The 72,089-nt window shown below is 33.7% G+C and overlaps 1 long non-coding RNA gene across 1 annotated transcript; it reads left to right on the top strand.

The window, feature by feature from the left end:
• Window positions 1–43,860: 43,860 nt before the first annotated feature.
• Window positions 43,861–68,859, top strand: LOC141423251 (uncharacterized). Its single transcript, XR_012447971.1, has 5 exons — window positions 43,861–44,104; window positions 46,458–46,540; window positions 52,120–52,198; window positions 62,151–62,321; window positions 65,120–68,859. It is a non-coding gene; the product is annotated as an uncharacterized lncRNA (long non-coding RNA).
• Window positions 68,860–72,089: the final 3,230 nt, after the last annotated feature.

Here is a 72,089-nt window from a genome sequence, read left to right as displayed (position 1 = left end):
CCAGAAATGTGAGAGTATACATGTCTGTAAACTACCCAGATTTGTGTATTTTGTCATAATAGCACAAATGGACTTTTCTTATCTACAAAATAGGATAAATGATAGTGCTTACCTCAAAAAGTCATTATGGGAATTATGTGAAAAGTTCTTGGAAACAAAACCGTAGTAATTAAATGAAAAGTGTTTATAATGGTGCTTGATTCATAATGAACTGTATCAAAATCAAGAGAACATATGTTCAATGTGCCTAGAGTAATCTTAGAATTTATTATTTATTATCTATTGTAAATCTTGAATGTATTGTGATTTTTTTCATTTTATCCATAATATAGTAGTAGTAGTAATAATTGCAAAAAAATAAGTGGAACTTTACTTTTCGCTAGTTTGTTTCATTTTATTTTGGTAAAAGATAGCTAACATTCTCTCCTCAAAGACAAAATATGGTGTGGATTGTGATATCATACCTACGGGTAATCAGTTTAATAGTAAGATGCACCCAGGCCATAATAAACATTATGGGGTTTGGTTATTAGTTTGACTATAAGGTGGAGAAATGAAGTGTTAAGATGTCCTATCTTAATCTTAAAACACATAAAATATATTGTAAACCTTCTTACTGTAACAGTATTATCATGAACACACATTTAAAATTCCTAATAAAATATTAGCAAACCAAGTGTAAATATTATATAAAGTAATACATTATGTACAAAGCATAAAAGATACGTCTAACATTAAAAAAAATAAATGCATATATTATCAGTTAATGTTTATCCAAAAAATGCAGAAAAAATTTCTCAAAAATTCAGTATTCAGTCATCAGACAAATTATCAACTAGGGATAAAAAAATCCTTAGTGTTGCAAAGTTATTTATGAATACATTTTATTTGCAACGTAAAAACACTAAAAGCAGTCAAGACCAAGACAGAGCTGTTTGATTTCATCACTATTTTCTGTAATACTCTAGATGCCTAAACCAGCTTATTAAAGACAATAAAACATATAAAACTAAAATCAAATGTAGCTACTATATAAAATTTTATTACCTACATAGAAAAACCAAAAGAGATTACTGATAAATTGTTAAAAGTAACTAGGAAATTTTAACAAAATTTTCAAAAATGTGGGATATAAAATTATAGTTCAAAAATCAATTGCATTTTAAACTCTTGCCCCAAACAAGTGAAAAACATTGCGAAAATAATATATCCTAAGATAATAAGTTAAGTTCTTGTGTGTACTTTAAAGCATTTTTGGATCCACATGAATTCAAATTATATTCCCCACAGAATTATTTTGTGACTGTCTGTACTGTAATTTGCAAGTGAAGCTTGAGGTGATTATTCCAGTTGATATGGAAGAGTAGTTGAATACTCTTAAAAAAGAGGAACATGGGAATGGGGACAGAGTTTGTCCTACTTGCCAAAATTATTACGATTGTGTAATTGAAAATACAGAATGGCATTGATATAGCTATATTAACAGATGATTTGTATCAGGGTTTTACCCAAGATCAGTGGAAAAGAAGTCTTTCCAAAAAGTTCTGCTGACACTATTGTTTATTTAAATGAAGAAAATATAAAATTGTTCCCATAACTCACATCATATGCATACTTATATCTGAGATAAAAAAGGCTATATATATATATATATATATATACACACATATATATATACATATATGCCTTTGTTAATTTAAGTAGAGAATAATTTTTAACAATATCACTGATTATTTTTACTATATTAAGTATGGGCTATGATAGAGTGAAAAGGAAAGCTATAAATGGAAGAAAATACATGCAACACATAGAGGTAAGCAGTGTAAATATACAGAGGAGAGAATGATACTTATGAGTCAGATAAACAGACACAACCTCATAAAAATGAGAAAATGTATACACAAGCATTTCACATGACAACAAACCCAAATAACCAGTGAGCATGTGAGAGTATATTGAATTCGATTTGTAATCAGTAACATGATACACATCTTAACATGATATGACAATTTCCTCATACTACACTTGCAAACATGTGTGCCTTGTTTGGGTGAAGATATGCAAAAGTGAGTGTACAGTTGCATTAGTGAAAGTCTTCAGAAAAATAGGCAGTATAAAAGACATTGGTTCATAATCTATGAACCAAGAATTTTATCTTTATATATGTCTACCAGGAGACAGATGGTAGAATATTCTTAGGAGCGTATATAAAATCAAAAATATGAAACCAATCCAAATGCTCATGAATGTTAAAATGAAAAATATCGTGTTAAATTAGAATAATAGATATACATATATGCAATAATATCTATCATATTATATTTTGTTGATATGATTAAACAAAAAAAGACATAATGCAGGACAATATATATTGTGCAATTCCTTTCTTTACAATTCAAAACAGAGTGGTAATTTTTGTAGAAGTACTAATTTTTGTGGTGGAAGCATGCAAAATAGAAGAAATGGTGAACATAAAAATCTGGGTTACTAGGTGAGGCAAGGGCACCTAGGAACTTTAATAAGAGGCTATTGCTTTGATCCTTCCTTTTTAAACATTTATCTCACTACTATTGTACATAGGGGAACATTCTATTCTTATTCTCCACATCTAGCAACACACAGTATCATTACTTTCAATCTGCTCACTATTTCATACATTTAAAGATATTTATTCTTCAAAATCAATATTAAGTATTAAAAGAAAATAATTTGTCTTTCAATAATAGTTTTCCATAGAAAGATGTAAACTCTTGCATTTTTTTCTGCTCATGTTTCTTGGATGCGTGAATCCCATTTGACTTTTGCATACCCTTGATGGAGCACAGAACATAGCTAAGGCACTGTGTTTACTTTAACAATGTCAAACAATTAAAAAATCTTCACAAAGTTGTTCTTTCATCTAGCCATTTATTCAGTGGTCAAGTGCATACTATTTTAAGTCCCTTCTGTATGCTCAGCATGAAGAAGGTTATTGCACTCTTACTGTTTACAATTTTAGCAGCTGTGATAAGCCTCCTCCACAGACAGCTTTTTGTAAAGCAGTGTGAGGAGAGTACTGCCTGAGGAGCAAAAATGCAGGTGCTGTAAGAGTTGAAAGGTGGAAGAAAGATTGCTGGAGTAATCATGCAGCTGTTTCAATACTATAGCTTCCCCGGGAACTTTATATGCAAATTTCTAGGGTTGAGATCAAGAACTTGGAAGAAAGTCTCAGGAAGAAAATTGGAATGTCATAATAAGGAAATGAGTGGAAGTGAGGCTTCTTTTAAAGAGCAGATACAGATTCCCTCTGGTGAAGCAAAATCCTGCCTGAACTAGATGGGGTGGTGTCCACCATCTCATCTGTGAGTTTAATTTAGATTGACATGCTGACCCCATCTAATTTATTCAGGCTTTGGTAATGTCAGTTCTTATTGTACAAACATGACTAAGGTGGTGTAATTGTGCATGTGTGTTGCCATGTGTGCACATGTGCGTATGCATGTATGTATGTGTGTGCCTGTTCATGAGATAAGTAGAGGTACAGAAGTATATAGGACTGTTCTATGGAAATGGGTCTGTCTTTACAGAGAGCTTTTAATCAATAAAAATTGCAACAAGTATGCAGGGTGAAACAATATTCTATTGTTGTCTCTCTTGGGGAAAGTTGGCACTACCGCATCTTTAGAATAAGAATCATATCTAAGTACCTGATTTCCTGTTGCAGTGAATGAACTAAACATTTGTCTCCTCTCTAGACTTTCCTTTCTAATTTCCTGCTGGACGTCTGCACATGCTTTATCAACAGACATTCACACTTACCATGATCAAAAAGAAAATTCCGTCATGTCCTTTCATTTGGCTCCACCCACCTTTTACAAATTAATGCTGGTTTCTTTTTCTCAGTTGCTGGTCCTTAAAACGCACAGACTTTTGCAACTACTTCTTTTCACTCACCACACACCACTTAGGCCAGTTGCCAGATGATGCTTTTTGCCTTTAGTCTCCTTCATGCATTTCATTCTTGGCATTTTTGTTGACATTGCACAGGTTTATGTTCTCATGACTTTTTTTGATTTATGTGTAGTGTCTCATTTTCCTACTGCTCTGGATTTCTATCCAATCTCCTTTACATATCCCCAAGACATTTAGTCTAAAAGGTAAACTGAATTATATTTTACTTCAACAGAAAATCCTTCAATAAAAGACGATTGCTGTCTGAATATTCTTCCCTCCATTACATTCTCAAGACCATCCAAGTATGACCTTCTTTAAATTCTCTTTGCTGGGAGTTTTATTTTCTAACCCCATGGTCAGTTAAAGAGCACACAGAACACCCCACACTGTTGCCCTCTCATTTTGTTCATGTTCATTCTATGTGGAATTCAGTCTATGTGTCATTCATACTTCAACCCTTCCTTTTAAAAGACTTTCTAGCTAATTCAGACACAAATTCTCAATCTCTTTAAAATGTTTTTGTCTTCTTAGTCTCTGAGCCGTTCTCAACCAACCTATACACCAGGCAGAAAATGTGGCCAAGGGTTTGAAAAGATACGTAAGTCAGAGTCTTACACACATATATGTCTTAATATTACACATTACCTAAACATGAAGCAGAGAGTCTTAAAAATCATGAATATATAAATTATTCACTTTTTTGAATTAGTATCAATGATGCTGTGATATTCTTATTAATTGAGAGTTAAATTTCTTTAAATCTTTTACCTAAGATTTTTCAGTGCTTGTTCACTCTTCTTTCTCTCTCTCATATGCACACAATATATAAAATTTCACACACACACAACTTCAGATACTTTATTGTTATGAGATATAGTGTTTACCATCATACTGATATCACAGTTCTGACACAAAACTGTATTAGTAACATATATGGTGTACTAAAAAAGTAAAATCAATATCTAGCAAAAGATATTTAATTTGAGGAATAGAATCCAGAGATATCTAGCTTGCCATTTCTAGAGGTGAATGTAATATTCATTCTTTGAAATTTTGTGATATATGTGCATGGGAATAGTAGTTTGGGAATTGGTGAGGAATCAAGACGATGAGGAAATGGTACTTGTCTTGCTTCTTGTTTTTATGTCTGTGAGCTGCCATGACTCGCAGTGCTGCTTGTGAACTTATCGTGGAGACCCGTGCTCTGGTGTAGTGTAAGCAGTTTGTTGTGGCACCTTTCAAAGACCATGCCCAGGAAACACATGGGGAGTTTGCCAATAAGGCGTTCCCAGAAGCATGTTTCATCACAAATGGGCATTCATCTCTTCTTTTGGTGTGTTTATGTTTTCAATTTCAAATACACGCTTGACTTGCTTGTTTCTCATCTATCGATATCGCCTGTCTTACAGCCTGGATCCGGAGTCTCTTCAATTTCTCTTGAAAAAGAAGAACATGTTATTTACCTTTCCTCTTTCTTGATCTCTGAAATAAGCATGTACATATGTTATAAACAAAGATTTCATTTTGAGTTTATGGGGCTTTATTATTACTAGTTAGGAAAAGCAAAAGAGATAGCAAGTAACAAAAAGTAGCAAACACTGGTCTACATTAGAAGTGAACATAATTAGGATTCTCTTTCCCACTGTCTTCTTCAATTTAATTAATCTAAGAATCATTTTCAGATTAAAAAGTCAAATACTCCTTAAATCTAAGTGTTATTAATTTTTATAATATTACCTAAATACTTATAAATAAAACTAGGTATTAATTAAGTTTATGTGTAGTTCCACAACTCTATTAAACCACATTTTCAAATAAAATGCTAAAACGTACCTTCACCAATAAAATTCAAATAAGCATTAATCTAACACAGAACAGACTTTAGAATTTTTTAGAAAACATTAATTACAAATGAACTTTTAAAAATGTGAGGCAGTACTTTCTTACTTTTATCATTCTTACTTTGAACTTTCAAAGTATTTAATAAGTTTATTCATTCAAAAGTTATACTGAAGTTCCAATCAATTATATTCATAAATTGCAATAAATATTGTGAAGTTCTTCAGTATATATTTGATATGCTTATACAAAAATTAAGTCTACACAGCACATCTTGTGAAATGATTATGATATTGACTGCTACAGTACAGGTTCTGTTGAATTCTACAGAATTCAAAGACCATGTGCTATTTGATGACTTAATTTCCCCAGGACCCTGCCTTATGCAAATAATCATAAAAACTTTATTTGTGCAGCTTGCCATGAGGTAATTTGTTCTTTTCTTGGGGCCAATACAAATGTAAATACAAGGATGTCAAGGAACCAAGGGAACATGGTTATAAATTGGTCATAAACACAATTCATAATATACATATATTTTATTCAACCTTGTTAAAATGTAGACAATTAAATAAATACTCTTAAAACTAAAGAGTAATAATTCCTTATTTTATATCAACTCCTTGGCACTTCCTCATTTTCTTATTCCTTTTAATTTTTTTAAAAAATTTATAACATGCTTAGTCATTTAAGACTTCTCCAAATTTGAATGCTATTTATAGTTCAAGGTAGATCCAAATAAAAATGAGAACTTTACTGATTTACACAGGAAATATTTACTTAGGTCATTTCCTCATAATTATACAATCTGAAGTAAATTTCATATTGGAGACCCAAAACAAACTCAGTACTATTATTGGAGATGGGTCACAAACTAAGGGGGAAACGTGCATGGGAGGAATAGGGAAAGGGCAGGAAACCTACAACCTGAATGTGGTTGATGTGCTTACTGTAGAGTGAATACAGTAATCTTAAACTGGCAGAGGCCACTATGGGAAGGGGACCAGGAAGTAGTGAAGAGTCCTGGCAGAGATGAACCAATATGGATTGTAATACACAAGTGCATGGAAGCAACACTAGGAATCTGTCTGTATAGCTGTCTTTATCTCAAATTAGCAAAAATGCTGTCTTTCTTATTATCTCCTATGTTTTGTCTTCAACAAAATCGGAGAACAAGAGGATGGAAGCAGGGGTTTAGGGGAAGTGGGGAGGTGGCCCAATCAATGTATACACATATAAGTAAATGTAAAAAAATATATATACATATATTTAAAAAAAGGTTGATTCAGAAGAGAAAAATGAAACATAAGACTTACAAATGATCTGGATTTATGTATTAATTCATTAACAAACAATTAATTCACCCCTAACATTTGCTAGAGTATTTAATAATGACATGCACTAGAACACATTTTACCATTCTAAAATTTTATCAACTTTTATTTCAGGCCCATGGAATTATTAACAGAAACAATGAGCAGAGGGCTGAGGATGTTGTTCAGTGGTACAGCACAAGGTGGTGGGTTAGAGTACAACTAAAGTAAACTTAAATAAGTTAAAATACTATTTGTATTTAAATCTTAAAAATGAGCAAATAAGGTTAGCATATATCTAAGTTATCCATAGTCTATAATTTCTTTTATATTATACTTGCATCATTTCCTGCTTTGCCCATAAAGCAAAGAATGTTTAGTTTTTATGCTATAAATTAAAATTGAACAATAAATTATAACTCATTGATGGGCCATTAAAAGTCTAAAATAACTAGTCTCTATGAATTCTTGAAGACATGACAGACTGGTCATCATTCAATGAATGTTCAATGCATGTCTTATTAATAAATATATAGAACATGGATTTTGCAATCAAAATTAATACAGAGAAGAATGCTGCATTTTTATTTTTTGTAATAAATTTAATTACCTTGGAATTTCAAATATTCGCTGGTAACAGGATATAGTAATCCATCAGTATAGTCCTATAGATTATAGAAAAGATTATTTATTTAAAAATAAAAGAACTAAGGTTTCCACTAAATGATATACATATGGTCATAGTCCTTAAAAATCAGAGCTCAAATTATCATCTACAACCTATGTTTTCAAAATAATTCTTTTCCATTCAAATTATGCCATCATATACCACCCTATAGTTCTAATTGTTCCCAGAATGTATGATAGGACACTCTATTGTATCCTACACATTAGTCATTGTAAATCATTCTACATATTAGTTATAGTCTACATAGTAGATGTCTCGGTTAGTTTTCTGTTGTGACAAAACATGCCAGGAAATCAACTGAAAGGGTGAAAATTTTATTTTGTCTCAGGATTCAACTCACTGGCCTGTTGTATCTGAGTCTGGGATGGAGGAAAGTTGCTCCTGACATGGCAGCTAGGAAGCAAAGTGAGAGGAAAGATCCAGGCTCAAAATATACTTTCAAAGGCACATTTCCAGTGGCCTATTTCCTCTAATTAGGTCCTATCTCCTAAAGTTACCACCACTTCTCAACAATCACTTAAGCTTTCAATCCATCAGTGGAATAATTCATAAATGATGTTAGGGTCTTCATGAACCCATCACTTCCCACCTCAGAGCACTGCTGCTCTGGGGACCAAGCCTTCAACATGTGATCTCTTAGGAGACATTTAAGACCCAAACTGTAACACCAGATATAAATAAAGGGCAATGGAAAGTGAAATAGGCTGAGAATAGATACTTGGTAAAGTTAAAGGGAAAATAAACTCTTATTAGTATTCCTATTAGGAAGTTCCTTCATGCAAGTATTGAGTAAGAGTCATAATAGTTCATGTTATCTTTTTCCAGACATGTTTAGTTTAGGATATTCAAGGTCTTTGGGTTAAAAAAATGTGCTTCTCATTTAATAATTGGGAAAATGAAGCAATGTTCATCTATCTTTCAGTTTAGCTCCACAGTTAGAAAGCAAAAGGTACTAAAAGTAGGCTTTTGAATTATACTATGTTTTCAGTAGCTATTCAGGCAATAGCTACTGAAAACAAGACATTTATCTAATTCTGAAACACCATCATTACCATTTACATGATAAAAAAATTAGCCTTGAAATTCAGATAATTTAAGTCAGTTACCTATTTTAGTTTAGCCGTATCCTGGCTCTTCTTGTTTTGTCCAAATATAATGATGTGAAGTAGAAAACACATTATCGATAATCTTGGGTGCTGACAAAAGACCAATCTGAAGGCATAGATTGAGTTCTTTAGCAAATAACTTTTAAAAGCAAACTCTTCTTTTAAAATTACTTAGGAAATCTGTATTTCCAAAGTAAGAGGTAAGAGAAAGGACAGCTCTGATGAATAAGAAAGACATCTGTTACACTACTGTTCTCAATCTCAGGTGAGTTTAATTCCTTATGATTCATTCATTACTACCACTTTATACCTTGTTGCTACTATAGTCTTTTAATCTTAGGCCTTTATCTTTAAAATTGCTCACCTTACTTCCTTGACCATGTTTTTCTTGACTTTATTCACTTATAAAATTAAATATGACCAATAAACTTTTATAAGTTAAACTTGTGCTAATTCACAGGCATGTGTAAAGTCAGAGGTGAAAGACATTTTCACCTGTTATATGACACATTAAAAATATTAGTAATAATTCAATGTATTCTTTCTGTATTCTGCTGAACAACTTTACTTTGAGCCAATAGCTTGTATTTTAAAACATTTTTCAGATTTGCACACTGTTTGACACTGGATATTATTTCCCTCCCCTTTAAACTACCCATGTCTCTGAGAAATTATATATATAGAGAAAAGCTTATAATACTAGTAAGGGAAAGAAAAAGAGATTTGACAATATCCACATTAATTCAATCAGGTAGTAAAATCAAGCTTTCTACATGCCAATATCTACTCTATCTTAGATTGAGCTGTCTTATTTGCTCAGCTCTGCTTTCAATTTTTCATATTATAAAAACTGTAGTCCAAATTAAGTGAATTAGCACAGTGAACTTAGAAGTTAGGTTTCTTGCTCTGTAGACTATCAGCATTCAGGGGATGGAAACATCAGACAAAGTTAAATGTATTATAAGAATTTGCATTTGCTTACCACTAGTTCAAAATAAGCTCTTTCTGAAGCAGCCAATTATACTATTAAAAATTGATTGAAACGATTTAAGTTATTAAAATTTAAAATATAGTTGACCATGTTCTTTTTTTACCCCAAACAAATTCACTTCATTGAATATCCATGTAAGCTGACTGTCTTTTAATAGGAATGATGAATTTTGTACATATAATATCCAAGCGATCTATTTTTATAGATCATTGTTTTCAAGAAACCAAAGGGTATTTTTTTAAATGTGATTATAGCAGTGCTTACAAAATAACTAGATTTGGTAGATTTGCAGAGCTAAAAAGCTAAAAATCTATTTTCCAGTGTACTCTCTAATGAACATAACTTAATTGTCTCTTTAACACTCTATGTTGCCTTACTTAAATGTTATCTTTAGGATTTTTTTTGAGAAAAATAAAATACTATAAACCCAATTCAACTTTTCTTTATGGGTATTGAACTCAGCCATACCTGGAGCCTTTCTGAGTCCAGGAAGCAGGTGAGCACCAACTGTGGTTGCCTCAAATCTTGGCTCTTGGGACTGCAGCATCTCTCAGAAGGAAGAGGTGCTGGAAGTGGATGAACCATTGGAGGAACAAACCACTTCTCTGTCACATAGAATGGTAAGTATTCCCATTTTAAAATATATTTCCTGTCTCTTTTAAAATACGGGATTTTTTCCTCTGTATCAATGCATTTAATTCCCCAAAATTCACCTCTTTTAAGAAGAGTAGTGTGAAAATCATTGGTAAAACACTAATTTCTATCATCAGAAGTTGAAAAATCTAAGGAAAATGTCCTTCTGAAATTTGAGGTCAAAGAAACTGACATTAATGTGATCATTTCAACTGTAAAATATTTTATTTTTGGAAATTAATGTCAGTATTCTAATTTGTTTTACATTTCCAACCACGAATTATGGACAGAGTCTAGCTCTGTTAGTAATATCTATGTAACTGATTAAGTTGTGTAACCTGAGTGCCAGTTTACAACCTGTGGAGTTGAGGATCCAAATGCGTCTTACTTCATAAGGGAAGTTGCAGGAATAAAATACATACTGAAGGATTTTATCACTAATGAAGCATCTATTTGCTAAACTATTTCACAGTTAAGAAACTGAGCCATCTCAAATACCATTTATTGTATTGATTTTAAGATTTTTTTAGTGAAAAAAATTGGGATCTACTCTACAAATATGAATTCTTTTTAACTCATGTTAAATTGATTTATCTTTAAACTAAGATTTATTTGCCATTTAATAAAAGTGAAAAAGTAAATGTCACCACTCAGGTAAGGTGGCCATGATGGAAGAAAGAGAGAGAACACAAGTAAGCCAAACAGGTGTGGACATCACTGCTGGCCAACATGCTTCTCTCCAGGCTGGTGCCCACCTGGAAGCTTGAACCCCAACACTTTATTTTGGAGTTTTTTTAATTTACAAAAGAATGCCAAGCACTTCAATTTGCAGTACAGTCCACTTTCAAAAGCCTGGAGAAAAAAAGCTAGAAGCATTCTTAATAAAAATAGCTACTAATAAAATATTAACAAGGACAAATTGATACAAAATGCAAACAACAATCTCTTTAATAAAACAAGTAGCTTTCCATGAAAAAGGAAGTCAAATAGAAAAGGAAAATGTATAAAAATCAATATTCCCCTCACTCCTTTAATTCTCTTTGCCAGCATTTCTTAAATTAACAGAATTTTTCCTTTTTCAAAGTGTAAATTCACACATACTGAGTTTATGTATGTACTTTCACAACAAACTGACAGCCAAATAAAAATTACATGAAGAGTTATTTTCCTTATTTTTAACAGCTATTAAATGATAGAGTTTGGATATTTCTGTTCTGTAAGGTAAATAAATAGATATAGTAAGTGAATGTTAACTTCTCTTCGTGTCTCTTTTGAATGATACCATTCATTTATTTTAATCACATTCTATGAGGCTCAGTGAAGGTAAGAAATGTGTCTCAAAGTGTTTTAACAAATACAATACACAGTATTTGTATTATTAAAATGTATATTAATTCCAAGGTACAGTGATGTATTTTACTACAAAAACCCAACTTGCATTACATTTGTTCAACTAATAACAACAAAACATTATAAACAATTATGAATCTCTGATGGCATTATATAATAGTTTTATGAGAGTGAGATGACATTAGTTTATTGATACTTTCTGTTGAATGTTTATTTCATAAAATTTATTTTGGTTCTTACTCATCTAATAATATTTGCATCATTGTGATGGGAGGGAGAGGAAGAGCGAGCCTGCCCCAGCTCACTGCCCCTGTCGCCTCCAGGCACCCCAGAATTGGACAATTCTTTGAGAACTTTTCTCTTCATTTCATCTAATGATTTATTATGATCATACCTGCTTGAACACTCCTTAAATTATTTAAACTAGCCAATCATTGCTTGGGGCACTCAAAATGATAAAATATTAATGAAAAACATTATTGAACAGAAACAATAGTAATGTTTATTAAGCACTTTCAAAAGATGAATTCAGTGAATGATTAAAACATAGTTCTCCACTGTCATTACCCAGTTTCTAATATGAAGAAACTGTAGCAGGAAAGGCTTAACTCTGTCACATCACTCATCTAGTGAGTAGTAGAATCAGAATTAGAAGCTAACACAATAAATAAAACATCACTACATTTTGATTGTTTGCTTATTTGTTTTGTTGTTATTTTGCATTTTTTTGGTGGTACCGGGTTTGAACTCAGGGTTTTGTGCTTTCTAGGCAAGTGGTCTACCACTTCAGCCACTGTCCCACCCTTTTTTAGCTTAAGTTATTTTTCTGATAGGGTTTCACATTTTTATACAGGGCAGATCACAAGCCTCCATCTTCCTACCTATGCCTTCTGATTAGCTGGAATTACAGATATGTATCACCATGCCTGCTTTATTTGTTGAGATGAGCCTCACTAACTTTTTGTCCAGGGTAGCCTCAAAACGTGATCCTCCCAATCTCTGCCTCATGAGTAGCTGTGATTACAGGTGTATGTCACCACACCCAGACCATATCAGTAAATATTTTTGTAGTTAAAACCTATTTAGCAATCTTTTATTGTATCTTAAGACAAACATTTAGAATTGCAAATTTTTGTTAATGTGTAAGATTATTGATTTCTTATATCTCTAAATGGATATCTCTGAAACACAATACAATTTAACAATAAATTATTCTCCAGATTGGTAGATTAATATGATATATGATTAATTTTATGAAATAATTAACATAATTTAACAAACTAATACAAGATGAATATTAAGTAAAAGCATACAATATAAAAGAAACTAAAACTTGTTTTGATACATCATTGCCTATTTATGACAAATGCACTGGGTTCATTGTCTTTCATTTTTTGTTTCACTTATTATTTTCCCTCTTCTAGCATAAGTAATGTTTTATTTGCTGTACTTGAAAACTATATTCTGTTATCTACTAAGGAAAATTGAACCCAATAAATAATTTGTTTTTAATTCATTTTTAGGGGACCCATTCTTTTCTCTGTACTCATTCCAGATGAAGTTTAGAGTCAATTTGTTCAATTACAAAAATTTTCCACTGGCATTTGTGCTATAATTTTTTTAAAGACGCTAAATTTTGGAGGAATTGACAGCTTTGGGTAACATTTCCTTTTCATGAATACTGTTAACTATATACTGTTTATGTTTACTTTCATTTCTGTCAGAGTATTGTATTTTTCATTATAGATGTGTGCCTTTCTTTCAAAATTTGTTCTTGTATGCTTTCAGTGGCATTAAGGCTTAAACACACTATTTTAAACAAGTCACTCTATAACTGCTTTTTCTTCTTTCTTTACTTCCTCCCTCCCCTTCTCTCTCTTTCCCTCCTCTCATCCATCATTTCTTTTTTTCTCTCCTTTTTCTTTCTTATGAAATTTTCTTTGGATAGTCCAAAAAGCTATGATTATATTTACTGTAATAAAACTACATTCTTGCTTTATTGAATTGACAGGTACATTGTATTATATACAACATATACAATGTTGTGTATATAACATATAATATAATATATGTGTGTATGTATATACGCATAAATATGTCTATATCTATCTATTTATCATCTATATCACAGGACCTATATCTCTGATCACTCTAAAAGAAAAATTCACAAGCTTTCCTTGTGGGAAAACTATATACTTTCTTAAGGAGTGATAGGTGATATCCAAAATGCAAAGAATCTTAAGAAATTTTTTCTTAAGAAAATTCTGAAATTCTATCTTGACTGTGATCATGACAGTGAAAGTTAACATTTCCTTTTTGAACTATAAGGGAGAAGGGCAGGTTAACAGTCAAAGAAAAAAAAATGAAAGAAAAACTTCAACAAATGCATAGGAAATTGTAGTATTGGTGGGATACATTTGGTGGAAAACTCACAATAGTTATTTTCTAGAACCAGCATGAGTTTTGAGTTTTAGACACTAATGGCTCTTATTGACAGTGTTACTGTCACATGAATCAATTTTCAATAGTACTTGCAGTGATGCCCAAGAACTTATGTAGTTTTCTTTTAAAAAGGTACCAAAATAGTATTAGACCAATATTTAATATTTCTGATGCTATGAGGCATTCTTCTGTGCTTTTCATATCTATTTCAAACTCTTTCATGATTTATTATTTTATGATAGCAACTTTCAAGTTGAGATTGGGATGCTTTATTACATTTGAGGTTTATTTTTACTAATTGTACCATGCAGATTTATTGAGATTTATGATGATAAATAGAAGAATTTTCTTCATTGACCTATGTAAATGATGCTAAGATTCCACAACACTGAATTGTTATAGAAATACTGAAATAAATTGCATTTGGTTCTAGGCATTATTTTTAAATACATTGCTGGAATCAATTTGACACTAATTTGTTTAGGTCATTGAATTCTTCATACACAAAATTGGCCTCTGATTTATTCTGGTGTTAGGATTTTTGACTTTGTTATAATACTTTTGAGAAATTAATGGGGGAAACTCAGCTTCTGACCATGATTTAGTTATTTGTACTATATTTGTCCTCCTAGTGCAGGCGAATAGGAGGGAAAGTCAACAGAACAAGAAATAAGCAAAATTTTTTCCCATAATGGACTGTAGACAGTGAAAGATTGAATTCCAGAAAGCAGAGGGAAAAGACTGACATTCTATAATACTTTAGACTTTTGGAAACTCAAAGCACAGTGGTTTCACACAGAAGAGGAAAAAAAGATCAGAGTTTAAGAATGCTGTCAAAAGTGGAGTTTGCAGGTCCAAATCCCAAAGAAGAAGAAACTATACAAAGAAAAGGCTCTTTAAGTGTGCATCAGTCTTTTTGATTGTTTACCCAATACCCACTGTCCTCATATATAGTAAAATTGCACCATGCTGAGTAAGACATATTTCCTGGACATCTCTAAGCTAAACAGTTCTTAGAGATAATATGCAGCTGACAGATAGTTGAAATACCACCAGCCAAAATAGAGAGAGCTTGTTGAACACTCAGGACATCCATTGAATGCAGATGATCTGGATGGGAAAAAACTTTCCAGTGCTAACTCATTCCTTAATAATAGCTACTCTGGCCAAATTTTTTTTAAGCCTCAAAAGGATCCAGCTTATTAAGTAACTTAGCTGCCAAAATAAATAAACTTCAACTCACTAAGCTAGAGAACAAAATACAAATATGGAGCAATGTAAAAATCTGTAGTTTTGATTTCCAAACAAAAATAGCTAAATATGCAATGAAACAGGAGAATGTGACCAATGAACAGAAGAGAATAGGTCTCAGATATGAGATGATGGGACTAGCAGACAAGCACTTTAAAATGGTACCATTTTGAAAAAGGTGTTTATAACTGGAAAAATTATAATCAACAAAGTCAAGATTTACTGTGAAATTACAGTAGTGATTAGAGTGGTATGACATGAGGATAGCTAAATAGATAACTGCAACAGAGTAGAGAATTCAGTAATATCTCCACATTTGATGATAAATTGATTTTTAAAAATTATTTCATTGTAATGAAAACACTTAAGTCATATACTCATAAATCTCTAACTGCATAACACATTATTGTCTACTTTAGGCACATTGTTGAACAGTAGATATATAGAGAATATTCATCTTGTATAAGTGAAACTTGTACCCATGGTTAAGTATGTCTTTATTTTCTCCCCCAACTCCTTGAAACAGCCATTTGGTTCTTTGATTCTATGAATTGGACCACTTTAGACATGTTAGATACTTTATGTAAGCCATATTTATCATTCTGTGACTGGCTTATTTCACACAGTATAATGTCCTCACAGTTCATCCATGTTATTCTGTATCACATAATTTCCTCCTTTTAAAGTCTTATTAGCATTCAATTTTATGTATATACTTCATTTTCTTTATGCATTCAAATGTTGATGGATATTTCTACATTTTGGGTTCACAATTCTGCATTGTAGTACTTAGTGCTAATAAGTCCTTGGCATAACTGATCTCAGTATTATTGTATAAACACGCAACAGTGGGATTGCTGGATCATTACAATTTATTTCTGGATCAATAAGTTAAATTTATTTTTAATTTTTTGGGGAAATTCAAAATGCTTTCCATAACAACTGCATTATTTTGGATTCTTCCTAACAGAGACCAAGTGTTCCGGTATCTCCACATCTCATCCTTTTTCTCCCATAATAGCCATTCTAACAGGTATGAAACAATATCTCCAGAGTGGCAAGGCAAATTGTACAATGAGAGAAAATATTTCAAACCATATATTTGATAAGAGATTACTTGGTAGACAACTTAACAACCTGCTTTAAAAATGGACTAAGGATAAGAATAGACCTATCTCCAATACTGACAAAATGATATTTCACTAAAACTTAACATTTCTATTATTTGAGAGATATCATTAGTCAAATGGAAAAAGAAGTTAGATAGTGGAATTAAATATTTAAAATACATATATAAATACATATATTTTAAATATCATACTATTAAAGGATAAACATCTTATTTTGAAATGTACTTATTTAAATTTTAAGAAAACAAAAACCATTTATTTTAAAACTAAGGAAAATATTGAACAATTTACAAAATAATATGAATTAATGGCCAAAGTGCACATATAAAAAGGACATGTAAATTTTTAAAATGAGGTACACTGTATACCTATTGTATTAGGACAACTGAAACTCTCAGAAGTTGTTAAAAAAAGTGTAAAGTGGTACAAACAGTTTAATCAACAGTGTTTGTTATTTCTTTTTTTGTGTGTATATGTTACTGGGGATTGAACTCAGGGCCTTCACCTTGAGCCACTCCACCAGTCCTATTTTTGTGAAGGGTTTTTTTGGATAGGATCTCATGAACTATTTCCCCAGGATGGCTTCGAACCTTGATCCTCCTGATCTCTGCCTCCTGAATAGCTAAGATTACAGACGTGAGCCACTGGAGCCCAGCTCTTTTGTCATTTCTTATAAGATTAAATATTCATATCTTATATATTCAATAATTTTACTTGTGGAATTCATATGAGAAAATCTTCCAGGCAGTTTTACTTATGATAGCCCTAAATGAGAAGCCATTCAAATATTAATATGAAAAGATAGATCAATTTTGATGTGTGTAATAACTAAAATAAAAGAAACAAATTATTGATTAATACAAAATGGGTAGATATCACAATCAGTACACTGATATAAGGTAGCAGGCGTGAAATTATATGTACTATTTAATTACATTTATATAAATTAATTAAAGAGAAAAACTAAACATATTAACAGAAAATTTATTGGTCATTTTGGGACCATGGGTGAGGTAGGGTAATTACCTGTAGAGGGGGCACAAGGAAACATTTTGGATGAGGTGACTATTGTACATGTTGTTGATGGAGATCTCATTGGTTCAGATATTTGTTAATATTCATCCAACTTGAAGTGGGTGTATTTTATTGTACATAAATTATACTTTGACACATTATTTTAAATGGGAAAATTAACTCTTTTCCCATGCTAAGAAAGAAGCATATAATAAATTATTTGATTCTTAAAATTATGAAAAAAATCCCTGAGGACCACATATGGGCTTAACAGTCCTTTGGGGGTAGTTCTTTTTATTTATTTTGGATCATCCAATTTTTTCTAATAGATCTCTTTTCTTCCTAGGTGAATATTTTGTAACTTTATGATATTGGGACAATCATCTACTTAGTTATGACCTTCTTTATTTTATACATTAACAAAAATGGTATCTTGATCTTTTTAAAAATCTTTTTCTCACCTATGAAGAGGATGTTTTCTTATTCCCGACATTTCATATGCTTGTGTTTAAGCTATTTTTATAGAATGGTCTGCCACAGAAAGGGTTCAGTGCCAAGTTGAAGCACATGATTTTTACTTATGTAACCTGAGGCTTGGTACTTGATGCCCTTCTTACGTCACCTCACTAATACTTGTTTTCTGCTAATACATAAAATTAACAACTAGGAAATACATTGCTCACTTGAGTGTGTTCATGCAAATTCAAAGCTTTTTCATCTTTCTTTACTTTCCCCTCCCTTTAGTTTTGCTCTAACAAATGGCAGGTGAGGTGTTCCCTTCATGATCATTAGTATGATCCTCTCCAGTTTTCATTTTCACACTGTCCAGTTGTTCTCTACAAATACACAAACGTAAATGACTCCCTAAAGTTTCTTCTCAATCATTACACCCACTGCAATGGCTCTGTCAACAAAGACATAAAATAGTCCTGTGGTCTCTATGTGGCTATTTATGCCTCCATATTACTAACTTTGTTATATTATATTAAAAACTTCATAAATAAACTAAAGACTTCAAATATCATTAAGAAGTTATTTTCTCTTTATGGAAAAACCTTTGATTAGTTATTCCATAACATTTGATACTAATACCCTTTATAACATAAAATGCTAGCTAAAATTCAAGAGATTTTTTTACAATGCTCTTTCTGATTCTATCCCAATAAAATAAAGATTTTTCTTCTTTTTAAAAAATTATTGAATTTAAAATAAAGTGGAGTTTTAGAGATGAGGTATGACTATTCATAATTCTTAAACATTAAAGAATTGATTTCAATCCTTCTCAAAGTCCTCTCTAAAACTGAAGATGATGGATATTTTCAAGCACTGTATAGACTAATATTATCCTAATACCAAAGCCAGACAAGTACACTAAAAGAAAAGAAAATTACAGATCAATAACTATGATGAGCATTGATGGGAAATATTGATAAACTGAATTTGATAACACATTAAAAAATTCAATCACCATGATAAAGTGGGATTTATCATGGAGTGCAAGCCTGGTTCAACATATGTAAATTAATAAGTGATCCATCACATTAACAGGATGAAGGACAAAAACCATTTGACTAACTCATTAGATGCAGAAAAAGCACTTGAGAAAACTCAACATCCTTCATAGTAAAAAAACCTCTTAGGGCTGGAGGTGTGGCTCAAGCAGTAGAGTGCTTGCTTTGCAAGCAGGAAGTCCTGAGTTCAAACCCCAGTCCCACCAAAAAAACAAAAACAAACAAAAAAACCTCTTGACAAATTTGGCATTGAAGGAATGTGCCTCAATCCAACAAAGGACATATATGAGAAACTTGCAGTTAACCTTGTCTTCAATGTGAAAAGTAGAAACTTTGTCCTTTAAGATCAAGAACAAGACACTGCATACTCGCACTGCATGTATTCAGCATAGTAGTGGAAGTTGCTGCCGGAGTAATTTAAACAAAAGAAAGAAATAAAAAGCACATACATAGGAAAGAAGCAGGAAAATGATCACTGTTTTGTTATGATAAACATCGCATAGATAGAACTGAAAGACTTCAAATGATTGACTGTTAATAAATGAATAAAGTTCAGAATACAAAATGCACAAAAATCCATGGAGTTTTGTTTTGTTTCTTTGGCTGTACTGGGGCTTAAACTCAGGTCCTTATGCTTACTAGACTTTCTAGGCAGACGTTCTACCACTTGAGCCACTCCACCTGGATTTTTTCGAGATAGGATCTTGCAAACTATTTGCTTTGGTCTGACTTCAAAGCAGGATCCTCCTGATCTCTGCCTCCTGAGTAGCTAGGATGACAGGCATGAGCCTCTGACAACCCAGGTAGTAATGTTTCTATACTAAAAATGATAATTCAAAACAGATATTAAGAAAACAATCTAATTTACAGTAACTATAAAAAAGCTTAGGAAGAAATTTAACAAAGGAGAGAAAAGACATGCATACAAAAAAGCCACAAAATATTCATAAAATGTTGATTTTCTTTGAGACAGGATCTCACTACATAGCCAAGGTTGGCCTGGAACTCACTGGGAAAAATGTGTACACCACCACACCCAGCTTGATTCTTTTAAATGAAGAAATCACATAATAAAAAGAGCTGTGGTATGACAGACAGTTCTGTCCTTTGAGAAATTTTCTTTTAAGAAGCTGGCAGACAATGGGTATTAGAAGACAAGTAGCATTCCAATAGCAAGTTTTATAAATGAAGACTTGCATGTAGTCTTTCTTAAAATGACTTTCCACCTTTTATTTCTTGTTTTGTTTTGAACGTCAGAAGACAAACAACATTCTTTAACACTTTTTTCTTAGAAAAATGTAACAAATAGCTATGATATCCAGAAACTTTTCTGTAAAAACTAAAAATACTTCATCAGTAGACTTATGCAGATCGTATCAAATTGATTTATTTTGTTGATTATAGTTACAAGTTGGGAAATATTTCACAGTGACTCATCTTACTTGAACTTGGTTTAAAATATTAAGCATTTTCGTATATGTGGAATCATTTAATAACCTTGTTTAGGGAAAAAACAGTAAATTAAGTGCCTCTATTATAATACCCACATTTTTTCAGTTCCTCTCAATTACTTTTGTAATATTAAATTTGCACATGTGAAAGATGAATTCTCATCATCATTCATTTAATGCTGAGATTAATAAATACCAATTATGGCATGTAAAATTACAGTTAATCTACTGCAATTCACATAATTTCAGAGGTGAAACAATCACACTTAAGTTTATATGTTACACATATTGTGAGTTAAATCACTTCCTGTCAGAGCTTGTTTTAATGGATCTGGATCATCTGAAATGAAATGCAAAGATTTATTTGAAATTATAGTGATTATTGCAGTGTAACAGTAGAAGTCTGTTTAGTCAACACATAAAATGTTTGAATGAATCATTTCACATCTAAGAAGATAAGTAATTCATTTAGATTTTCTTACTTTGGGTTAATTTAGCCCACAATTTTTACTAATGAAATGTCTATATTGCAAATGAAACCAACAAGTAAGGAGTTTAATTGTAAGTCAATGAATATTTATAATCAATAAAAATATTTCAGGAGAGAATACCGCTGTTCTTTTTTTGTATGTCTTTTTTTCCATGAACCTTTTGATTTATCATTTCTGATTCTCTTCATTTTTTCCATGGGTATAAGTTACAATCTGGAGTTGATACTTGTTCCTTCCCACAACCTCTGTGCTATTATTGGCAATATATTTCTATGTGATACAGGCTCAATGGCAAATTATGTCTATATATTATCTTACTCACCTGCTTCTTAAATCAGTTAAGAAAAGAAAGCAAAAATAAACATTTTCACTGACTGATAGTGGTATGATTACCTTTATTGGTATTAGTTTTTTTCACAAATTCAAATAACTTCTCAGATCACTTACTTTCTGCCTGAAGAATTTTATTCAGTTTCTTTCTTCCTTTCCTTCCTTCCTTCCTTTCCTTCTCTCCTTCCTTCCTTCCTTCTTTTTTTTGAGGTGCTGGTGTTGAACTAAAATTCCTTATTCAGTAATTTTTGAGTAGATTGGCTAGTAAAAATTCCTTCAGGTTTTTTTAATCTGGAAAAGGTTTTTTTAAGCCTTCATTTTTGAGAGATATTTTTCCTTGGATATAATATTCTTGAGTTATTTTTCATTGTTATTTAGTTTTTTACTTTTTTGTTTTTTACTTTGACCACTTTCAATATATTAACCCACTGTTCTCTAGTCTTCAGGTTTTTTTGATGAGAAGTTAAATGTTGTCATTGGAGAATTTTCCTTGTGTGGAGTCACTTTTGATTTATTGCTTTGAAGATAATCCCCTTCTCATTAGCTTTCACTATTTTTATTGTGATGTTTTTGTTCATGCATATCCTGGCATTAATTATTTTATGACAAATTTTGGAAGTGCTCAGCCATGACTTCTTTGCACATTTTCTTCTGTTACAGGCTTTCCATGTTTTCCCTGACCATTATGCTGTGCTGGTGTGCCTACCAGGACCTACCTTTTTCTGAAGCTCTGCTCATTTCTCTTTACTTTATTCTGACTCCTTCATCTTGTACAACCTCTACTGATCTGTTATCACATTTGGTAATTCTTATTTCTGCCAGCTAATCTCCTATTAAGTCCCTGCAGTACTTTTTATTTCAGTTATTGTACATTTTACATGGGTGATTTTCATTGTTTATTCTTAAAGAAATGTCTTTGTATTTATTGGTACTCCCTATGTGTTGAATCGTTGTTATCACATTTTACTTCTTTAATCATGTTTTCCTTAATTTCTTTAAATATGATTTGAGTTCCTAGTTTGAAGCCATTTTTGAGAATTTTTTCGTTACATTCTGCGTTTGGTCACCCTTACAGGCAGCTTCTGTTATGGCTACTTTTTTCAGTGTATAAGCTATATCTTCACTTGTTTTTTCTTTGTAGATTTCCTTGAATAGATATGCTTTCATTGTCTATATGTCCTTAGGACTATTTGTAGATATTCTTAAATGTTTTTGTTTTGGGTTTAATGGTAATTTCACCAAGTTCATAGGGAAGAGGGTCTAAATAGATCAAGAAGAATTAACCTAGAAGATAACACACATGCACAGGAAATTAATGTGAGTCAACTCCCTGTATAGCTATCCTTATCTCAACCAGCAAAAACCCTCGTTCCTTCCTATTGTTGCTTATACTCTCTCTTCAACAAAATTAGAGATAAGGGCAAAATAGTTTCTGCCAGGTATCGAGGGGGTGGGAGGGAGAGGGAGGGGGTGGGGTGGGTTGTAAGGGAGGGGGTGGGGGCAGGGGGGAGAAATGACCCAAGCATTGTATGCACATATGAATAACAAAAAAATTTTTTAAAAAAGGAGCTCTTTATGTGGTCATACCAGAGGCTGTTTTTTGTGAGATGACTTCTCTTTACTTTACTTTTTATGGAATATTATTACCTTTTTTGACTAATTGCCTCAAATATCTCTTTAACTTGAACTTTCGGAAAAAAAATAAAGCATATGTTGGTTTGAGTCACTCATTATACATTACTTTATTAATTCCACCTTCTTTATCTATTTGGAACATTACATGAAAAGATTATAGTAACTAAGAAAATTGAATGGCTTTATAAGCACCAAAAACTAATGTTATCATCATCAATAGAAAGAGATGTTTAAAATACAATAATATACCTGTTTTACAGGTTTATAGAGACAAATGTTTGTAATAAATGTTTGTCAATCTTCACTAAGTTATCTTATCACGTTAAAATCACATAATATTGTTACAATAGTCTTCCAAATAGAAGAGTGAGCTCAAGAAGGATTGATCCCTTGCTCAGATAGGACAGTGCAGCCACCCATATTTTGATCACTCTCACTAATAACTGAAACCACAATTACACATCCTGGTGTGTGCACAGAACAATCTGTCAAAAGTATATCAATTTTGAATACTCTTATTATTCAGACAATATAATATCAAGCAACAGATAAACCATTTCAGTTCAAGTACACATAGAAAATCAACATGCTAACAAAAAATATTTTTCTGTAGCTAATCTAGCATAAAAAGCACAGAAATAAAATAAGAATCTAAGCTGACATTGTTAGCACTGGTCATTTAGATGATTATGGGCTTTTGAAAGATGGACATATTTTGACCATTTCAATCATAGAGGACACGGTCAATTGACTTGTAGAAAGGGTAGAAATGGAGTTTTAGGTTCCACTGCCCTATTTTTACCAAAATATAGGACAACAAAGCCATTTATAATTTATCTTCATATTTTCAAGATTGTTTTATGGTTACTTGAGTTGCAAATAGTCTGTTATCCTGAAATTTAACTGGTGCTACTTTTGCAAAAAAGGTTTTGAATTTCATATAGAAAAAGGAGATAAAATTGTAATCAAGATAAGTCCCCCAATATTGACAACCTCTTTCCTAAAGCAAAATGAATCTTAAAATCTCTCTATGCTTAAGCTGAACCAATACCAATTAGTCCCAGTTGGAACAATGTAAATTCATAATAGTTCTAAATCTGAGGTAATTTAGGAGAAAACATCAATAGTCCAATGAATGCTGATAATATTCCTTCCTGAGTGATTTAGACATACACTGAAGACTCTCAAGAAAACAGTGCAGATCATTTTTCTGACCCTACAACATATCATACAGAATACTCTTCAATATATGAACCAACTGTTTTTCTATTGGATTTCTTCCTGAGTCTGCACATTCTCTGCACATTAAAATTTTATTCATCTGAAAAACTCAACATCCTTTCTAAGAAATCTTTGAGTCTCTTTTAGAAATGATTTTTATTTATAACATCCTACAAACTTTAAAAACTTCAATAATGATCTTCAGAAAATCTCTCTTGTGACTAAAAGGACTAGATTTTTACCCTCTATCTTGAACAAATTAACCATCTCTTTGAAAACTAGGTAATGATATTTTAAATGTGCAGTTTAAAATTTCAAACCATATTACCATTTTCCTCCCAGAAGCTTCACTGTCAGTGACTTAGTAAAACCATCATTAATCACAAGATAAGCTACAGTCATGTGGTGATTGTAATTTGGTCCCACGGAACCAAAGACAAATGATACGGAATACTATTAGCAATGATAGCTTTAATGTAGACATTCATCATGGACTCAGGTTCACTTGATGTGACTTTGGGATAGAAAAGGGGGAAATTGCCTAGCTGTTGAAAATGCTGTTACTGTTAAATCATAATTTTGGCAAAATTGTATAAAATAGGAGTGTACTTCTTTAAGTACAGCTGCCTCTGTCCCCACAAATCCAGTTATTTTCTCAATGTTAACAGTGGAATTGCCCACCATATAATGGACTTCTAGAGATTATAAATAATTCTGTGGGCCATATGGAGTAAAAACGATGTTAAACAATAAGGGGTATGTTTTTAATCTCTGCAGTCAAATTTGAGATTATACCTGCCACATCTTCTGTTCTTCAAGATATGAATTAGTAAGAGGAATGAAAATGATACTACCACTTTATTTACTTCAATATTTTAAAATATATTAAATTTTTGTGGTTCAGAAAGCATTGCAATGTTTCATTAGTATTCATGCTACACATATATTTTTATATGTTATACATATATGAAATTTCTTTAATTTTCTATGGATGCATCTAGTTTAATTTTATCTATGTTTTGTTTGGTGATTCCTTTGGTGGAGTGAGTAGTCTTAATTTCTTGGGAGTCTTGAAGAATAAATATATTTTTTTCAACATGTGTCTTGCAATTGCTCCATGGTGAAATTCTCAACATCATGAAAAGGTTGTTATGTAGACATTTATAAATTGTTGAAAATACCTGTGGCAAAAGAAATTTGAAATAGAAGGTAGCTAATTTAGAATTCTCTTTAAAAATCTGACTGTTATAGAGCAACATAAAAGATTCGCTCCAAGCCAGAAGGTTCCTGTGATAAGGGCACTAGCTTGGAGTCTGACCTTGGACTGATTACAGACAAGCTAAATTTCAGATTTTGTGAATTTGGACAAATACTTTTGTAACAGATATTTGTGGTATTGTATTGGTTTGTGTTGCTAGGGCTATTGTAGCCAAGTGCTATAGGCTGGGTGACTTATATGGCAGAAATTTATTTCTCACAAGTTTGGAAGCTCAAACCTCAAGATCAAGGTGTTAGTGGGAATGGTTTCCCTCTGAAGTATATTTCCTCAACTGTAGATTTGTCCTCACATGGTCTTTCCTCTGTGTGTACACATCTTTGTGTCTATGCATATACACTCTTGTATTTTTTTGTGTTTCCAAATTTTCCTTTCTTACAAGGCCACTCAATGAAACTGAATTAACTTCTCCCTCCAATAGTTTTATATATATATATATGTATATATAACTATATTTAATATAGTTGTATTTCCTCAGTACTTAGCTCCCCTAAGTGCTGGAGAAAATAGCTTAAATATATGAATTTTTGGGATGGGACATAATTCAGCACATAACACATACCTACAATGTAACAATGGGAATTTAGCACAGAGTAAAATTTAAAAATCTTGCTATCCCAGAGATTATATCATTTAACACTCGTGTTAAAATGTTTAATTTCCTCATCTATACAACTTCACAAATCACTGTTGGGATTAGGTTATGTAACCGTGTAAAGTAATTAAGATAGCTTCTGGTCCATAGAAAATATGAACAAATCATCATAAAAATTGCAACAATAAAACATGTTGTTGAGCATGGTCAGAAGTGATTTATGCATTCTTCACAAACACTTTCCCTGGATTTGAAATGCGTTAGAGGTCTTCATATGATGGCAAAGTTGATGCTCAAATCTATTATTCATAGGATATTATACATTATTTCACCAAGTCTTATCAAGTAATTTGATTCTGCAACTACTATACTTAAAAGAGTCACTATATAGTATAAATGATATGAGAATTATTTCATTGTTCCATTCTACAATTGTTCTTAGTTTGCTCTAGTCATTTATTTCTCATTCATTATGTTTGGGTCCAAGGTAAAATGCAACAAGTCTCCATTGTTTAGACTTATTGAAACTTTCTTGGAAATGTTTCTTCCATCTTATAATACCATTGAAATAATTCCTCAACACTGATGGCTTTGATAACAAGCAACTTGTATATTAGGAGACGTTCCTTTGCCTCCTTGTATGTATTAATTTACTCATAAAATATATATTTTATACCTACATAAACAAGAAAAGGTTTTGGTCCTGGGAATATATACTTTGTGTAGTTTACTCTTAAAAGTGATGGGTAAAAGTTTTCCTGTGAAAGATAGAATACTCATACCTACTTCTTTACTTCTTAGCCACATCAACTATTGCAATTTAGAATGTTTCAATTGCAAACTAAAGTAAAACAGCATATTTATACTTTTCATATAAACTTTTATTGTTGTGTCATAGTAAAAATAAGCACTATTTCAAGTACAGTTTTGTCTGGGATCACTTTGACATAGATATTTAATATGATAAAGTTTCTTTAATTTGCAAATTCCAGAATACCTGAGACTGAGTGATTTAAATTGAATAGAAATTTATTGAATCATATCTCAGGAGACTGGAAAGTACAATATCCATGCATCAACATCTGACCCAGTGTTGGTGTTCTTGCTGTGTTATAACATGAGGGAGGAGACAGAGAGAGACAGAGACAAGATGGAAGAGAGAAGAAAGAGAGAAATGGGGCCACACCATTTCTTTTATAATGAATCTACTCTCACGATAAGAGTTTTAATCTATTTAAATCTATTTATGAGGGGAAATTTTTCAGGACCTAATCACTTTTCAAATGTTCTACATCTTAATATTGTTGCAATGGGATTAAATTTCACCATGACCATGGGATGGGACATGTGACCCTTAGTGTCTTGCTCATCTATGAAACTCCATTAGTTCAAAAAAACTTTTTCCTGTGCTTTTCCTCATTTCTGGGTTTTTTCCTGGATAATGTCCAGCTATGTTCAAATTCATAGTTACATTTTTCTGCTAGCTTAATTTTTCTGTTGTTGAATCTCTGTAGCAAATTTTTTTCCTCTGGTAAATTTTTCTTCTCAGTTATTACACTGTTCAGCTCTAAACCTTCTATTTAGTCCTTTATTATTATAGTAATGGTAGTAATATAATAATAATCTCAATCTCTCTCTCTTTTTGCAGTGCACTAGGAATTGAATCTAGGACTTTGCATATGCTAAGCATACACACTAAGCTAACGTTCCAGCCCTATTCTTTCTTAATATTTTCTGTTTGGTTAGACATAGTTGTTCTGGTTTCCTTGAATTATTTAAATGTGGTTTAACTTTGAGTATCTTGAGAATAATACCTTGATACATGTTACCTATATGAAATGCACATTAAACATAAAGTCATTTAAACATAACTCGTTGATAGTTTAAAATTAAAGTGGAAGAGAAAGAGCTCATACCCACACAAATCAAAAGAAAACTGGGTGATTATATTAATTTCATAAAAAATGCACAATTTAGGACAAGGACAATCATCATGGGTAGACTGTGTATTACCAACTGATAAGAGTATTTCTTCAGAATATATAACAATCTTTAATGTGATGTACATAAAAGCAGACCATCTAAAATGACATAAATACAAGAAGAAATAAACAAATCTACCCTAAGATTTGAAGGCTTTAACACACCTCTCTCAGTAATTGATCTCAGTAATTGATAGACCAAAGAGAAAACCAGTAAAGATATAGATGGACTGATCAACAAAAATCAATCCATTTTAGCCATTTGATATTTGCAGAATATTCCATCTACTAGCAACAAAATGCACAGTTTCCTCAAGCTCACATTGAAACTGATCAGTAAATACATATTCTGGGCCATAAAACATACTTTACCACATTAAAAAATTAAAATCCTATAAGTTATGTTCTCAGACTACAAGGGTATCAAAGTAAGAATCTGTTAAGTCAAGATCTGTGCTATTTAGTATATTCTTTACTTTCAAAAATATAGTATATACAACAGGGTCAAAGAATTCTTAGGAGAAATAAAAAGAATTTGAATTAAGCAAAGAAAATATGCTGGAAGTATAGAGCACTTGGCTAGCAACATGCAAAGCCCTGAGTTCAAACTCCAGGACCAGTAAGAAATAAAATACTTGTTTTTAAATATTGTGAAAAGCTGCAATAACAATGCCTAGGGGGGAAATTTATAGTATTAAATGAATATGCTAGAAAAGAAGAAAGATTTAAAATCATAGCTAAGTTTCCAACTTAAGAATATACAGAAGGAAGAACATAGTAAGTCTACAGCAAACAGAAAAAAGGAAGCAAAAATTAAGCTGAAATCAACTAATTTGAAGCAAGAAAACAGGAAAGAAAATTAACAATGTAAAAAGCAATTACTTGGAAAGATAATAAAATTGTTACATATTTAGCCAGTCTAAACAAAGAATAGTAGAGAAGATAAAAATTATCAGTTTCAGAAATTATAGAAAGACCATTCCAACTGATTTCATACAAATGGGATTTATTCTGTGATTTATTGTATGACTAAAAGAGATTTATTTCACCTATTCAAAGCTGTGTCAATGTTAAAAAATTAATAAATGTACTATATCTAAAGATTAAATAAGGAATAGTATATGATCACTGCAAATGTCTCAGAAAAAGCATTTGATAAAATTCAATAACTATTTAAGATAAAATTTTTCAGAAATCAGCAATAAAGTAGAACTTCCTTGACTTAATAAGGAACATCTACACAAAACTATATTATAACATGATAGTATAAAATATGTTGCTACATTTTCATAAATCAAAAACCAGTTACTAAGCTGGGTATGTTGTACATACCTGTAATCTCAGCATTTAGGAGGCAGAGGCAGGAGGATCATGAGTTTGAGGACAGCTTATGTTACAAAGCAAGATGACTTGGTCTAAAAGAAACAACAAAGAACAAAAACAAAACAGTTATTACCAATTTAAAGAAAATGTTTATATAATGTGCAGTCTTCCTACATCTGACATAAAATATTGCCCAGCAAGTTGCATTGCACTTGTGTTTTCATAATTCAATCAGGAAATTCCACTCTGAAGCTTTATGTTAGCATATTAAGGTTCTAATTAAACTCAATATCAATGATCTCAGTGGCATTCTTCTCTTTTGCTAGTTTTCCACTTCCTCCTTGTAATTATTTTGGAAGGTGTAAGAACCTGTTGTTTCCATCATTTCTAGAACTTTCCTTTTACATTTAAAATGAGTTTTTGATGTCAGAGTCCATCATCAGCTGACTTTTTGATGAAGACATGTAGACAGTTCAATGGGGAAAAGAGTCTTTCTCTAAATGCTATTAAAACAACTGGATATGTATATGCAAAAAACATGAACCTATGTCTCTACCTTACATGTTATACAAATCTTGTGTAAAAATGGAAAACAGTGCTAACTGAAATACAAAAATATAAAAAGTTTCATAAAAATATATAGAAAAATAACATACCTGATTTGGTTAGTTTAGCACTGTTTTAAAATACAATGCTAAAATTAGAATCTTTGGAAAAAAATAGTTAATTTGTACTTTACTAAAGTTAAAAGTCCACAATTTAGAGAATGAAAGGGCAAAATCAGGGAAAATATTTGCAAAATTAAAACAACAAAGATACAAAGAAATCATAAAACAGTGTAATGAAAAAGGAAAATCAGTTTTAATTTACTGTTACTATTGTAACAAACTCCCACAAACTTAGGTTTTTTTATTATTATTAATTTTACATTTACTCACATGTGTATACATTGTATGGGCAACTTCCCTGCCCCAACACCCTTCTAGGCAGAACCTGTTCCACTCTCTTGTTCTCTGGATTTGTTGAAGAGAAAACATAAGAGATAATAAGAAAGACAGTGTTTTTTGCTAGTTTGAGGTAAATATAGCTATACAGAGAGATTCCTAGCATTGCTTCCATGCACATGTGTATTGTAACCCACATTGGTTTATCTCCACCAGACCTCTTCACTGCTTCCTCTGCCAGTGGCCTCTGCCAGTTAAGATTACTATATTTGCTTCTCTACAGTGAGCACATCAACCAGATTCAAGTTTTAAGTTTCTTTCCCCATTCCTCCCATGCACAATCTCCCCTTAGTGTGTGATCCATGTCCAATAATATTATACCTTTGTTTTAGGTCTATAATCCACATATGAAGGAGAACATGCAATTTTTGGTCTTCTGAGTCTGGCTGACATCATTTAAAATATTCTTCAGTTCCATCTATTTACTTGCAAATAACAAAATTTCATTCTTTGTGGCTGAATAAAATTCCATTGTGTATAAATACCACATTTTCTTAACCCATTCTTCAGTAGTGGGGCACCTTGGCTGTTTGCATACCTTGGCTATTTGTGAATAGTGCTGTAAAAAACAAGGTGCCTTTGTAATAACCTGAGTCTCATTCCTTTGGGTATATATTGCTGGATCACATAGCAGATTTATGTTTAGTTTTTTAAGAACCCTCCACATTGTTTTCCAAAGTGGTTGTACTAGCATACGTTCCCATCATCAGTGTATGAGGGTTCCTTTTACCCTGCACCTCACCAACATTTGCTATTGGTGATGTTCTAAAAGGAGTGAGTGTGGTCAAGATTTGCATTTCCTTTATGGCCAGGGATGGTGAGCATTTTTTCATGTGTTTTATGGACATTTGGACTTCTTCATTTGAAAAAGTTCTGTTTAGTTCAGTTGCCTACTTCTTTATTGATTCATTGATTTTGGGGGAGTTTAGTTTATTGAGCTCCCTGTATATTCTGGTTATCAGTCCTTTGTCTGATGTGTACCAAGCAAATATTTTCTCCCACTCTGTGGGTGGTCTTTTCAGTTTAGAGATCATTGCATTTGTTGTGCAGAAGCTTTTTAATTTCATGTAGTCCTGTTTGTCCATCCATTCTCTTAGTTGCTGAGCTGCTGGCATCCTACTGAGGGAGTCCTTGCCTATACCTATTGCTTCCAGTGTATTCCCTGCTCTTTCCTATACTAACTGCAAGGTTTCTGGTCTGATATTAAGGTCCTTAATCCACTTTGAGCTTATACAGTACAAGGTGATAAGCATGGATCTAGTTTCAGTTTTCTACAGGCAGATAAGCTCTTTTCCCAGAAATATTTGTTGAAGATGCTGTCTTTTCTCCATTGTATGTTTATGGTGCCTTTTTCAAAAATAAGATGGGCGTAGCTCTGTGGATTCAGATCCAGGTCTTTTATTCTGATCCACTGGTCATCGTATCAGTTTTTGTACAAGTACCATGCTGTTTTTATTGCTATGGCTCTGTAGTATAGTTTGAAGTCAGGTATTTTGATACCTCCAGCGTTGCTCTATTTGCTCAGTATTGCCTTGGCTATTTGCAGTGATGAATGTCATTGGGATTTTGATGGGAATTGCATTGAACATGCAGGTTGCTTTCAGTAGTATAGATATATTTACTGTGTTGATTCTACCAATCCAGGAGCATGGGAGATCTTTCAACCATCTATAATCTTCTTAAATCTCTTTCTGCACTTGTTGAGTTTTTAGGTCTTTGAGGTTTTCCCACTTCATCTGCACATAGGGATACTTTGACTATTTCTTTACCTATTTGTATTTGTTTTATTTTTTTTCTTGCCTTATTGCTCTGAGTAGGAATTCAAGGACAATATTGAATTGGAGTAGGAAGCATGGGGATACTTGTCTCATCCTGACTTTAGGGGAAATTATTTCCATTTTCCCATTAAGTATGATGTTGGCTATAGGTTTATCATATGTAACCTTTATAATGTTGGGGTACATTTTTTCTATTCCTCATTTTCTTAGAGGTCTTATGATGAAATCATGTTGAATCATATCAAAGGCTTTTTCTGCATCTATTGAGATGATCAAGTAGTTTTTGTCTTTGCCTCTATTAATGTGCTGTACTACATTTATTTATTTGCATGTATTGAACCATCACTGCATCCCTGGGATACAACTAACTTGGTTGTAGTGAATGATCTTTCTGACATGTTGTTGCATTCAGTTTGCCATTATTTTATTGAGGATGTTTTTATCCATGTTCATTAAGGTAATTGGCATGTAGTTCTCCTTTTAGGATGTGTCATTGTCCTGTTTTGGGATGAGTGTAATACTGGCTTCATAGAATGAGTTAAGCTGTGTTCCTTCCCTTTCTGTTTCGTGGAAAAGTTTAAGGAGAGTTGGTATTAGTTCTTCTTTAAAGGTCTGCTAGAATTCAGCAGAGAATGTCAGGTCCTGAACTTTTCTTTTTTGGGAGACTATTGCTGCTTCAATTTCATTCTATGTTATAAATCTGTTTAAGTGGTCAATATCCTCTTGGTTCACTTTTGATGGTTGTAAGTATCTAGAAATTTGTCCTTTTCTTCAAGATTTTCCAATTTAATGGAATATAGTTTCTCAAAGTAGTCTCTGATAATTCCCTGGATTTTTTGGTGTTTGTTGTTATCTCCCTTTTTTGTTTCTGATTTTACTAATTTGGGTCTTTTCCATCCTCGTTTAGTCAGATTGGCCAAGAGCTTGTCAATCCTGTTTATTTTTTCAAAGAACCAGTTTTTTGTTGTTGTTGTTAATTCTTTATATATTTTTTCTTTTGGTCTCTAATAATTTTGGCCTTAATTTTATTTTTTCTCTCCTTTTGCTTGTTTTAAGTTTTGCTTATTTTGTTTTGCTGTGTGTTTGAGATGTAGCATTAGGTCTTTTATTTGAGCTCTTTCTGACCTTTTAATATATGCACTCATGGCTATAAACTTTCCTCTTAGGACTTCCTTTGCTGTGTCCCATAGGTTCTGGTAGATCATGGTTTCATTTTCATTAACTTCCAGGAACATTTTGATTTCTTCTCTTATTTCTTCTATGACCCACTGATCATTGTACAATGTGTTATTCAGCCTCCAATTATTTCTATATTTTCTGCTGTTGTTTTTGAAGAGTTCTAGTGTTATTGCATTGTAATCAGATAGAATGCAAGGGGTTATTTCTATTTTCTCATATTTGTGCCGTAAGATATGATCTATTTCAGAGAAAGTTCCATGGGCTGCTGAGAACAGTCTATTGTGCTGCTGTTGGATGAAACATTCTGTAGACATCAACTAGGTTCATTTGATCTATGGTGTGATTTTGTTCTAGGATTTCTTTGTAGATTTTTTTGTTTGGATGACCTATCTATTGGTGATAGAGGGATATTAGAGTCTCCCACTACCACTGTGTTGGAGTCTATATGTGCTTTTAAGTCCTCTAGTGTATGTTTGATGAAATTGGGTGTGTATAGGTTGATAATTGTTATTTCCTTTCAATGTATTGCCCTTTTCATTAGTATGAAGTGTCCTTCTTTGTCTCATTTGACCAATGTAAGTTTGAAGTCTACTATGTCTGATATAAATATTGCTACTCCTGCCTGTTTTCAGGGGCCATTGTCTTAGTAAATTTTCTTCCAGCCTTTCACACTAAGCCATTGTTTATTTCTGTCAATAATATAGGTCTCTTGTAAACAACAGATTATTGGATCTTCCTTTTTATCCAGTTTGCCAAATGGTGTCCATTGACATTCACTGTTAATATTGATAGTATGTGGAGATTCCTGCCATTTAGTCATTTATGTTGTTTAAGGATGTGATTGTGTGCAGGTGAATCAATGCTACTCTCTAATTACTTGTCTTTTCCTCTCCTGTGGTTTGATAGTTCCCATCTTCCATTAGTTTTGTTTGCTTTCATCTTCTGTGTGCAGAAATCCTTGTAGTATCTTCTCTAGTAGTGGTTTGGTGTTCATATATTGTTTTAGTTTCTGTTTAACTTGGAAGATTTTTATTACTCTGTCAATTTTGTATGATAGTTTTGCTGGGTAGAGTATCCTAGGGCAGAAGTTATCTTCATTCAGTGTCTTGGATACCTTATTCCACATCCTTCTTTCTTTTAAGGTTTCTGTTGAGAAATTTGCTGGTATTTTGATGGATGTACCTCTATACATTTTTTGTTTTTTCTCTCTCTTTTTTATTATTCATTTATTCACATGTGCATACAGTGTTTGGGTCATTTCTTCTCCCTGCCCCTCATCCCCACCCTTTACCCCCAACCCCCCTCTCTTCCAGGCAGAACCTGTACTGCTCTTATGTCTAATTTTGTTGAAGAGAAGACATAAGCATAATAAGGAAGACAAAGTGTTTTAGCTAGTTGAGTTAAGGATAGCTATACAGAGAGATTCTTAGCATTGCTTCCATGTACAAATGTGTTACAACCCAGGTTGATTCATCTCTAAATGATCTTTAACTGATTCCTGATCCCATTCTCCTGTTGACCTCTGTTGCTTTAAGGTTTCTGTATTAGTTGCTCTGGAGTGGGGACATCCATCGCTTTTATGTTTTGGGTTTTCTACCTATCCCCATACCTCCCATATGTGTTCTCCCCTTGTCATGTGACCCAAGTGCAAAAACATTGCTGTATTTACCCTAGATCTAAAATCTGCATATGGGGGAGAACATAGGATTTTTGGTCTTCTGAGCCTGGCTAATCTCGCTTAGGAAGATGTTCTCTAGTTCCATTCATTTATTTGCGAATGATAAGATTTCATTCTTCCTCATGGCTGAGTAAAATTTCATTGTGTATAAATACCACATTTTCTTAATCAATTCATCAGTAGTGGGGTATCTTTGTTGTTTCCATAACTTGTCTATTGTGAATAGTGCTGCAATAAACATGAGTGTGCAGATGCCTTTGGAGTAACCTGTGTTGCATTTTTTGGGTATATCCCCAGGAGTGGGATTACTGGATCATATGGCAGATCTATGTTTAGATTTTTAAGAAGCCTCCAAATTTTTTTCCAGAGTGCTTGCACCAGCTTGCATTCCCACCAGCAGTGTATGAGGATCCATTTTTCCCCACATCCTCGCCAACACTTGTTGTTGTTGGTGTTTCTGATGATGGCTATTCTAACAGGGATGACGTGGAATCTTAGTGTGGTTTTGATTAACATTTCCTTTATGGCTAGAGATGGTGAGCATTTTTTCATTGTGTTTTTTGGCCATTTGAATTTCCTCTTTTGAGAAAGATCATGAAGTGGTATTGGATCTTGTTGAAGGCTTTTTCTGCATTGATTGAGATGATCAAGTGGTTTTTGTCTTTGCTTCTATTAATGTGCTGTATGAGGTTTATAGATTTGAGTATGTCGAACCATCCTTGCATCCCTGGGATGAAGCCGACTTGGTCATGGTGGATGATCTTTCTGATGTGTTGTTAGATTTGGTTTGCCATTATTTTCTTGAGGATTTTTGCATCGATATTTATGAAAGAAATTGGCCTGTAGTTCTTCTTTTTTGAGGTGTCTTTGTGTGGTTTTGGGATAAGAGTAATATTGGCTTCATAAAATGAGTAAGGCAGTGTTCCTGCCCTTTTTACTTCATGGAACAGTTTAAGGAGGGTTGGTATTAGTTCTTTAAACATCTGATAGAATTCAGCAGAGAATCCATAAGGTCCTGGACTTTTCTTTTTTGGGAGACTCTTGATTGCTGTTCAATTTTGTTTTGTGTTATAGTTCTATGCAGGTGATCAATATCCTCTGGTTTCAGTTTTGGATGGTTGTAAGTATCTAGAAATCTGTCCATTTCTTCAAAATTTTCAAATTTTGAATATAGGCTTTCAAAGTAGTCTCTTATGATTTCCATGGAAATTGTTGTTATCTCCCCTTTTGCATCTCTGATTTTACTGATTTGGGTTTTTTTTGTCCTCATTTTAGTCAGGTTTTCCAGAGGTCTGTCAATCTTATTTATTTTTACAAAGAATCAGCTTTTTGTTTCATTGACTCCTTGTATGGATTTTTAGTTTCTATTTCATTGATTTCAGCCCTTATTTTAATTATTTCTCTCCTTCTGCTTGTTTTGAGATTTACTTGTTCTTGTTTCTCTAGAAGCTTGAGCTGTAGCATTAGATCATTGATTTGAGTTCTTTCTGACCTTTTAATATATGCATTCATGGCTATAAACTTTCCTCTGAGGACTGCCTTTGCTGTTTCTCATAGGTTCCAGTAGGTTGTGTTTTAATATCCTCTTTTATTTCATCAATGACCCATTGATCATTGGGCAGTGTGTTGTTCAACTTTCAATTGATTGCATGTTTTTTACTGCTGTTTTTGTTGCTGATTTCTAGTTTTAATGCATTGTGGTCAGATAGAATGCATGGGATTATTTCTATTTTCTTATATTTGCTGATGCTTGCTTTGTGCCCTAAGATATGATCACTTTTGGAGAAGGTTCAATAAACTGCTGAGAAGAATGTATATTGTACAACAGTTGGATGAAATGTTCTGTAGACATCAACTAGGCCCATTTGATTTATGGTGTAATTTAATTATAGAATTTCATTGATTTTTTTGTTTGGATGACCTATCTGTTGGTAATGGGGGGGTATTAAAGTCTCCCACTTCCATTGTGTTGGAGTCTATATATGTTTTAAGGTCCTTCAGACATTGACATTGGGTGCATATAGGTTGATAATTGTTATTTTCTTTGGTGTATTTCCCCTTTTATTAGTATGGAGAGTCCTTCTTTATCTTGTTTGATCAATGTAAGTTTGAAGTCTACTTTGTCTGATATAAGTATTGCTACCTCTGCCTGTTTTGGGGCAGACATTCATTTGGTAAATCTTCTTTCAACCTTTCAATCTTAGCCAGTGCTTGTTTCTGTTGATGAGGTGAGTTCTGTTGGCAGCAGATTGTTGGATCTTCTTTTTTAATTCAGTTTGCCAATCAGTGTTTTTGGATGGGGGAATTAAGTCGGTTAATGTTCAGTGTTAGAATTGATAGGTATGTGTTGATTCCTGTCATTTTGTTGTCTTGTTTTTAAGGTTTTGATTGTGTGCAGCTGAATCAATGTTACTCTCTGATTCCTTGTCTTTTCTTCTCCTGTGGTTTGGTACTGCCTGCCCTTTCATGGTTTTGTTTGCTTTCACTTTCTGTGTGCAGTATTCCTTAGAGCATCTTTTGTTGTGGTGACTTGGTGGTCATATATTGTTTTAGTTTTTGGTTATCATGGAAGACTTTTACTGCTCCATCTGTTTTGAATGATTGTTTTGCTGGGTATAGTATCCTAGGATTGAAGTTATTTTCATTCAGTGCCTGAAAGACATCACTCCATGCTCTTCTTGCTTTTAAAGTTTCCGTTGAGAAATCTGCTGTGTGATGGGTTTACCTTTGTATGTTATTTGTTTTTTCTCTCTTACAGCTTTTAATATTTTTTCTATTCTCTGTGTTTATTGTTTTAATGATAACACGTTGTGGGGTGGTTTTATTTTTGTCAAGTCTGTTTGGTGTTCTGGAGTCTTCCAGTACCTGAATGGGCATAGTTTTCTCTAGATTTGGGAAATTTTCTGTTATTATTTTGTTGAATATATTATGAATTCCTTTTGCTTGCACCTCTTCTCCTTCTTCAATGCCCATGATTCTCAGGTTTGGGCTTTCAATACAGTCAGTGAGTTCTTGCATATTCCTTTCACAGGTCATGAGTTGTTTGACTCATAGTTCTTCAGTTTTTCCTTTAATTACCACTTCATCTTCAAACTCTGAGATTCTGTCTTCTGTCTGTTCTATTCTGCTGGAATGACCTTCCATTTTGTTTTGTACTTCTGTTTCATTCTTTTTTCTGAGGTTTTCCATATCATGGATCACTTCCTCTTTAATATTGTCAATTTTTGTCCTTAATTCATTTATTTCTCTATTTATGGTGTTCTCTGTTTCCCTTTGTTGTTTATTTAGGACTCCTATGATTTCATTTATTTGTTTTTGTGTTTTCTCATATTGTTTAATTTTGTTATCTTGGAATTTCTTGAGTGCCTCCTGTACATTTTGGTTGACCATGTCTATTAACATCTCTAAAATTCTCATTGATTATTTGCAGAATTTCTTTCTTCAGGATCTTCTTGTGGGCTTCATTGGGTTCCTTGGTATAGTTTTTCTTTGTTTTGTGGAGTCTGGATCTGGGTATCCATTTTTTTCATTTCCCTCTGAATCCTGTACTAATTTGTTTTTTGGGGGGAGAATGGTTTCCATCCCTTTTTCATCTTCCCATCATTCTGTTTGGTACCATTTCTGTCCCTGTACTATGTGTAACTTTTAGTATTTTCTGAGTTGCAATAGTAAAACTAACAAAACCCAGAAAGAAGGAGGAAAAAGAAAAAGAAAGAAAGAGAAAAAAGAAAAGAAAAACAAAAGGAGAAACAAAGAAATCCACAAGGAGAGATGGTGGACGATCAAACAGCAAACAAGACAGCCATACCTTTAAAGAAAGGGGAAAATAAAAAAAAATCACCAGTTCAAGAACAGGAGAATTATAGTCTTAGTTTTTCTGGTGTTACTCCTTAAGCATCCAGTCCTGTTTGTCTGTGTCTACTAGGTGGGTTTGGAGCCAGAGTATGGTCATGTTGGAACCATCCTGTGGCATCCAGTGGGCGGGAGATGGCCTGGTGGGCCTTGGGACAGCAGCCTGGTGAGTCCATGGGGCAGAGGCCTGGTGGGCCAGCAGACTGCGGTCTGGTGGGATGGCAGCCTGGCTGGCCAATGGCCAGTGGCCTGGTGGGTGTGCATGGCGGCAGCTTGGAAGGGTGGGGACCCTGTGGTCTTGCAGGGTAGAGGCCTAGAGGAGCAGCCACATGGCAGGTCTGCTGGGCAGGGGCCTGGTGAGTCTGTGGGGTATGGGCCTGGCAGGTCTGTGGGGTGGGGGCCTGGCAGGCCTGTGGATTGGTGGCCTGGTGGGGTGGTGGCCCAGCTGCTTTTTCAGTACATTGTGGCATGGAGAAGGCTTCCAAGAGCTAGGGGTTCAGGGTGCTGAAGTTTTAGCTCTTCCTTGTGCTTTACCTCAGCCAAGTGTGTCTCTAGCATCTCAGCAAGGTCCCTAATTCACAGAGCTCATGCAGTCTGTGTCTGTGTCCCATTTGTTATCTTGGATGTCCCCCTGTTTTTTCCCTCTTACAGCCTTGAATTTTCTTTCTCTGTTCTCTGTGCTTGTTATTTTAATGATAATATGCTATTGGGAGGTACTAGTTTGGTAAGGTCTGTTTGGTGTCCTGGAGGCTTCCTATACCTGAATGCGTAAAACTTTCTTGAGATTTGGGAAATTTTCTGTTATTATATTATTGAATAGATTTTGCATCCCTGTGGCTTGCACCACTCCTCTTTCTTTATGACCATGATTCTCAGGTTGGTCTTTTGATGAATTTGCTGAGTTCTTGCATATTCCTTTCACAGCTCTTGAGTTGTTTGACTAAAATTTCTCCTATTTTTTGTATAAATTCTATTTTAGCTTCAAGCACTGAGATTTTGTCTTCCACTTGTTTTAGTCTGCTGGAGTGGCATTTCACTGTGCTTTTTGTTTGAATAAAGGGAATTTTTATTCCAGGATTTGTGTTTGATTCTTTTTTACTGATGTTTTCTGTGTCTTTTTCAACTCCCCTTTCATATATTGTGTTGTCATCTTTAATCCATACATCTTTTTATTTATGGTGTCCTTTGTTTTGGTTTGGTGTTTGTTGAAGTTTTTTCTGAGTCATTTATTTGTTCTCTGTCTTCTCAGGTTCTTTATTTTTGGTGTCTTGCAATTTCTTGAGTGTATCTTTTACATTTTGGATACCCATGTCTAGTATCTTCTCTATGAATTTCCCAGTGATTTTTTTCCAAGATTTCCTCTTTGATGGTTTTTTTGTGTACATCACTAGGCTCCTTAATGACATTTATCATTGTTTTGTTGGAGTCAGGAACTGGGTACCCATTTACTTCCTTTCCCACTGAATCCTGTATTCAATTTTTTTTTTCGAGCAGAGTGGTTTCCATCCCTTCTTCTTCCATTGCTCCACTTGATGCTGTGCAACTATGTTCTTTAAAGACTAGTTTGTGGTTTTAATTGCCTGTTTTCTTTCCCTTAATTTAATTTTTGTGTTGTGACTGACTTGGTTGTTAGCTAGGTTGATGTGCTCTTTCTGTCCCTGGCCTGTAGGTATAATTTAGCAGTAACAAATTCACAGGTTCATTCCCAGACCAGTTGTTCACATATTATTTAGAAAATCCCTTGGTGATAATATTTATAAAGAATAGGAGTTGGGGGAAAGGAGTAATGGTTATTAAGCTAGATACAGGAATTTGCATGATTGGTCAAGGGAGCACTAAAATGGGGGTGGTGGGGAAAGGGTCAGGTGTGTGGGGGAAGTGGTATGGGGGCTGCTATGTTTTGTGGCCTTTGTGAGCATTTGGGTATATTTCTGTTGTAGTGGAGGATGCTTGTGTCAGGGATCTCAGGGAGCTGGAGTTGTGTACAGTTTGTACAGTGGGCTAGTCAGCAGGTGGTGAGTGTGTAGGAAGGAAGGGTAGTGTGGTGACAGATTGGGGGATGATAGGAGGGGGATGTGAAGACAAGGGAAAAGAGTGGATGAAAAGGGCCAGAAAAAGTATTTGGGAGGGAGAACAATGGATTGTAGCACTGGAATAAGAGGGAAAATGAAAGGGGTGAGAATATTGATAAGAAACCAGTGATGGTTAACTTAATTTATATAGAAAAAAGAAAAAAAAAGCCCACAAAAATAAAAACACCAGGTACAGGAACAACAAAAATTTTAGTCTTTTCTTTAAAGTTGTGGAGTTATTCCAGAGGCATCCAATCCTGGTATTGTCATACAAGTGGGAGCTGTGTTGTGGTCTCACCAGGTGACTGGCTTGTGAGTAGTATTTGGTTCCTTCTGTCCACAGGGTTAGTTGCAACTGGGAGGTGAGGAAAGTCTGCCAGTTCATACAGGGTGATCAGAGCTGTCATTGTTTTCACCAGGTGGCAGCTGCATTGCTTTTCAGCTGTAACTGTTTGGTCAGCCCCTCCCCCAGCAAGGGGGAGCAATTCAGTTTTAAATACTGCCCTTTGTCCCACAAAATCAGCTTTGGGATCCATCACCTGCCCTGCTTTGGGAGGTTGGCTGGTCACCCCACACCCACTCTCAGACTTTGTGCCTCTCCTGAGCTCTGCTCTGTGCTAGCAACATATTTGGGAGGTCTGCTTGTCACCCCATCCTTTCTCTCAGCCTTTGTGCCTCTGAGGACCTCTGTTCTGTGCTAGTGGCTTCTCTGGGAGGTTGGCTTGTTGCCCCACCCCTGCTCTCAGTCTGTGTTGCTTTACCCACATTCATTCAGAGAGTTTGGCTCTTTGCCCTACCCCAGTTCCCTGGGGCAGGTTCAGTGTTCCACCCCACCCACAATTAGGTGTTAGATTATAGTTCGCTGCTTATGTTTTTCAGTTTTGTTGGAGGGGGTTCAATCTGCCCAGAGACTGTGCTGGATTATGTTTCTGTGGGGTAGGTAGGGGACTCACACACGTTATGTGATGCTCACCTGTTTATTCTGCAGATTCACAGAAGCAGCTTTGAAACTGGCTTGTGGAGAGAAATGGTGCAGTGTAGGGAGGCTTTCCATAGGTTGGGAGTCCAGAATGTCACAGAGTTTGATTCCGATTGATGCTCTGTCTTCTGCTTATTGGGAAAATTTAAAAAAAAAGAAAAAAGGGGGGGAGGAGGGAAATGGCCAGGCAGCATTTTCCCAGGGCTGGACACACCTTGCTGGCTGTGTAGCACTGGGTTTTCATGGCTGTTAGGTGGAATTAAAGGCTTATTTAAGGGTCAGTCTTTGAATTTTATGTGCACTTAATATATTGGCAGTTATTGTTCTGACTAGAAGCAATCAGAATTACCCAAATGTAGCTCCAATGTCTCAAAGTGGTTTCTGGAGTCATGGAGCTTAGGATTTCTGATTCCCTGCCCTAACCAACATCTTGCATCCTCCTAGTGTTTTAAAATAATAAAAAAAAATTATCTTATAGTTCTGGATTTCACAAGTTCAAAAGTGGTAGGTAGGTACACATTCTTTCTAGAACTGGAGAGGAGAAGCTACTTCTTTCCCTACTCTGGCTTCTAGAGATTGCTTCTGGTCCTGAGTCACTCCAATGTAGGTTTCCTTCACACATCTTCTACTTTAACTCTGATTTTTCTGCCTCATACTACCAAACATTCCTTGTTATGACAACAGGGGCATGCAGATAATCCAGATTAATCTTACTGTCTCAAAATCCTGAATCAATCACATTTGTAATTTAATGTAAAGTAGTCACATGCTTTGGGAATTCAAGGGTTAACATATTTGTGAACAGGACCTTTATTCTCTCTAAATAACTCAAAATAGTCAAACTATGTGAGTGAATATCTTATACAAAAAGAAGATATATAGAGAGAACATAAGCACATGAGATGATAAACATCACTTTTCATTAAGGAAATGAAAATTTTTAAAAAATAAGATAACACTACATGACTATTAGAATAGCTGAAGGTAGAAAATACAAGACCAACTTCTGGTGAACTGTGTAGCAGCAAGATGGTGGAATAATTGCATTCTTCACTGTTGTGTTGCAAAATGGCACAACTATGTAGGAGATAGTTTAGCAGTTTCTTACAAAGCTAAAAATAGAACTACCCCAGCAATTACACTCTTAGATATTTACCCAAATGATGTGAAAATGTATGTGCACACAAAAGTCTGCACAAGTATTTATATCAGCTTTATTCATAATTGCCAGACTTGGAAGTACCCAAGACATTTTTCAATAGTTGCATTAAACTACAGCAAGCCACATGATAGGATGAAAGGAAATCAGTTGTCAAGACATGCAAAGGTATGAATGATTCTTAAATGCAAATAAGGCAGTTTGGAAAGGCTACATAGTATACAAAATTCCCTTCATATAACATTCTGGAAAAGATAAAACTGTACAGATGATAATTAATCCTGTGGTTTATTTTGAATATTTGGCCTGGCCCTTCTCCTACCCAATTGCACTCAACAGTCAGGCTGTTGTGCTGTTACCAGCAAATTGCTATTGTTTACAGTAACATCCTTGGGATAGAGTTTTGTTTTCAAATAGCTACAAAGCCCTGGGAATGGAGTCTTTTTTCCCCCTGGATAGTTTTTATTTTTGTCACACTATGGGATACATTCTGAACATGGGGTTTTACAACACAGCTTCCAAGCAGATCACTAGAACCTATAGCTTGTAAGTGCCTGTTGCTCATGCCTACCATGTCACTGAGGTGGAATGTTAGGGAGGAGGGGAAGAACCCCAAGATAAAATGCCACAGACCATACTGTTCTAACTGAGGTTCAGTAGTATTTTTGGAATGGATGTTTTCAATTCTTTCTGTAATTTGGCTAATTTCCAGAGTTCTGAAATTGTTGGTTTTGGTTTTGTTGCTTGTATTTCCGTTGCTTCATAGAGAGAGAAGTTCACTGAAATCCTCATCCTCTGAATCCAGAATCAATCTCTCTATAAGCAGGGATCTGGATCTTCAGACATAAATATCCCAGGTGGAGCATAATAATGAATGCAGCAGGGGAGTGCTGGCTCGGTAAGTTTGTCAGTTTCTGCGACAGAGGAGCATTTAATATCAGTGTTAAGGGTCACATTTTGACCTGCAAGGAAGGGGAAAATCCTTCCATATTTTTCATTGAGCAATAACCTGGAAAAATGAATTTGTGAAAAAGCAATCTTGTAAGTATAAATGAATTATTCAAGGATGATTTGGTAAAGAAAGACAAGCTGGTAGTCTTTTAAACATGTACAGGATTAAACTGAAAAGTCATATGTCAGAGGGGTCAATGGGTGGGTAAGGAATTTCAAAAAAGACATTTCTTTAAGGAAAGCTTGATGGAATTTTGAGACTCATGAGCATGACAGGCTTATAGAAAGCTAAAATCAGAGAAGCTTTTAAGTTTGAGTCACTAGAGAAATTAATTCATTGATATAAATCAGAAATGGGTGTTGGTGGAGGAAAATGAATGGTGAGTTTAAATATTGACGGAATATGTAAAATTGAGAACATGAAACTAGAGTTAAATTAAAAGTTAAGAGTTTTTAAACACAGATTTGTAAATAAATAGTAAAATGTAAGAATGAATCTGAGAGAACATTTTTCAAAAGTGATAATTATAGACAAAGACCTTGCAACAGATGGAAAGTAAAATTTTGAACATGGGCAGAGTATGTGTAGCCACAGATTGTGGACAATTTGGTGAGTGCTATGAAAAGTGTGACAATTTATTGCAAGGATGCCACTTAGAGCATTTTTTTCATTAAATTTCATTTTTATTATCATATTATTGTTATACTGGGGGTATATTTTGACATTTACAAAAGTTCTTACAATATTTCTTAGATTCATCCCCTCTACCATTCTCTTTATCTCTCCTCCACACTTAGAATAGTTTCACCAGGTCCCATTTTTCCATTTACACACATGTGTACATGGTATTTCCACCATATTCACCTTCCTATACCATTTCCTTATATCCTCTCCCTTCACTGGTACCAACCCCTAGATGGGACCTATTTTATCTTCCTGTCCTCCATTTTTGAAAAAAGACATTTTCATTTGTTTATTTAAGGTAGCTATACAGAGAGTTTCATTATGGCATTTCCATGTATATGTGTATTATATCCCAAATTTCTTCATGCCCTCAATTTTTCTCCTACCTTAGGACCCTGCTTACAGTGATTTATACAGTTTTAAATATTCTATACAACATTTACATCAACCATATTCACCTTCTTTAAAACTTCTTTCTTTTACCCTCTGCCTGCTGTTAGTGTCCTTCCCTTAGCATAACCTGTTTTTCATTCTTGTTCTTCTTTCTTTAGGTGTCTGTTTATTGTTCAGTGGGATTTTTGCCTTGGTATTATACCAGTCCATACATTGTGCTTAAGTCTATGTAACCTCCCTCCACTGCACCTCCTCACCCTTTTCCCCATCCTATGTTGTTTAACAGTTTTCAATGTGTTTCTTTGTGCCTTGTTTCTACATAGAAGTGATGTATTCCACTAGTATTCACTATTTTTCTTTTCTTCTTTTCCTCCTCCCTTGGTCTCACTTTTGGGTACATGTTCTATATATATTTCTATTTATATATAATACTGCTTGTATTTGTACTGGGTCTATATTTCACCCATGAGAGAAAACACATGGCCTTGGCTTTCTGTGCCTGGCTACCTTCACTTAAGATGACCTCCTCAAGTTCCATCCATTTCCTTACAAATGACAAAATTTCATCTTTATGACTGAATAAATTTCCATTATATATAAATACCACATTTTTAAATCCATTCATCAGTCATGGGGCATCTTGGCTATTTCAATAGCTTAGTTATTGCAAATAATGCTTCAATAAACATGGTTGTGCAGGTGTCTTTACTGTAACCTGACTTACATTCCTTAGGGTGTATCCCTAGGAGTGTTATTGCTGGATAATAAGGCAGCACTATTTTTAATGTTTGATGAGACTCCATACTGTTTTCCATAGTGGTTGTACTTACCTACATCTCCTTCACCAGGCTATGAACATGTTTAATACATTTAGATGCAGAAATAATGATTGGATATGCAAAAGAGGGAACATAATTTAAAAAATTATGCCATTTTTAAAACACCCAGATTGCATCCTGGGACACAAAAAAAGATATTAATGACACAACTGATGACATCAAAATAATGTCTTGAGCTTAGTTGTTAATAGTAATAAAGGTAAAAAAGACACATTGCTGCTTTGTTCTTATAGAAAATTACATGCCTATTATAGAGAAGGAGATACTAAGTAGAACCAAGGTAGTGCTAGTGTATTGATGAACCACTGAGTCTTAATAAATTCTAGCAACTGTCGGCACTTCATTTGACTTCACATGTTTATTCTTTTCTTTCTTTCTTGTAGACATAGATGTGGCCTATAGTGAAGGAAGAATTGAAATTACTTCAGCTTTGAGGAATCAGAGCTAAAATGTTTCATAGGCCATGGTAAAAATTTTTGTAAGGTCTTCATGGGATAAAGTCATTATATTATAAATTTTTATTTTATATTTTATTGTTGCATCACTGCTTTGACATTTCTGACTCCTAATTATAAAGCACAAGTTACTAATTTTACTACAGCAGTAGTCGTTTTGATGTCATTAGATCTATAACTAGAATCAAAGAGTATCATAAATAATACTTCATTTGATTCTATTTTAAGTTAGAGGTCAAGTACGTTGGCAATTTTCTGTCACTTGAATTTGTTTAATTTTTCATTAAAATATTTGTTTTGTACAATTATGCTCTTTTCTTACATGTAATATAGCCTATTTTAGCATTACTGAACAAACAAGATCTGGCTAATATAATTCAATATAAACTCACAGTTCTATTACATCCTTGCCAGAGTATCATGATTTTACTTAACAATATTGATAATTTTGATACCACCTTTGAAAATACATACCAAATATTCTGGTAACTTTACTATATTATCTGAAACACTACCTCATACAGAATCTTCTTTCAGCAAGTTCGCATTTTCTTCAAATAAGCAAGTAGTGAACAGTGTTAGTTCTTATTTCATTGATTATATTTGTAGTTTCCTTTCTTCTCAGTTTCCCTGTAAAATAATCTTCACAAACTGTTGACCTTCAAAAGGAATTATAATGATGTCATCCCTGATATTTTTATTACTGAACAATAATAGAAAGAACTAAATATAGGTTCTTGCATGCTATTTTCTTTTTAAATTCTTGAGATGTAGTTTCTGGAATTTGTATTTTTACAATTTGCTAAATGTACAGTACAAAAATAGCTTACTTCTGCAGAGTAAATCTCTGCCAAGGACTTTTTGTTCTATCTTTATGATGAATGCAGTTACTTCAGTAAAAAAGCAAATTTTTCATTTCAAATGTTGAATAAGATGGTACTTAAAATAATGCAGTTGGTTAAAATTAGATGCTAAAGAAGGAAAAAGACATGCACACACATGAGTATATTTTCTGGTTCCATAACAGTTTCATTCCATTGTAAAGTATAACTGTGTTAATCACTTAATATATAAAAAGCCAAATGAGTCTTGGCATTTATGTTGCTCTGAGTAATGCCTTTTTCTTCATAAATACAAAGTATTAAACATACTCTTTGATAACATTATTGCATGTTAAATTAAGCCAGCCTTAATAAAAAAATACTTAGCAGTATAACTTAGTTTTGTTTTTCCTACTACAACTCTCTCCCTACATATACTGTGTGTCTTAAAAGATGTCAGTTGTAAACTCCGGGACTAACCCATCAAAGAGGATGGTGCAAATTCTCCAAATAGTTATAGCTTTCCCACTACACTATCTCTCAAGGGCTTTTACTCAAGAATTTTTTGGTTTTTTATTCATTGAAGAAAAAATTCCCATGAAACCCAATGCACAACCCCAGGTGAAAATGTTGATTTCTTCACAAACATTTGCGGCATACTTAAAGCAGCCTAGTGCTTGGGATGTTTTATCAGAGGAAAATTCTTTTCTGCTTCAAACCAGTTGGAAATTGCTGTGACTCTCATGTTTGGGTCACCCCAAAATTCATTTGTGGAAATCATAACTCTCATAGTAGTAGATTAGAAGATGGGTTTTGGTAGAGCTTTTAGGGGGAAGAACTTTCGTGAGTGAGATTATTGGTCTTACATAAGAGGACTTAAGAAAAACCTCAAATCCCTTCTACCATGTGAGGACACAGTTAAGTTGCTGTTGCCCATGAACTCAAAAGCAGTCTCTCACAGACACCAAATTTGTCTTAATTTTCAACTTCCCATCCTCCAGAAGGGTGAAAATTAATTTTGTTTATTTATATGGCACCCAGATTATGGTATTTTATTGTAGCAGTCCAAACAGACTGCAACACATACTGTGATAGGGAAATCAGTATTTTTGAAAGCATGATTAATAAACAAACTTTTCTCAGGACACCTAGAGGTGTCTGTTAAATGTGGCTTCTGTGTCCTTACACTGGGCTTAACGAATCAGCGTACCTAAATTGAAACCAACTACCATGCAGACTGTTCTATGAGAGCAGCTAGATAAGAAAGCAAGCTATAGAGCAGATGCTCTGTATTTTAACCATTTTTTGCCATCACAAACATTTATAATTGATTTGCTAATAGGCTTCATTAATAAATGTTTGTAGAAGGCTAGCTGATGTGTTCAGTTACCTCCCCAACCTGCCCACATTAATGTGTAATTCCTTATATGAATGTTGCTTCAATAAAATATTTCAATGACATTTGCTTGCATATTATTATTGGAATGATTTTGAAATATTTCAGTTATGTTATTTTTTCTGTTTTTTTTCTAAAAGCAATGCAATTTTTTTATCAATGTGCTAGCCATCAAGACCTGTTTCATATAACTAAGAGATTTTTGTTTTACATTGCTTGAGTATATTTGTCTGTCTTCACTCAAATGTATCAGCAAAGCAGTCACTTAATTTGCAAAGCCTAGTACAAAAACATGTGAAACACTTGTTCATGAATTATGATGCATTTAAAAATGAAGCAACAGAGTATTAAAACATGCATGCAAGACTGCACAAGTTGTCCAGGAAGTACTCCTTACCCATGTCCCTTACACTAGTGAATAATCAAAATATTGTTAAAAAAAGAAAACAATAAGAAAAGAAAGACTTCTTATTCTAAAATTAGCTTTTTATACATTATATACTTATTTCTGGTTATTAAACATCTGAAAAATTGTAACCTAAGTCATTCTGAGTTTGTAGCATTATGTCACGCTATTCTCAGAGTATTTAAAAGGACAGTTCTTGAAGTCACTTATGACAATTGTTTTCTTCAACCAATTACTTATTTTTACATGAATTTCCCATCTCCAAATAAGTCTAGACTTACAGAATACTGCTTGCATGCAATAAATGTTTAATTTGACAGATAAAATAAATAATAGAAGATATCCAGGTGGGACTTTGGCCACCAGTTAAGATAAAGCTAAATATCGTTCAACATGTTCATAGAGATTGAGTACAATTTTGCAAAAGAAGAATACTAAGGCAATACAGACAAAGTGGTGTTTATCACAAAGTTTCCTGCTTTTTCTCGTCTCTTGCCACTATGAATACATTTTTAACATTCCAGTGTGGCTAAATAAACATTCCTCTCACAAGTTCCACATGGAGACATTTAAATAACTGTGCAGTATGGGTAAAATAGAATAACCTTTAAGATCTTTGCCAGCTGGCACTGAAATGAACCTTCAAAATCATTGTTTTCCCTTTTCTGAAGGACTCCCTGAGGATTGCATTGAAAACAGTTCAGTCTTGCTGTCTAACACAGTTCATACATTACTTCAACCTACAATGACACAAAAGAATTTCTGTAGTGTATTAACTTGAAGGATACACAATGCACATTCAGAAGACAACTTTTGGGATTCAGGGTCTACCTGTATAATACATGTGCTAGAATCTAGCTCTTACTGACATTTACAGTGTATGCTATATTCAAGAAAAGCTTAGGAAAACCTATCATGTGGCCTTGTCTAGATATATGACTACATTTAATAAAATTATATCTCCTTAGTAGCTCAAACAGTTTCATCAAAAACTTACAGTGGAACTTCCTTTGCCATAGAAAGTGCCAGATTTTAGAGAGGAAATGACATTTAAAGTAGTCCCTTTCAAAATACTATCCTCTTTGGCCTTTCATTATTAATTTGATATATTTCTTTACATTATGTCTTTAAAGCCACATTTTATCTGATAATAACTTATGGAGAAGCCCTCATTTTTCAGACAAGTGATGTTAAAATACTTTGTCTTACCAACTAAATAATTTTTACAACTATTGTACTCCTTTAAACATTTATAGGAAAAATATGAAATTATTCCATATAACTTTATGTAGATGAAAAGATGCAATTTCCAGAACATAGAATATTGTCATCTCCAAAAATACCCCTGTTACATTATTTTTACAGTGTAGCCAGTTAAATCCAAATGCCAAAGCATTTTGTTAGCTACTGGCATCTACTTTGACACATGTGTGAATAAGCAATTCTCTATCAGGCATGTATCCATCATGTGCCTTTCCATTTATTTCTATTTAAATTCTCCTACATGATTTTGCTCAACTATAGTATATCATATGTTTAAAAATCTACCTTTGGTTACCCAAACATATAGCTGTTTAAGCACAATCTGAAGGATATTAATTTCCTACAGCTATAAGCCTCTAAAGGGTTTGGTTGACTATCATTTATTGATTTTAATAACAATTAGAATTAGTACACAATGGAATTAATTACCACTACTATTTTACAATGCTGATAATAATGGTGTTCTCATCATATTATTATTGAAATAATGGCAATAATATTGAAACATTTTTGTTATAATTTATCCATGAGTTTATTGATTTCTTTTAATTATTACCTAAATAAAACATAGTTAACATTATACTACAATTTTTAAAAATTTTATGACCATGAGCATGGAGAAATCATATACATTGTCATGTACATACAATTACCGTATATACACACACACAGAAATACATATACAATTTGCTAATTCTATGTCAGCATTATCACCCTCTTAGGTTTACACAGAAAAGTCATAAAGAGTCAGAAAAAATTATTTTAGTGTTCTGTCAGCTGACAACTCCAATTTCCAAATTAAGACATTCTCTCACTTGCAAAAGATCCTCATTGTCCAATGTCAATTTAAATGTCACAACTGCCTGAAACTTTTTCTGACCTAGAAGACATAATAATGTCATGTTTTTCACTGCTCCATTGCTCTATCTTTGTCAGAGAATATGTGTTGTCTAATAAATATTCTGGTCACCTATTTAATTTATTTAACTTTGTAAAATTGAGCACACATCTTATTTGTATATGTTGAATTAGTAAAATAATGAGTAAACAGAAACCCATTTCAATGTAAACATTTACAAAATGTATTAGTGATATATAAAGTATTTTAATTCCATAATAACATCCTTGAATTTGTTCCTATCTCTCTAAAATAAGGTTATTTACTCAACAGTCCAATCTATCATTACCTGTTATGATTATATAATAAACTGAGAGTTGTAACTTATAATCTGGAGGTGGTTTATCATAGCTTTTAGTTTTTAGTTGAAAAGCAATACAAAGTTATTGGCTGGAAGCATGTTATTGTGATTAAGATAACAGAGTGAAAGCTCAGACAGACTTTCTGCCACAGACTAAGTAAGCTTACGCAAATTACTTAGTCTATTTTGGTTTTTTCATCTATAAACTGGAATAATAACAGCCAGTTGTTATTATTAGATAAATTAACTTACACAGATAATAAAAATTAAATCATCAGTTATGTCTGTCTAGCATGTTGTAATTCTTTATATATGTCTTAGCTGGGGCCATCATAGCAAAATATTATAGACTACAATGGCTTAGACAATAGACCTTTATTTCCTCACAGTTATGGTGGTCCAAGATCAAAGTACATGTAGACCCAGCTATTCGTCCATGTTTGCACAACTTACTGCCTTCTTATATGTCTTCATATAAACATCTTAACCTAATTATCTTCTAAAGGTTTCATCTTCAAGCATCCTCAGGTTGGGGAGTAAGATTCAACAAGTGAGTGTTGAGAGAGTACAATCAGCCTGTAACAGTAAGTAAGATATAACTTCTGTTAGTATTACCACTATTATCACTATAACTAATAATACTTCATTTTACTTAATTCGTGTGTCCAATCTCTTAAACATAAAACGAGTCTGCAAAAGAGAATGTAATTGTGGGTAGAGATGTAAAACAAAACATAATAAAAGTGCAGATATAGTACATATGGTGAATAAAAAATTAGAGCATAATTCATAAAAATATCTCCAGTTTATGAGTATGCAGGCTAGCTGGCCCTTAGTACGAATTTTCAAAGATGACTGGGCAATTAATTCACATGGTTATTTTCCATGCAATCTCATCCTTTGAAATTATAATACACTGTGGCATCATTGTTATAATAATTATGTCCTCTTGTAGGGTTGATGGTCTATAGTGCAGCAGGTAAACATTGCCCCTTTTTATTTTTATTTCTGGTAAATGTAATTCATGAAAAGAACTTCACAAGTCTGGACCTAGGACTGTGCAGGCACACATGCATGTGCATGCACAGCTAATAGAGCATCACATCATGAGCACCATATGCTCTTTTCTGTTCTTTCTCTCCTTATTTGTGCTGCATCTGTTATTTACTGTAGAAAAATAAAGCTCAAGTACATTGAAAGATGTGTACATTCCTTGAAATCTCTATTTCAGCAAGGAATTTGTTTTTTCCTGCCTATATCCACACAACCTGGAAGAATGTCTGGCACATATGAAGTATTCAATAAATATATCTTAAATTAAGAATAATGTAATGCTATATTTGCATGTTTCACTTGTCTCTTGCCAGGCTTTTAAAGTATTGAATTTATGAGATAAAGAGCTGTGTCCAGAATTTAGTAAAGAAATGCCTCTAAATGATCAGTTCATTCATTAATTTACTTACTTTCATCTATTTATTATTAAGTACCTACAATGATAATGTCACAGCTTTTGTGAATAATTGTCATATTTTTGTTTATTCACTAATAATACCTATTCGGTTATATGACTAAATGATCTATACCTGGAGCTAAATCATATTAGATGAATTGCAATATGTAGAGAAAGAACATTCAATTTCCAATAATCAATCTGAATCTGTCTGAGTTAAGTTAGTAGGCAGTAACATTATTTTCACAGCATAGCCATTATTGTATTTCAGACAGCATCATCTAGATTCATTTGAGGTATGGAAAATCTACTTTCTTGGTTTCATAAAGACATAAATCCATTCTGGAATGTAAGAATGAACAGTGAAATCGCTGCTTTCTTTATTGTTCTGGGTAAATTCTTTAAAAAACTCTCTTATACAGTCTAGACATAAATTGGTACCTTAGCCATGTACTGTTTTGAAGCCATGTGTAAGAGTCTAAAAATGTGTCTCTTATAAATAAACATCACCTTTTTCATTAAATTATGAGTAAACTTAATTATAGTCAACTGCATTTATTCAGTTTACAACTAAACCAACTTTTATGAGATACAGAACAACTTCCAAAACTAAAGTTCTCCTGCTGGTCCATAATCCCCAAAGTAATTATCATTCTGCTATCAAGTACCATATATTGGTTTTACCTGATTTTGAGTTTCCTATGAATGGAACTATGTACGATACATTATATTGAGTATAGCTTATTTTAATCAATATTATATCTGTGTAATAGTTAGCTTTTTATTTCTGAGACAAAATACCTGAAATAAACAACTTAAAGATTTTTAAGACTTTTTAAGGATTTTTAAAAGATTTTTTGACATTTTAAAGAATTTTTTAAGATTTTTAAAAGATTTTTTAAGACAAAGACTGATTTATTGTGGGTGGCTCACAACTTCAGATGTGTCAGGAGGACCTACTTGGTAGAGCATAGCTGTTCACATCATAGAAACCAAGAAACAGGGAAAACAAAATTGAATATTGGAAGGGGCTAGGGCAAGATGTAACTCCTAAAACCATAATTCTAGTGACCTACTTCCTCTGACTAAGAAGTTGAGTAGTGTCACCCTCATTTCTGCCCCATTCTTCTGAAAAGGAGAATGCTCTAATTCCCCACCTCATACACTTCATCACCTCCCAGTAATTACAAAGTGCTACGAATCCATCAAGGTCACAATGGACTGGCATATTTGAATTATATATAACTATTTATGACAGAGAGGGAGAATAATCATCTCTCAAAATGCCATCTATAAACCCTGGCTTCTCTTTTTTTGTGTGTGTGATACTGGGGTTTGAACTCAAGGCCTTCACCTTGAGCCACTCCACCATTCTTTATTTCTGGTGATTTTTTCTAAGATAGGCTCTTGTGAACTATTTGCAAGGTTTGGCTTCAAATTGTGATCCTCCTGATCTCTAAGTCCTGCGTAGATAGGATCACAGGCTTGAACCACCAGTACCTAGCTCTGGCTTCTCTTTTAATTGGTTATCTACCTGTAGAAACTATTGTCCAATAGTGTTCCAAAGTGGTATGTCAAGCAAGGTACTCTGCCACCATCAATGTACAAGAGTTCCATGTCACTTCACATCTTCATCAATACCTGGATTTTGCTATGGACTGAATGTATGTGACTTCTACAATAATGTGCTGAATCTCTAATCTCCAAAATAATTCTGTTTGGTGATGGGTCATTTGCTAGATAACTAAGTTATGATGATAAATCCCTAATCTTGAGACTAAAGCCCTAATCTTAGAATTAGAGCATTCTTCTTTTTCAGAAGCATGGGGCAGAAATGAGGGCGACACTACTCATTATTCCTCTGAGTGACCCACTTACAAGTTTTTGTTTATTAGTACTTTAACCATATGCTGTGCTCTATCAGGAGGAAATTTCTCCATAATGGAGGTAAGGAAGCATATGTTCAGAATAAAGGACATGCCTTAAGGCATCTCTTAGTATTACCAGGTCCTGCAATTAAGGTCCATGGAAAATTAAAACAAGCCAATTCAGACAGGACTAATGATGGCACAGATAACACTGGAATTAAGATTTGGTTCACACTACCAGGTCAAGAACTATTGCTGGCTGACATACTTGCTGAAGGTCAAAGGAATATGGAATAGGTAGTGGAAGAAGTAGTTCATACTAGCTATGACCATGTGGCTGTCACTGTAATCAAGGTGGATGTGTTCTTCACATATCTTTTCTTCCTTCTCTTATTTCCTTATTATGGAACCTAAAAAGTATGACTTTATGTTCTTCCATACCTCCATTGTGGAACAGAAGTCCAATTTCCTCCTAGTAGTCAGGCTCCATCACAGCACAAAGTAACTTCTTTGTCTGCTCACTAGGGGCATGAAGAACCTAATGTTCTAAGTATTGGTTATTACTTCCAATTCAATGGAATTGTTGAAGCTTCTTCTGGTGGAGGCATTCTTCCCTTTGGAAGTAAGATTTCCAGGACACCAAAGCATATGATCAAGGGAACAGGAAGCAAAATGTGTTATTAGTTTTGTTTCATAGTATGTAAATTATGAGATACAAAGAAGAGTATACATTCTTCAATGGCTTTACCCTGTCTTCTGAGGAAGGAGTTGATGTGTATTTGGTTAGTTATACAACATTAGCAGAAATTATAACCTTGTTGTGTGTGTATTTGGAAATTAAGTAAGTTTTAAAGAGACGCATATATGTTCTATGTCAATAAGAGGTAGACTGTTGATTTTTAATTTTATGTGTCAATTACTCTCAGCCATCAGATATCAGGTATCTGATTAAACATTATATTTGGATATGTGTGGAAGGGCATTTCTGGAACAGATTGTCATGTGAATTGTGGAGTAGGTAAAGTAGAAGGCTCTTCCCAATGGACATTAAAGAAAAAAGAAAAAGTGGAGGGAAACTCTCTGTTTATTGCTTGAACTGAGATGCACATCATCTTTGTCTTTGGTTCTTTTAGTTCTTAGGCCTTCAGACTTAGACTAGAATCTCCACCATCATCTCTGAGGCTCAGCCCTTAAAATTGTACCATCAGTTTTCTTGGGTCTCCAACTCCTAAATGGCAGATCATAGAATTTCTAAGCTTGCACAATCACTTGAGCTAGTATCTTATGATGAGTCTTTTTCTAGATATAGATTTGGCTGCTGTCTCTTTCTAGGATAAATGTGATATATCTGTATGTGTCTGTAAATCTATTTATACTATCATGTCTATTCTGTTGCTTCTATTCCTGTGGATAATACTGAGTAAAACAGAATCATACATCCTTTTAAGATTCATCATTATAGTTTCCTACTGATATTATATTTTTAATTTGATTCCTTAGATGAGTTATGGTGTTGAGCACCTTTACACAAATTTATCAGCAATCTATTTTATTGTCTGACAAAAGCCTTTTAATGTCCTTTGCTAATGTTTAATTTTGTTAAACCTATCATTTGTTAATCTATCATTTGTTAATTTGTTAATCTATCATTAAAACAGATTTATTATGGACTTCTAGGTATAATAATTTTTGTTTTTACACTCTGTTATTGGTCTGTTTTGATGAATGAAAGAACTCTTTAATTAAGAAATCAAAAAATATTATTTTTTACAGTTAGTATTTTTGTGCCCTACTTACCTGATGTGTGCCGATCCCAAATCTATGAAGATATATGTTTTCTTCCGGAAATTTATTATTTTTCTTTAAAGATCAGTCTATGATCTACCCTCAATTAACTTTTATAGATAATGTGAGATAAATAGCTAGCTTTTATTTGTCCCATGTGGATATCTAACTGATCTTAAACTATTAATTGAAAAGCCCATCTTTACTCCTACTGTGTTTCACCATCCACTTAGAGTAGATTAAAAGATGATATATAATTGGGTCAAAGAAATACCTATTCTTCTTTTTTATGAGTCAATTAATTTATTGGTATCCCAATAGCATAATGTTTTAATGAATTAAATTTCATAATTATTGATGCCAGAGTAATTTAATTTCAACATTTTCCTCCTAAAGATTGTCTTGAATTATGTTAGAGCATTGCCTCTCCATATGAAATTTAGAATGAGCTTGTCTCATTCACACACACACACGCACGCACACACACAGGCACACCTGTTTGTAATAAATATCATTATAGGCACAAAATGAAGCTTTTAAGGCTGTTCAAGGAATTTATGTTATTACCTCAAAAAATTCATCAGCATCTTGAAGTATATTTCTTTTTCTGATTACTTATTTTTAGGGAATTATACCCACTCTCCCTGTGCTTTCTTTTCACTATGAAATTTTTCTATAATTTTCTGCACTATCCTTCCAATCTCTTTTAGGATAATGAGTTTTCTCATTTTAAGCATGATGAATTAGTATGTCGTATCACTTACTATGCATTGTATATTGGGTAGTACACATAGTAATTATCAAGTATAAAATGTATAGAATTAATAATTTTAAAGATAGACAAATTATAATTTTATAGGCATTGATTACTTTAAACAAAGTGGAAGGAATCAATTCTGCTGACTTTTTCTACACATTTTTGCAAAATACATTTAATTCCATCTAAAACAACTTAAACACTAAATTAAATGCATTATTGTACATCTCTACAATTCACTCTTTGCTTTACACACTGGAGTGTTATTTGATTTTTTATTATATGGTTTGCTGGTATTAATAGCAACAAAACACATTTCTTTTCTCTATAAAGCTCCAACAAGATTTTTTCATCACTGTACAAATATGTAATATCTTTTAATATAAAAGGAATATGTTGCTACTGAAATTATTTCCCGTAAGGGTGATTGAAATCATTGAGGGGGAAGACAAATCTTTGTTTTGAAGGCCTAGCCTGGTATCTGAACAAGAAATATTTATTATTTAAATAATTGCTGACCTCAATTCAGAGAAGTTTAACTTTGTAGTTTCTGGAAAGTCTCCCATATCCATTGTAGAGAAGTAGAATTTCTGTAAATTTATACCCAACTTTAGATACTTTGTTCCTTTGTTTTTAATCATAGAATAACAATTAAAATAAAAGTATGATTCTTTAGCTAGTGCACTTAGGGAATATTTGAAGCCAAAAGATGTTGAAATATTAGTGAATGTATATATCTATATGTATATATATTTATTTATTTTTATATAATTATTTTGATGGTACTGGGATTTGAACTCAGGGCCTCACACTTTCTAGGTAAGCATACTCTTAAGCCATGCATCCAGTCCTTTTAACTTCAGTTATATCAGATAGCATCTCATGTTTTCTGTTCAAGCTGGCCTCAGACCGTGATCCTCCTTTCTATTCCTCCTGCATAGCTGACCAACTTTTTGTTCAGGGTGGCCTTTGAACTATGTTCCTCCCAATCTCTGCCTCCCAAGTAGGTAGTGTTTCACATATTAACTACTACACCTGGTATGTTATTTTAACTACAATGCATCCTCACATTTACATTGCTAACTCATCATTTTGCTTACTTGCTTACATTCTATATCCTACAGCTAACCAAGTAACTTTGGCTTCAAAAGGAAGCAGATCAAAGTAAAATTTGAGGTACAGAGTAGACTGAGCTAAAAAAAATCAATGAAGATACAGGAACAAAATGAAGCATATAAATGGTATTTGAATTAAAGGCAGATCACTGTGAGAAAGGCTTACTGGTAACAGACCCCCAAAGTTATTATCACATGAGTGATAATATTATCACATGAGTGACATGGCAGAAGGGTCACTTGGGTAGCCTATAGATCCTCATGTAGACTAAGGAGTAACATCTTAACCAAACTTCTAAAAATGATGCTTCTTCATAGGAAATTCTGGCTGAAGTATTGGACTAGTCGCTTACCAAAAGTTGATTGTATAAGAAATGAAATTAATACTTCTTATACTACTTCCTGTATGATAAATGCCATAATGATTCCTGGAAATATTATTGGTGTACATTTTTTTGTGTGTGGCTTGCAACTTTGGTAAGGTTCACAGCCTCAAAATTAATGCTTTCATTTCTGGTGATCAGTATTGATTTTACGACACTTTCTTAAGATTTATGATACTGTCCTACATGGGACTAAAACATTAATGTATCTTACACAAAACTCTGTTTTCTTGTTTCTGTGACTCTTATTGAGGGAATTATATAGTCTCGTGGGCAGATAATTTGCATTATATTGAAAAGAATTAACTTTTTTTCATTTACTTTAATGTAGCTAGGTTGTTAATTTGTAGTATGTTGGTGGAAAAAGCCACAGCAGGAAGCTTTTGGCTCATACTGAGATATGTAAATTACAGTAATAATCTTTGCATTAAAAGTGACAAAATAAACTTAATGGGTCCAACCCTACAGTTCTTATTCTGAAGTAAAAAAGAAAAAGAACTTTATGAATAAAACTGGAAATGTTCAACTAAATTGAATTGGGCTGTTTCCGTAATTATATTCCTCTAGTTATTCTTAGAACTCTTCTATAAAATCAGTGGAAAGATTCAAAATAATCTGGCCTATTCGTGGCCTGAGGTTTTGTGTCAACATTAATATGAGTTTTAGAGAATAAATATCTTATGCATATGACTATATAACACACTGAAAGCCTGCTTTTCCTTTATTTAAAAAGAAAGGCACATATGGACTTCTGTATTACAGGGGGATGAATAGATTTCTAAATATGAATATTTCATTCTCTTACAGCTTGTCACACTATCTGAAAGTCTCAGCATCCATAAGGTGTTTTTGAAGTAAGATTGGTACTGTCTCAATTCAATCTTTGTTAAACTATAAGCATCTTGAGGAAAGGGGAAAATAGGAACACCTGTCTGCTAAAATGATTTTGAATGACTTTCAATTCCGAGTTTAGTCAGGCAAGAGGGACGGAAGCACCCTACTGCTGCATGGAAAAGAGAAGAAAGGGACATATGAGTTGTGAGCTGTTGCCCAAGCGCGGCTGCAGTGGAGCAGTGTCTAGCCATGCTCAGGCCAGGGGATGAAGTCTGGTGAATGCCATGAGGTATCACTTCTCTACTATACAGTTTATCTTGACCTTGTCCTATTCATAACACTTTGGTGTTAATAACAAACAACTAAAAAAAACCCTAATAACAATGATAATAGCAATGGTAGAATTTTTAGAGCAATCTATTTTTGAAATTCAAAGTACTGACATAAATTATCTCAATTTACAGGAACAAGTGAGGATATAAGAAATTACAGAACTAGTAACATGAAGGTTTCCCAAAGAAGGCATTATTTTACTCTGATGCTTACTCAAGAAATGAGCATATTCTGTAGAAGGCTAGAACTATTAATATACTTAATGCACCATTTTGCATTCATTATTAAAATACTACATTCTCAAAAGTTGCATGCCTAAAAATTTTTCAGTACCAGTTTAACTTCTGTCACCGTAATGACTTTTTGAGTATTATTGTGCTTGAAGACAAAAGAAAATAACGGAAGAAAATCCAAGGTGACTTTTCCTCCTTTAATGCTTAAAAGAGTATTTTTTGAAACTCTGCTATGGTGCTCAGAGGTAAATGGTTTCTACTTTTAATGAGAATTCCAGCACTGCCAGAGCAAGTTCAAGCACATTGCTTTGCTGGTTGTTTATGGCTATTGTGTGTTCCGAATGTGTGTATGTGTGCTCTGATTGGTTGGCACTTATTGTACCAGTTGTTATATACAGTATTTTAAATAACACCCCAGAGAATAACTGACAGAAAACTTGGAAGTAATTGTCACCTCATCCAAAAATCCAATTATGTGGGAACCTGTATGGTAGTTGTGGGAAAGCTGTTATATGTATTCGATATGAGAAGCAGCTGCCCACTTTAGTATTGCTCTCTAGAGAAATAACAGCTCGAGGATGCCCAAACTCTTGTAAGAATAAATCGAAATACTTATCAAGTTTTCCACACTTGGTACTTGCTTACACTAGTAATGTTTTAACACATCGAGGTACATGCAAATATTTTTCCAATTATTTTGTAGTTTTCACATTTTCATACAAAGTAACAATTACTCTGCATTTAATAGAAAAGAATCTCAGTCTCCAAATCCTGTTTACATTAGTCCAGAAAAGTAGTCTAAAGAAATTCTCTACCCCCAAGCACCATCAAAAAATTATTAAATATCTATTAATATTCAAATTTCTATGATACTTGATTGGAATGATTAAGAAAATACACTAAAATATATTCTTGTTTTACAACATCTTTCAATACATGGAAAAATGTATGCAATGTATCTTGATTTACTTGTATACTTCCTCAACTAGCAAGCTGCAGAAAAAACATTTTATTTTTTAAAAGAAAGTGCTAAGCAGATCATTAGAAAATACCTCATGACTCTGGAAATAATAATGAGGTTGAAATGCATTTATTGAACAATATTTATCGAATACAATATAAAATAGACAGAAAAAATATCTGCTTTGAAACAGAAGTAATTCTGATGTAATCTCAGATATACCAGCTTAGTGTGCTATGCTATGGGATTCCAAGAGGAACAGCCTCCTGTGGTGGGGGATGGGAGCTGTGAGAAATGGAACTAGAGGGAGGCAAGGTAAAGATGAAAGGGAGCCTTGTATGGATGCCATGAAGAAGACTGAGCTTTACCTTGTATGTGCAAACACCTACAGATTTAGAGTATGATGGTGTCCTAGGTAGATTTTGGTTTTAGATATTAAGTAATACTTTTATGGACTGAGAATAACAGCCCTGAGTTGGTGAATTAATTAAGGGCTCATTCTTGTTGTCTTATCATATAGCTGGTGTTAATTTAGCATAGCTGAGTTTTAGTTAAAAATATTTCATATATATATATATACACAATATATATATAACATTTGCTTGGACCAATTAGCTTGAGTATACAAATCAGGTTGAATTCATTTCAGTAGACTTAATTCAAATGGCTGTTTTGGGGGGAGATCTCTGCAACACAAAGTCCTCTCTTAGAGGCTTACCTATTTACAACTGAGTGGTCTCTGGTACAGGGCTGCATCGATGACTATTTCTATTCTCAGACCTCTTTGAGACACTCACAGAGTTTACTTTCTTTGCAGGCCTTGCCTTACCACTGCCATGACAAAGGGTTCAATGAGAGAATTCTTGTCTATGCTAAACTGCTGTCCTCCAACATGGATTTGATTTTAGGAAACAACCAACAGCAACTGTGCATCAGCTTTTCAGAGAAACATACAATACTCTTGGGTGTTTTTTAACAATGCGTGGTTGTAAGTAGACACCTGTTTTTATTCTTCAAAATCTTCTAGAAGAGGAGTTACAAAATATTTTGGTGTTGCTGGATTGTTTAAATAAGCATATAGTTTCAAAGTATACTTATTTAATAGATAATATTTGTCATGCATTGAGTACCTGCTGGACATTGTCCTAACCATTTCATACATGTATCCTCTCATCTACTTCTTCAACAATGTCAGGTAGTAAGTGGATTTTTTTAAATGTGTGTGTGTGTGTGTGTGTGTGTGTCTGTTTTACAGAGAGTAGGACTCATACTTAGAGAACTACCTAAATCACATGGATTTCCTTTTTCTGTAGTGTTTATTCAAAAGTGAGATGCCTAGCTTGGACTCTTGCTAAGTGTCTCTCTTGAAATCATTTATGCATTACAAGATAGACCCAGACGTAAAAGCTTAGGTAGAGTGTTAAAAATAGAATGAAATGGTAAACTGAAAAGAGTAAGAATTAATTAATTAATCACAGGAAAGCGGTCACAGCTGTTTTGGATCATGCTGGATATATTTCCTAGAACAAGCACAATTATTTAGAACAGAAAGCAGGAGCAGAGACATTGATTGAAGCTGTGGGGGGAATATTGGTAGGCAGAATATAATTGCTCATATTTTTTATTTGTATTTTTGCATTTCCTTATTTCTTTTTCCTTTTGTTCTTTAATAATGCTCAGGACTTTGCATGAAACACAATTTTTTCATTGCTTATACAGTTAGCCTGGTCTTAGGGCTTGTCTCATTAGGAAGCCGTAATCACTTTCCAATATCATTATAATTTCCTCAGAAACCAACAGGGGTATCATAATCATAGAAATATGGCTTTAGTAGAAACAGATGAAGTAAAAGATAAAACACTTATTTTTTGCAAATATTCCAAGAAACAAACTAAAAGAACAATTAGGAACAGTTAAGTATAAAGCAATACCCCTGCTACTAGCGTGGGTTTTTTAACAGAAGTCTCCATTTGGGGTTACCTATTAGCATCCCTCTAAGACGTGCTAATTTCTGTTAGAAACAAAGACAAAATTACCCTTAGGTTCAGAGCCTTGTAGGAAATAAGCTACTAGCATTTAATGCCATTCTTTTATTTTTGTAAATTTGTTTTTACTTTCACTTTGTGGCAAGTGATACCAGATTTCCATGGAAAATACCAATATATTCAAATCTCTTTAGTACATTGCTTAACTAAAGAATGTGAGTTTACTGAAATATTAATTGAATATTAATTCAATCCTGCAGTTGACCCTTGATTATAACAAAACCATGGGCTTGGCAAAAAGTGAAGGTGATTTTAGATAGTTGATCAATAGCAACACAGATGAGCCTGGAGAACATTATACTAAGTGAATAAGTCAGAGACAGGAACAAAAATGCTATGTAAACTCGTGTTTGTGGAATTATAAGACAGTTACATACATAGAAATACAGAATACAATGGTGGTTACAGTGGTGAGTGGTGAGGAAGTGGGAGAGCTGTAGGACAATAGGTATAACTTGTAATGATGCAGAATAAGTCTAGGGATCTAATATACAGTATGACTGCTAATAATATTGTATTACATATTGAAAATTTACTAAGATAGTGGATTTTAAGTGGTCCCCATAAAAGAAGTGGTAGAGAAGGTGATTACTTTGTTAAATTGCTTAGCTATAGTATCATTTCCCAGTGGATATGGAAATTAAAACATCATGCTATTATAGACCTTGGTTTTATACAGTTACAAAAAAATTGGCAAGTGAAAAACATTTTCTAGGGCTAGTTAACTGCTCCATAAAGGTTTTATTCAAAGTTGGTTTCATTAGTGCATACAACAGCACTCTTTTTGAGAGCTTGTTTGGAGGTTCTAGCAGGGGAGCGCAGCTACTCACATACCCTTGACAGAAGAACGGTCCTCCTCTATGGGGATGATCTTTGGGAGGGACGCACATGGAGTGGTGAGAGGAAGGGGACACCTGCCTAGCCAGCCAGATCAGCCTAATCAACCCTGGCGATCAATGGAGTGATAGATGTCGCAGCCAGATCGCCCTCACATCCAACAGCACTCTTTTTGAACCAATATTTGTCCTTATGTATTTGTTTACAATGTAAATAGGTTATAAAGCTTAAGAATCTTAATTATCAAATTTTCATTCATAATTGGAAGATTACCTATTTAATTTCCATAATTGGAAATTAAAGGATTTGTCTTTTCAGTCAATTTTTATAATTTTTTAAGTTAGCATATAATAGTTGTGCAAAGGGATAATTTGTGATAATTGCATATGTGCTTACAATATGTCTTACCCCTTCCACGGTACAGTGTGGATTAGAGATAGATAGAGTCCTGATACCAAGAAAGTGCTGTAGAGACCATGATTGTTATGCTAGTCTACTTAAAGCATGTTAAGATTCCACCTCATTACTGTTAGAATAGCTACCATCAAGAACACAAACAAATGTTGGTGAGGATGCAGGGGCAAAGGAACCCTCATAAACCACTGGTGGCAATGTAAATTAGTACAACTACTATGGAAAACAATATGGAGGCTCCTCAAAAAAACTAAAAATAGAACTGCCATATGATCCAGCAATACTACTCTTAGGGATACATGAAGGAATGAATCTGGTTATAACAAAGGCACCTGCACATTCATGTTTATTGCAGCGCTTTTCACAATAGCTAAGCTATGGAAACAGCTAAGATGCTCCACTACTGACAAATGGATTAATAAAATGTGATATTTATATAAAATAGATCTTTACTCAGCTACAAAGAAGAATGAAATTTTGTCCTTTGCAGGTAAACAGATGGAAGTGGAGAACATCATCTTAAGTGAAGTTAGCCCGGCTCACAAAGCTAAAAGCCACATGTTCTCTCATATGTGGATTATTGACCTAAAACAAATGCAGCAATATTATGAAAAACTGGTCACACAAGGAAGGTCACATATAAAAGGAGTAGGGTAAAAGAAGGAAACTAGAAAGATGAATATGGTTGATATACTCTATACACAGGTGACTGTAAGAATCTTAAACCAGCTGAAACCACCATAAGAAAGGGACAAAGGTAGAATGAAGAAAAATAGAGAAGATGAATCAACTGGGGTTCTAATACATATATACATAGAAATGTCACAAGGAAAGTCCCTGTGTAGCTACCTTATCACAAACAACCAAAAATGTCATTTTTTTCTTCTTTCTTCTATAAAATCAAATAGGAGGGAGGAACAAGTCCTGCCAGATAGGGGAATTGGTACCAGTGGGAGGGAGAGGTCACAGAGGAAAGTGGGACGAGGAAAAATACAGTACAAGAAATGTGTACACGTGTATGTAAACGCAAAAATGATACCTGTTGAAACTATTCCAGGATTGCAAGGTGAGCAGGATGAAGGAGAGTGTTGGATGGCATGAATTCAAGAATGATATATTTGATACATTTTAAGAACTTTTATAAATGCCACAATATACCCTCACCCAGTACAATAATTTAAAAAAACAAATAACAACAACTAAAACAAATTTGACAAAGGGCTCCAACATGGTTGACTTAACAGAGCTGACTTTCAGAGATGCATGAGCTGGAAATAAAGCTAGGAATATATCTTCCAAATGAGGTTTTGTGAAGGAGGTTTTGTATCATGTGTTAGTCTGTTTATTTTCTCAAACAAAGTACCACAGGCTGGTTTAAACAAGATAGTTATTTCTCAAGGCTGAGAAGCCCAAGAAAAACGTGCTCATAGATTAGTGTCTGGTGAGAGCCCACTTTCTTTACTTATGAGGAGTCACTTCCTCTCTAGGTTTTACACAGCACATAGCCCTTCCTTAGGGCATGAAATGGAGAGAGAAAGAGAGAGAGAGAGAGAGAGAGAGAGAGAGAGAGAGAGAGAGAGAGAGAGAGAGAGATGTTACATTTCTCCTCTTTTCATAAATTCACTGATCTTATAAGGGTACCACTTTCTAATGTCATCCAAAACTACTTACATACCAAAGGCCCCAGCCATTGGAGGGTAGAACTTCAGCATATGAATTTGGGGGTGACACAAAAATTCAGTCCGTAACATGTAACATTACAACTATCCAGTTTTTAAACAGAAGTCACTTTATTTTGGCAAAACTGGGGTTTTAACTAAAGGGCTTCACCCTTACAAGGCAAGCACTCTACTGTTTGAGTGATATGTCCATCCCTTTTCTGCTCTGATTAGTTTTTATTAGTATATAATAATTGTAAGGGGGCTATATTGCAACAATTACAAATGTGCTTAAAATATATCTTAATTAGATTCACCCCCTCCATAGTTTGCTTCATCTTTCTCCCCTCCTTCTTAGAAGAATTTCAACAGTTTTTATTATTCTACTTTCACATATGAATACCAAATACATCCACCATATTTGCCCTTCTTCTCCCTTTCCTTATACCTTCTCCCCTTCTACTGGTACTCACCCTCAAAAAAGACATGCTTTACCTTCCTGTCCTCCATTTTTTAAGTGTATATTGATAGTCAAGGGTGTTCACCTTGGTATTTCATTCTGCTTTATTCAGGTTAATCCCCTCCATTTCTTACTCTTTTTCTGTTGTTCTGATTCCCTATTGTTCAACAGCTTATAGTGCATCACATTACATTAATTTCATGTGCAGATGCAGTGCTGCCATGTTTTTCGCTTTCTAACCTTCTCTTTCCCTTTCCTGCCTCCCTGTTGACCCTTAAGACAGACCCACTAATGCAATGTTCTCTCTCTCTCTTTCTCTCTCTCTCTATATATATTATATGTGTGTGTATTTATGTATATAAAATCATATATGTATTTATGTGTACATTTATCTTATAGCTATATCTTCCATATATAGGGAAAACATGTAACCTTTGACTCTTTGATCCTGGTTTACTTCTCTTAACATAATGTTCTCCAATTCAATCCATTCACATGCAAACAGTACAATTCTTTGAAGATGGGGCCTTGCATTTTGATCCTCCTGTTATGCTTCCCATGTCCAGCTTTTTTCAGCTGAGATGTGTTCTTACAAACTTTTCTCTGGTCTGGCCTGGAACCACCATCTTCCCAATCTCAGCCTCCCAAGTAGCTAAGATTACAGGCATGAAACTTTAGCATTGGGCTTGAGATTTCTGGTCAAATACAGGGAATCACCATGAAGAACATTTTCATTTTACCACTCAAAATAGTTAGAATGTGAGAAATAAAATTTATTTTATAATATTTTATGTTATCCATCTCATTTTTCTTTGACAGGTCCATTACTTCTGTCCAGAATAATAACTGAATGTTATAAAAGATATTGAGTAGCTAGAATTTCTCCATAGGCTAATTATTTTTATGACTAAATTAACATGAATTTAGTGGATTGATTTAATTCTACCATATTTAAACACTTTGGCAAGAGCCATGATGTAGCTTCCTATATATTTCTTTTGTACATATGAGAAAGATGCATTCCTTTTCCTATCAATAACAAATGTTTTATTGTTTATTTTTTGAGAATATTAACAACCTATTTTTTACCTCAGCAAACCTATTGATTTTTGTGTAGGTGCTGTATTATAAGACATTACATTGAATATTTTTATTGAAAAGTTTTTCGATTTATTTCCTTGGGAATTTTTTGTGTATACACATATTGTAAAAGTTAATGGGCTTTAAAACTCCCTTTGTATCTCTTATTTCAATTTCATTGTAAATGTGTAAAACATGACTTTCAAAAGCAATGTTGAAAACAATGATAAAAAGAGATATCTTTCTAGGGTTGCTAATTTTAATAGAAATTGGTATTTAATCATTTATTATTATTCTCTTTGTTGAAAGTCAATTTACCTTATTTATTCATTACTATTTTGTGATGCTGGGGATTGAACCTAAGCCTTGTATATGATAGCCTATATTTCCTACATTAAGGAAATCACCTTCCTAGAAAAGAAATTTATTTTAAAAAGTGATTTTCCTTTAAATATTTTGAATGGGAATCTGTATTCTAGTTTATCCAATAATGTTAGGCAAACAGCTAGAGAAAAAATGATTTTATTTAACTTACCAGTATAGTAAGCTACTTAAATTATTTACTTATTCTAACATTATTTAAACTTAATTTTACTGTACTAGTATGCTCTCTATGTAATTTACTTATGTGAATGACTTCATACTTCTTTTAGAAAATTGCTGTACTAATAATTGTTAAATCATGCTTCTATTTCTGTGCTAATTATATCAGTAATGCATATCTTTTTCTCATTTTATGATTAATGTGACTTGTAATCTCATGACCTGGAATTGTTTATAAAATGCCAATTAATTTGCTCTTTGGGTAAAGAAAATAATTTATCAATGACAATAAACATTTTTGTAAGTTTCTCAATATTATTCTCAGCTATTGATGCATTGATGTCTCTGCAATATGTAAAACTACCTATTTGCTTAGAAAGTCACCCATTACATTGATGTTTTCAACTTCAGCACAAATTAATCATATACACCATTTTATGCAACTTATTTTATTTATGGGTTTTTTTTTAATTTTCTTTATTTAGATTAACAGAGTTTTCTCTGGTTTGTCTAGCTGACTAATTTGTTTACAAGTGTCAACCTTGGGTCCATGATGCCATTACTTTTATGGTAGTATCACATTGGAAACAAAGCATTTGAATAAAAAATACTACACCTCAAAGAAGACATCATTTAGAATTGGTATTCCTAATGTCATTTCTGGTGCATTGCATTTCTATTGCTATTATAACAAATTAATACAAACGTAGTGGCTCAAATAAAGTACATAACTTTAACTCACACAAATTTATCTTGCAATTCTCTAGCTCTGGAGTTTGACGCAGATTTCACTGGGCAAGGTGTCAGAATTGAGTCCATTTCTTTCTGACACATTTATAAGATATTCTCTTTCCTTCCCTTTTTCCAGTATCTGAAGTCGTTCCACGTTCTTTGGCCTACTGTCCTTCCATCTCTAAAGACAGCAATAGTGAATCAAGCTCTTCTCAAATGACATCATTCTGATTTCTCTTCTTCTGTCATATTTTCTCATTTGTCCACCTTTGCTCACTAGATTGGGTCCTCCTAGATGTTTCAGATTAGCAGCATTTTAACCTAATAACATCCCCACAGTCCTTTTGCCTTGTAAGGTAGCATTTGCACAGTTTCTAAGTGGGACATTTAAAACATGAACAACTTTGGTGGCCATTATTTTGCCTACCACAGATTTATTTTTTCCTTTTCTTTTTTTTGTCACTCCTGTTTTCAGGCTCAGATTAAATTACATATTTTTATAAATAAATTAATGTACATGAATTTGTTTCTTATTTCTGATTTATTTTCTTTAATCTTTGTCAAATTTATCTTTTAATTGGTTTCTAAGCATTTTCCAAACAGTTGTTTTGCTTTTCATGGCTAGCCAGGAATCTATCTAAATAAATTATTGCATTTGGACACAATTTGTATAAATTATAAATATTTCTTATGTGAATACACAGATTATGTTGACAGAATTTGTTTGCCTGAGTTGACCATCAGTTTAATCAAATGAATTACTTTATTAACTCAATAATAGGCTTATATTTAGAAAATATTTTACAATGCCATTTAACTTACAGAAAATTGGGCAAGATATCAGATTTTAAGTAATAAAGAATAAAATTTAATTCTCAGTTTGTATATACTTTAAAATAATATACTTATCACTGATTCTTTGAAAAGTTCCCCATATATTGGTAGTTTACTAAAAATATTTTTAAAGAAATTGTGGGGGATTCCAAGATGGCGGCTAGAGGGAGGAAGCAGAAAGTGAGCCTCCTGTAATGAAATCTTGGAGAGACACCAGAGACACACTTTGCAGGCATAGTCACTGAGAACAGTCATAACTTTGACCCTCCACACCTCTAGCCAGTGCAGAGAATCTCCACTTCACATTAAACGGAGAAACCAGGAGGGCCTCCGGGCCACCAATCGCCTGTGCCCAGATGGCTTGGGAAGACTCGGGCCAAGTGAGCTTTGCAGTACTGCGGTACTCCCACAGACAAGCCTGGGCCAGAGCAGCATAGCCCCCTGGACAGACTGACCTCCACCAGGGGAAAAAAGAGAAACTGAGTAATAAGCAATAAGAACAATAAAGACACACGGGAAAGAGGGTGGGGCGCATTGAGCGCTGAAGATTGGGGTAAGGGAATCCTTCCCGGGACTGTAAATAAACAAGCCAGGCAGGCCGGAGAGGCTCTGGCTAGAGCAGGGGCGGGGTGCACACCCAGCAACCAGGAGCAGGAAAGCTTGTGAGAGTGGCAGAGGGAGGAAAACTCCACAGGAGAGGAGGGAAGACCCACTTCCCACATGAACTGTAAACAAACATGGTGACTGACAGGAGCAGCAGCACCGCCCAGTAATCAGGAGCAGGAAAGCTTGTGAAAGTGGCGGTGGGAGGAAAACTCCACATGAGAGGGGGGAAGACCCACCTCCCACATGAACTGTAAATAAACATGCAGGCCTGACAACGCGGGTGCAGTGTCACCTTTCCCAGTGCTTGGAAAGGGGAAAGCCTGTAGCAGAGGCTCCCGCACAGGAGAACTCTGAACAAACAAAGCCTGCGGGGCCAGGTAAGTGCTAAGCTCACCCCAGAGATCTGCATAAACAATGCCTCCAGGAACAGCAGGCTGACAGCAGCAGACAGGCAAGCCACAGCTGCAGATACCATTCTCAGAACTGTCTCCAGACTCTTTTTTTTCTTTTTCTCCCTACCTTTGATGAGAGAACAACCGAATTACACCTGCAAGGGGAAAAACTTACTGAAACTGTATTGCTTGGGACACTTGGTGGGTTTTTTTGTGTGTGTTTGTATGTGTGTAGTTTTGTTCTACTTTATGCGTCCCTTTTGATGAGACAATTACAGAACAACATCTGAGGCACCATATCCAGGATTGGAGACTGAGACAGACACCCAAATTATTAAGAATGAAATTTCATTGCATTTGAACTTGGAGGTTTTTTGGTTTTTTGGTTTTTTTTTTTTAATTTTCTATTTTCCATTTTATTTTAATTCATTTTTATATAGAGATATTTCTTTTATTTACTTATTTTTTTATTTTTATTCTTATCTTTATTTTTTTAATTTTTGATTTTTCAATCCTCTCTCTGTCTCTCTAATGTCTGTTCAGCTTACTGTCAATTAGTACACTAACGCTCCCTGCTTATTCCTTTGAAACTTTCTTGTCTGAAACCTTGTTCTGCTTTCTCCTACTTGTCTGTGTATTTGTTTTCCCCTTTTCTTTAACTTCTTGCTTTCCATCTCAGCTCACCCTTCCATTCTAAATATTAACATTGTTATTATTACAAGCTAGAAAATACTTAATTGCACACAGTACAGGGACAGTAACAACACCAAAGACAATGACAGGAAGACAGAAAAAACAGGGAAACCAGTTTCCTCCAGCAAAAAATTAGTACAGGAACCAGAGGGGAATGAAGAAAACAGAAACTCAGATCCAGACTCCAACAAAATGAAGATAAACTATGCCAAAGGACCCAATGAAGCCCACAAGAATAATTTAAAAGAAGACATACTACAGGTACTCAATGAGAATTTTATAGAGATGATACTGGATAGGGTCAACCAAAATGTACAGGAGACACTCAAGAAATTCCAAGACAACAAAAATAGAGAATTTGAAAAAGCAAAAGAAGAAATAAAGGAAACCATAGAAGCACTGTATAAACACCAAAGTGAAACAGAGAACACAATGAATAAACAGATAAATGAACTCAGGACA

Source organism: Castor canadensis, chromosome 1 (genome assembly GCF_047511655.1).
Source record: "Castor canadensis chromosome 1, mCasCan1.hap1v2, whole genome shotgun sequence".
In the NCBI taxonomy this organism is placed as follows: Eukaryota; Metazoa; Chordata; class Mammalia; order Rodentia; family Castoridae; genus Castor; species Castor canadensis.
This window is presented reverse-complemented; position numbering and strand designations above follow the sequence as displayed.